General features: G+C 41.1%; 1 protein-coding gene across 2 annotated transcripts; it reads left to right on the top strand.

Moving 5' to 3' along the window:
• The first annotated feature begins 36,803 nt into the window (after positions 1 to 36,803).
• On the top strand, positions 36,804 to 67,778 carry IVNS1ABP (influenza virus NS1A binding protein). 2 transcript variants are annotated; one of them, XM_075182661.1, is made up of 15 exons: positions 36,804 to 36,970; positions 45,081 to 45,216; positions 46,041 to 46,165; positions 49,610 to 49,779; positions 50,250 to 50,325; positions 51,347 to 51,520; positions 52,935 to 53,060; positions 55,017 to 55,124; positions 55,637 to 55,766; positions 59,580 to 59,804; positions 59,902 to 60,023; positions 62,780 to 62,906; positions 63,092 to 63,223; positions 63,303 to 63,476; positions 66,647 to 67,778. In XM_075182661.1, the coding sequence occupies exons 3-15, from the start codon at positions 46,055 to 46,057 to the stop codon at positions 66,898 to 66,900; spliced, it is 1,929 nt and encodes a 642-aa protein (XP_075038762.1). In that variant the 5' UTR covers positions 36,804 to 36,970; positions 45,081 to 45,216; positions 46,041 to 46,054; the 3' UTR covers positions 66,901 to 67,778. The 2 variants fall into 2 exon arrangements, with proteins under 2 accessions (XP_075038762.1, XP_075038763.1); XM_075182662.1 differs by lacking the exon at positions 36,804 to 36,970 and adding an exon at positions 39,055 to 39,070.
• The last annotated feature ends 4,311 nt before the right edge of the window (positions 67,779 to 72,089 follow it).

Here is a 72,089-nt window from a genome sequence, read left to right as displayed (position 1 = left end):
CTTTGGAGTCAGGTGAAAGTTTTGTTTTATTCTGGGACCTTTTTTCTGCAATCAAGTTTTCATTTGTTTTTTGCAACATGTCTGTTTCACCAATCATGGAATTGCCACTGCTTCAAACTTTACAGATGGACATTATATTGCTACGTTCTCAGCTTGCTAGATTTTCCTCTTTACTTGTGGACCCACTCAGGAGACTGTCAGATTCTGTCTCTCTTAATTCAGAAGCTGCTGAGCTGTCTCAATCCACCTTCTCTGCTGATGAACCTGTGCAAACAGCACCTCTTAAAAGCACTTCTACAAATTTGCTGTTTTCTATGAACTATGGGGTAACAAATTCCCAGTACACAGGTGGTCCACACCCCCATCTGACCGAAGAGCAACGGCGGCGCAGGATAACATACAAGTTGTGTCTCTAACGTGCCAGCAATGCACATTTCTTGCAGGACTGTCCTGTCCGTAGACCACGTCAGCTTACTGAACCATCTCCTGTTATTTCCTCTCCGCATTCCAAAATTGTTTATGCTCCACCATTTCTGTTCTCTGGGAAGAGACCCAATCTGCCAGCTCCAGCCGCCTGTCCTGAGGCGCTATTTCCAGCCGCCTGTCCTGAGGCGCCAGCTCCAGCCGCCTGTCCTGAGGCGCCAGCTCCAGCCGCCTGTCCTGAGGCGCCAGCTCCAGCCGCCTGTGCCGAGGCGCCAGCACCAGTCGCCTGTGCCGAGGTCCCAGTCTCTGTCTCCTGTGCCGAGGTGCCAGCCTCTGTCTCTTCTGTGCCGAGGTGCCAGCCTCTGTCTCTTCTGTGCCGAGGTGCCAGCCTCTGTCTCTTCTGTGCCGAGGTGCCAGCCTCTGTCTCTTCTGTGCCGAGGTGCCAGCCTCTGTCTCTTCTGTGCCGAGGTGCCAGCCTCTGTCTCTTCTGTGCCGAGGTGCCAGCCTCTGTCTCTTCTGTGCCGAGGTGCCAGCCTCTGTCTCTTCTGTGCCGAGGTGCCAGCCTCTGTCTCTTCTGTGCCGAGGTGCCAGCCTCTGCCTCCTGTGCCGAGGTGCCAGCATCTGTCTCTTCTGTGCCGAGGTGCCAGCATCTGTCTCCTGTGCCAAGGTGCCAGCCTCTGTCTCCTGTGCCAAGGTGCCAGCCTCTGTCTCCTGTGCCAAGGTGCCAGCCTCTGCCTCCTGTGCCGAGGTGCCAGCATCTGCCTCCAGCTCTGAGGTCACAGCATCTGCCTCCAGCTCTGAGGTCACAGCATCTGCCTCCAGCTCTGAGGTCACATCATCTGCCTCCAGCTTGGAGCCTGCTGCCACTGTGTCCGGTCCCGAGTCTCCTGCCACTGTGTCCGGTCCCGAGTCTCCTGCCACTGTGTCCGGTCCCGAGTCTCCTGCCACTGTGTCCGGTCCCGAGTCTCCTGCCACTGTGTCCGGTCCCGAGTCTCCTGCCACTGTGTCCGGTGCCGAGTCTCCTGCCACTGTGTCCGGTGCCGAGTCTCCTGCCACTGTGTCCGGTGCCGAGTCTCCTGCCACTGTGTCCGGTGCCGAGTCTCCTGCCACTGTGTCCGGTGCCGAGTCTCCTGCCACTGTGTCCGGTCCCGAGTCTCCTGCCACTGTGTCCGGTCCCGAGTCTCCTGCCACTGTGTCCGGTCCCGAGTCTCCTGCCACTCTGTCCGGTCCCGAGTCTCCTGCCACTCTGTCCGGTCCCGAGTCTCCTGCCACTCTGTCCGGTCCCGAGTCTCCTGCCACTGTGTTCGGTCCCGAGTCTCCTGCCACTGTGTTCGGTCCCGAGTCTCCTGCCACTGTCTCCGGTCCCGAGTCTCCTGCCTCTGTCTCCGGTTCCGAGTCTTCAGCCTCTGTCTTCGGTTCCGAGTCTTCAGCCTCTGTCTCCGGTTCCGAGTCTTCAGCCTCTGTCTCCGGTTCCGAGTCTTCAGCCTCTGTCTCCGGTTCCGAGTCTTCAGCCTCTGTCTCCGGTTCCGAGTCTTCAGCCTCTGTCTCCGGTTCCGAGTCTTCAGCCTCTGTCTCCGGTTCCGAGTCTTCAGCCTCTGTCTCCGGTTCCGAGTCTTCAGCCTCTGTCTCCGGTTCCGAGTCTTCAACCTCTGTCTCCGGTTCCGAGTCTTCAGCCTCTGTCTCCGGTTCCGAGTCTTCAGCCTCTGTCTCTGGTTCCGAGTCTTCAGCCGCTGTCTCCGGTTCCGAGTCTTTAGCCGCTGTCTCTGTTCCTGAGCTTCAGCCTGCTCCAGAGGGGGCGCTGCCATTAAAGTCTGCTCCAGAGGGGGCGCTGCCCTTACAGTCCGCTCCAGAGGGGGCGCTGCCCTTACAGTCCGCTCCAGAGGGGGTCCTGTCCCTCCAGGCCACTCCAGAGTTGCCAGTCCATGCGGTCCAGCCCGAGTTGCCAGTCCATGCGGTCCAGCCCGAGTTGCCAGTCCATGCGGTCCAGCCCGAGTTGCCAGTCCATGCGGTCCAGCCCGAATTGCCAGTCCATGCAGTTCAGCCCGAGTTACCACTTGGTGCTGTCTGCCCTCAGGCTTCTCAAAGTGCTGTCTGCCCTCAGGCTTCTCAAAGTGCTGTCTGCCCTCAGGCTTCTCAAAGTGCTGTCCCTGCCAGGCCTGCCGCCCAGTCCGGGCCTGCTCCCAAGTCTGCCGCCCAGTCCGGGCCTGCTCCCAAGTCTGCCGCCCAGTCCGGGCCTGCTCCCAAGTCTGCCGCCCAGTCCGGGCCTGCTCCCAAGTCTGCCGCCCAGTCCGGGCCTGCTCCCAAGTCTGCCGCCCAGTCCGGGCCTGCTCCCAAGTCTGCCGCCCAGTCCGGGCCTGCTCCCAAGTCTGCCGCCCAGTCCGGGCCTGCTCCCAAGTCTGCCGCCCAGTCCGGGCCTGCTCCCAAGTCTGCCGCCCAGTCCGGGCCTGCTCCCAAGCCTTCCGCCCAGTCCGGGCCTGCTCCCAAGCCTTCCGCCCAGTCCGGGCCTGCTGCCAAGTCTTCCGCCCAGTCCGGGCCTGCTGCCAAGCCAGCCGCCCAGTCCGGGCCTGCTGCCAAGCCTGCTGCCAAGCCTGCCGCCAAGTCCGGGTCTCCTGTCAAGCCTGCTGCCAAGTCCGAACCATCTGTTGCCGAGGGTGCAAAGTCTGAGCTGCCACCTACCTTTGAGGGGCACCTTTCTCAATTTAGTGCTCTACTGAGGTTTTGTGCTTCTTATTTCCCCTCAGTACCTAGCCTTGTCAGTGACCCAAAGAGGCAAGTTTTGTTTTTGTTAACAAACTTTAGAGGAGAGGCTATGGAATGGGCGAACCCTTTGATTGAGACTAATCACCCCACCCTATCTGACTTACCACTATTTGTCGAGGCAGTGATCAACAAGTTTTCACCAACACCTCCCGCTATGCCATCTTACGGGGCCTACGTATTGTCAGCAGTTCCACCCATCTCACCTGGCCTAGAGATTCCTTTGTGCTCCACCCAATTGGTTCAAACTGCTGTTCCAGGGAATTCTCGCAAGAAGAAAAAGCGAAAGAAGAGAGAGGGGTCTACGGAGCTTGAACTGGCAGCTGGCATAGTCTCCTTTGCCCGTCCACCCATGGACGAGGACTTTTCTGCCGGGTCCCCAATTCTGGACTATGATTCTGATGAATTCAGACATTTTTGGTAATTGGGCGTCTGGAATCCGCCCTTAAGGGAGGGGGTACTGTCACGATCTGCCTACAGCTTATGCATTACATGCTGCCTTGCATGGCAGCTCCTGCCTTTTTGTCCTTATTATTGTATTTGTATTGGCAGTACCTCCATTCACCAGAGGTGCTGCTATTGTGCCTTATTGTGTGCATTAGGGGTTAACCTTCATGTTCACCAATTATCCCATGCACCTGGGTGTGGTTTTCCCTTTATATACCTGTCACTCCCAGCACACATTGCTGGTTATTGTTGTCCCATCCTGTGATGTCATATCCTTGTTGCAACCTGTGGATTCTTCCTCCTGCCTTGCTCCTCTGGTTCATGCCTGCTTGGCATCTGTTCATACCTCCTGCTTCCCTGCATTAGCTGTTTACCTGCTGGTTTCTGAACATTCGTATTATTTCCTGCATCAGCTTGCACCTGGTATTTACTACTGCTCTCGATTACCTGCTATTTATACTTTTCTGCAAATAAACAGAGTGTTTTCACCATATTCGTGACTCCTAGCTGTACTCCTGTTTGGAACCGTGACAGAGTCAAAGCAAGCAGACTGGAAAGAGTCCTAATTGTCCCTGTGAGTTCTGTTACAACATACAAGTCTTTATGGCCGAGGTTGGTCGGTCTGTGCAAGTGACAACTATCTCACAAGCTTTACAAAAAGCTGCCCTGTATGGCATTGTGGCAAGAAAGAAGCCTCATCTGAAAAAGTGCCACACTTGTCTCATTTGCACTTTGCAAAAAAAACTTTGAAGATGCTAATGCCATGTGGAAAAAGGTTGTCTAGCCAGATGAGACCAAGATAGAACTTTTTGGACTGAACTCCAAGCGTTATATTTAGTGCAAACCAAACACAACACAAATCTAGATACCGCCAAGAAAATGCAGTGGCTTAAGCAAAGGAAGGTGAATGTCCTTGAATGGACAAGTCAGAGCCCAGACCTAAATTCGATAGAAAATCTGTGGATGAACTTGAAGATAGCAGTCCATCACCATTCACCACAAAATTTGACTGAACTTGAACAATTCTGTAATGCAAATGTAACCCGCTGTCACTGTGTGTGGTGTGGGGTGCAAAGGTTACAGTGCACGTCCTTCTCAAGCTCTGGATAGCTGATGGGCATTGGTGTAAATGACCAGGGGGTCCCTGCACATGCAAGTGTTTCTTTGTAAGTTGTGGGACACAGGTGATGGCACTTTGTGGTGCAGTGCAATAACCATCAGAATAATTTGGGCGCCAGACCATCTCTAATAAAAACTGAACTCTTTACTTACACTCCTCTTCCTCCAGCACGATAATCATAATGGTTGCAGCAATAAAGAAATATATATACACAGCTTCTTACTGCTCCTTCACAGTTCTTAATGTTATCTAGATTTTATATAACATAGTTCACATGTCTCTCACAGTCCAGTACTCCATACTTCACTGCAGTTCCCCCTTCTCTAAAGGGGCATTCACATGGATGCTAACAGGCAGGTAGCTTCTCAATGCAGTTCTGACACACGCTGTGTAACTCTCAACTGCAGCTCACCCCTCCTCTGCAGGAATGATTTCTCCTTTGGGCTCAGACACTTCTCTTTGTGTACGCATAGCCCCTGGCTCTGACACTTCAGCTACCATGCCTCTTGTAGCAAATCTCTCTACCAGTGTCTTTTCCAGGGCCGGATTTACCGCTAGGCAACTTAGGCAACTGCCTAGAGCCAAGCGATCCCCAAAGGGCTCTCCCAGAGCAGACGGTGAGTGGGGTAGGTGGAGGGGAGAGCTCCTCCGCCTGCCATCCCCCCTCTATCGGCATAGTAAAGAAGAATTGGGGCTGAAAATGGATTTAATAAGAAAAAAAAAAAAAAACAACTAAGTCACCTGACCAAGCAGCGGCTCTCGGCTGTCTCCTCTCCTCTCCCACTGAATGTCGGGCGTGACGTCATCATGCCCAGCGTTATTTTCAGTGAGGATTCGTCAAGGAGCACTGCCGGAGCAGAGAGGAGCAGCGGCAACGTGACATACAAGAAAGCAAGACAAGAAGAACAGAACAGAAAAGAGAAAAAGGCAATAGAAGGGTAAGTTAAATAACGAAGGCACATATGGTGAGGGGCATGAGAGAAATGTTGAACAAGCAAGGAGGGCACAGAGAGGCATGAGAGGAATGTGGAACAAGCATGGAGGGCACAGAGGGGCATGAGTGAAATGCACAACAAGCAAGGAGAGCACAGAGAGGCATGAGAGGAATGCGGAACAAGCATGGAGAGCACAGAGGGACAAGAGTGAATTGTGCAACAAACAAGGAGGGCACAGAGGGGCATGAGTGAAATGTGCAACAAGCAAGGAGGGCACAGAGTGGCATGAGAGAAATGTGAAACAAGCAAGGAGAGCACAGAGGGGCATGAGAGAAATGTGGAACAAGCAAGAAGAGCACAGGAGCATGAGAGAATTGTGGAACAAGAAGGGAGGGCACATAGGGTAAGGGAAATAAGAGACATGTGGAACAAAAACATGGTGGGCATTGTAAGGGGAAAAAAAGAAGGGGAGCAAAAATATGGAGGGCACAGTGTGATGCTGAAGGGTGCACAGTGTGATGATAAAAGGGCAAAAGCTTGATGGAGGGAACAGTGTGATGATGAAGGGGGTACAGTGTACTAAAGGGGAAACAGTGTGAAGTTTTCTCTTCTATACTTCTCCAACTAACTTGCCAAAATAAATTTTTTTAGGAGAGAGCTGTGAAAGCTTGCGCAGGCTCAGTGTGCTTGGACTGGGCGTGCAGGGAATGAAGTGACATATATTACGGATGATCGAGGTAGACTGCGCAGAGTTGGACCAATAATAGCATCCAGCAGGGAGTGAAATAACATTTCTTTTCATCAGCAAACGTGAGTAATGAAAAGTAATCATAAAAGATTATTGAAAAAACTCCCATTATTTAAATATAATTATCTATTTTGTAATAATGTAAATGTAAATAGTGCTATGGATTGTTTTACAGAGGGGTGCCCCAAACCAGGATCTTGCCTAGGGCTCTATGAGGTTTAAATCCGGCTCTGTTCTCTTCCATGCAAAATGTTCCCCTCTGTCTCTTGGGGTTCTCTTTAGTGACATGGGGTTCTCCCCCTCTTTGAAATTAGAGATTCCTCAGCTCTGTATATGCAGCAATACTACTGTATGCAGCAATCCCCATCTCTCATTTGGGGTCCTTCCCCTTATGGGCTCCCCCACTCTTGCTTAGGGGACAATATTGTTTGTTTCTAGATGGCAGTCGTCACTCACCTGCACATGGGCAATGCCAGAGGACCCTGGAACATCCACTTCCTCTGTCTAAGGACCCCAGCTGTCACATCAGCCCTGCTGGTCCTGTTCCTATCTCTCTCTCTCTCCCTGGGTCTCTCTCCCCCCTTGCTGACAGCCCCTCCTTCTTCTCACTCAGTCTCTCGCAGGCTGGGCTGGGTTATCACCATAGCAACCAGTTTGCAGAGCCGTAACTAGGGTGGTGCAGGCGGTGCCGTCGCCCCGAGCGCAAGCCCGAGGGGGCGCAGCAGCCGCCCCACTACCTTCCCCTCTGTGGCACAAAGTAAAAAAAATAAAATATAAAAAAAATAAAATAAAAAAATATTGGTTACGGCACTGCCAGTTTGTATCACTTTACACAAACACCTAACTCGAGGTGACCAGTCCTGTATTCACTGGGGTGCAGGGTTAATAAAACGCCACTAGAGGGCATTACACAAATAATTATCAGTCTAGCAGCCCAGTGGCGTAGTGTTTAGCACTTCTGCCTCACAGCACTGGGGTCATGAATTCGATTCCAGACCATGGCCTTATCTGTGTGGAGTTTGTATGTTCTCACTTTGTTTGCGTGGGTTTCCTCCGGGTGCTCCGGTTTCCTCCCACACTCCAAAAACATACTGGTAGGTTAATTGGCTGCTATCAAATTGACGCTAGTCTCTCCCTCTGTCTGTGTGTGTATGTCAGGGAATTTAGACTGTAAGCTCCAATGGGGCACGGACTGATGTGAATGAGTTCTCTGTACAGCGCTGCAGAATTAGTGGCGCTATATAAATAGCTGCTGCTGCTGCCGATGAGTCTAGGTGCACAAAGCTGGTAGAGACACATCCAAACAGACAAATGGCTGTAATTACAGCAACAGGTGGCTCTACAAAGTATTAATTCAGGGAACTGATTCAATGTCCAACTCTATTATTCTAGGTTTTCGTTTTTTATTAATTTTCAGAACTGTTACCTTTTTTTCGGTAAGGCTAAATGTGTAAACAAAGATGTAAAAAGTTTGATCTAATTTATTTCACTTTCCATGGTGTAGTGTAATAATTATATAATTTGTTAAATATACAGGCACAAAGGGAAAACCATTGTGCTTTTTGTAGCACTGTAAATGGCAGCTATTGACACTGCAAACACTGAAAATTAGAAGGAGATAATTTCTTAAAGCTGGTAGGCATAGAAAGCTGCACAACTATATACATATTATCATGCCTCAAATAAACATTGACAATATCTACATAGTCCAAGCACTTTGAACCTATATCTGTACATACAACACACTTGTACTGAACGACACATTTCACTCCTCAAATGTATTATATAAGGTTTGTCTAATATATAGACCAAAATTAGCTTAGGTTGTGAATAATATATTGAGTATCTCTAAAAAAAAAAAAAAAAAGCTAAAACCCTCAAGTGGCTGTACCAAAAGTTTTACTACTCCCCACTTACTTTCTATAATAACCTTTATAAATTATCCCAAGTTCCCCCGTGCAAAGCAAAATTGCTGATAACTTATCCACTTGTTAGCTTCCTAAATTGTCAGCTGCAGCAACTGTTTTTCTTAATGTTCTAATGACAAGGTAAGAACCTTTATCGATCAATGAAATCTGCCTCTGTTCCAGGTCCTGATGGTTTTCCAGCCATCTACTATAAAATAAAAATAACATAAAATAAAGTTAACGGTATCCTTACACACCTATTTTAGTCTATCAAATACCAGGCATCTTTTGGCTCAGCCACTACCATTGTTGCAACTTCAGTGATTCATAAAGAGGACAAAGATCCAGCAACCTGCAGACACTACAGGGCAATTTATGTTTATCAAAACAGTTTTGCCAAAATTTTTAGCAAATAGTCTTAATGTATGGCTTCCCAACTTGATTCACCCTGACCAAGTTGGGTTTAATCCTGGGTGTGAAGCCCTAGATAGCACCAAGAAAGCAGTCAACCTAGTTCTTCAGATTAATACTACCAAGAATCCCACTCTGTTAATAACCTTAGATGCCAAAAAAGCCTTTGATTGCATTGGGTGGTCCTTTATGATGAGATTCCTGGCCTGGAAAGAATTTCTGGTTAGCATTTCGGCATTATACCGCAACCTTTCCGTTTCATTTAATGATGTTCTCTCAACTCCACTCAATATAATAAATGGCACCCACCAAAGGTGTCCCCTTTCCCAACTCATCTTCTCTCTTATAATGCTTTCAGAATCCGAAAAATCCCTGACATATGCAGCATTAAATGTGGCCGCTGCAAACAAGACTTGTGTGCAGACAACATATTACTCTCCATCTCTTAGCATTTAACCACTCTTCCTAACGTCTTCAGCAAATTGCATCAATTCGGATCTCTCTCTAAATTTAAAGTAAATGCAAACAAACCACTAGACTCCATTTTGCCTCCCACAGTTAAAAAGCTTTTGGAAATTAACTTTCAATTTCAGTGGCAAGCAAATAAAATTTACATACTTAGGCAAATTTGTTACAAAAATCTAGGCTCCCTCTTCAAGGAAAACCATTTACCCATCATCACTATTATGAAAAATGACTTGGCTACTTGGAACAAATGATTAATTTCTTGGAATGGATGCATCATTTCTATTAAAATGAATTACTTCCAAGATTATATATTTTAGATAATGCCTATAAATATTTGCCTCCGTTGAGCAGATGTTTACAGCGTTTATTTGGTCTGATAAAAAAAACCAATAAGATTACATGTTTTCCAGCGCCCTGGGCTGGACAGTGGCTTGTGTGTTCCCAGCCTCATAAAATATTTCTACGCAGTGCAATTAGAAGCAATGCAATCAATAGAATTTCCCCCCCAGTTCTAAAGTTTGGGTCGACAATGAGTATGAAGCACTATCTGCTCACTATCAACATTGGCTATCCAGTTATAATTTTGTTCATTACAATATGGGCTTGATGTAAACAAATCTATGCATTGCCCCCCCTGACTTCACTCCCAATGCATTAATTTTATGGTCATTGACCGGTCTTAGATTTCTCAATGAGTTGGCCATAGAAGGAATATTTCCCACCGATCTTCAATAATCCTATGAACTCCCAAATGTGCCTTCAACAAATTTCTTTGAACAGAATCTCTATGAAACCTCTTTCCTCCTTTAAGGTATATTGTCTTAACAGCTTCTCATTCTATGCCTACTTTGAGAGATTCTCAAATATCTCCACATGAAAAAAAAAACAGAGATTTTGGTGAGGATCTGTATGCTGAAGACTGGACAGAAACACAAAAGTGTCACAATTGAGGGTCTGGGAGGACTCGTCTGGTCTTTTTGGGTTGACCCTACCCTCCTAGAGGCGTAGAGTCTAACAGAGAGGGAGGTATTCGCCAAAGACCCCCGCAACGGAGTTTGGACTTTGCGGCCGCCCTAACTGCAGGTCACTGTTCTCAGGAGGGCTACAAGTGAGACCGAAAGGAGGCCCAGGTAATTGGAGCAGGACAGACGCTGATAGGATAAATGGGGAAGTGATGCGAGAGCATCTGGAGGAGCGATGATCTGCAGGAAGATATGGTACAGAGGTCTTGTGGGGCTGAAATCCCCTGGAGTCAGGATCACAAGGTGTGATCATCTGCAGCTGGATAAGTCACAGAGGTCCTGGGGAGTTGAGAAGCCCCTGAAGTCAGGATCATGACGAGGTGCGATAATCTGCTGGTTGGTGTGACACAGGTAATAACACTTTGCAGCAGGATAATGAACTGTAGCTCCAGAGAGCAGGAAGCAGAGACTGGTAGTAACACTCTGCAGCAGCAAGAGAACTGGAGCCAGACTACAACATGACTAGACAGGTGAGGAGACCTGAAGATCTGGCACCCAGGTAAGGAGGCCGGTGCTCTAAATAGACAGCACTGACAGGCAATTAGCCTATCAAGTGAATGCAGGAAGTTTTGAAAAGACCACGGAGTAAATGTATCAAGGTGCAATTTTGCAAATCCAGCGATTTTCTCGGGAGAGTTGAAACTCGCAGATGTATAAACCTGAGATTTCATGTAAAATCGCCAGTTGTGTTTCTGTCAAAATCGCTATTTACAAAATCAATAGAGATCAAACTCCCAACTGTTTGCCACTTTAGCTATACAAGTCTCAAATGTATGAAGCTGCGATTTAGCAAACTCTCCTGAGTTTGCTTGAAAACACGCCAGATACAACACGCTGCATCCTAGCAGCGTCTTCTGTAAACACATCACTGTTACACTGTTTTGCTATACAGCCGGAGGTCTGGCAGCTATCAAAACTGTAAAAAATAGATCGAATAAAAAAAAAAAAAATGTGGGGTCCCCCCTCTATTCACTATTAACCCTAGTGCTGCCAGACTACTGCTGGTTCAGTGAAAATCGGGAAAAAATTTGCGTGGGGTCCTCCTGATTGTCATTGAACCAGCACTAGGCAAACCAGCCGGGGTTGGTGGCACTATAGCAGGGGTCCCCCTGCTATAATGACTAACCAACCCCAGGCTGTTCAGCGCTGGTCTGAATTCCCTAGGGAGTGTGGTCCCCTGAAAAAAATGAGTGCCCTTCCCCTCTATGGACAACCAGCCCAGTGTTGAAAGCACTAGGGCTCTTCCTATACCCTTGGTCGGTGGGTGTAGGGCAATAAACTGCGATAAAAGTGTAAATTATAAGCAGGGACTTTTGGATACAAATAATTCTTGGACTTGTTTAAGCCGGACTATTGGATACAAATTTCTTTGGGACTTGGTTTACAGCCATTTTAGGATTAAAAGCTGCTGACAACAGTGGAAAACATCAGTGGTGAGTATATGGGCATTTATTATTTTTAATAAAAATATGTGGTATGCCAAAAATATGTGGGTGTCAGGACTTGTGGTTCTCCAAGTGCCAACATGCCCTGGCTGCCATGGGTATGCTGGTGCTTGTAGTTATACAAGTAACAGCATGCCCACACTGTTTATGGCACCCTGGCTGACTGAGACTTGTAGTTCCACAAAACAAAATGGCGTCTGTTTATTCATTTTTATCGCCGTTTATTACCCTACACCCACCGCACCGCCCAGGGGTGTAGGAAGAGCCCTAGTGCTTTCAGCACTGGGCTGGGTGTCCCTAGAGGGGGATAGGGGGCGCTCGTTTTTTTTCGACAGACCCCACTTCCTAGAGAATCCAGCACAGCGCTGAACAGCCTGGGGTTGGTTTGTCATTATGGCTGGGGGACCCCTGCCGGGTGTCCCCCTGCTATAGTGCCACCAACCCCCGGCTGGTTTGCCTAGTGCTGGTCCAGTGAAAATCGGGGGGACCCCACGCAAATTCTTTTCTCCAATTTTCACAGAACCAGAAATAGTCTGGCAGAACTAGGTTTAATAATGAATAGGATGTGGGAAACCATGAACTGCTGACCACCATCCTGGTTCTTATTGAGTGGAGGCAGCTTCTACAGGGGGCCAGAGTCCCTCTCTCTATTCTCACTGACTACAAAAAAAAGCAGTAAATTCAGGGGGCCAAAATGTTGAACTCTCGACAGGCATTATGGGTGCCATTTCTAACCTGATTCAACTTCATTATAAAATACCAACCAGGGTCCAGGAAAATTAAGGCGAAATGCACTCTCCCAGCAGTTCTCTCTTGATCAATCTATCATGGAGGGAGAAAACAGTATTTTATTTTAGGAGTGGCCATTTCTTTGGAGCTGCTGGACATGATCCAGGTCTTAATGGCAGCACTCACCAAGGTACCTGAGGCACCGTAAGGAAAAATGTTTGCTCCACCCAACTGCAGGCTCTGCATTAGGGACATAACTCAACATTTGCAGGGCTTCCCGTTATCAGAAAGACTATTGATTTGGTCCTCCGAGAGCTCTGGTGGCTCAATACTTGTGCACACACCTAGGTACCATGGAGAAAATCCTCAAGGCTCTTAATACCCCTATCCATTCCACATAGGCCTTGGATTTTATCACTGACCTACCCTGCTCTCAAGGCAACATCATCCTCCTGTTGGTAGTGGATCACTGCTTCAACAAGTCCACTTTACAGTTCTGATGAATCTACCGCCAGCACTCCAATTATCTCAGATCTTCACCAAGGAGGTCTTCTTGCTACACAGACTTCCCTTGGAGATAGTATCTGACAGAGGGAGTTCACTTTATGGTGAGGTTTTGGAGGGCTTTCTGCAAGGGGCTGGGAATTTCACTCCGCATCTCATCTGGTTACCACCCACAGTCAAATGGACAGACTGCCAACCTATCCCTCATCCAGTTCTCACGGAAACAACAGGTGCAGGACTCCATGGGGGTGTCTCCCTCCTATGTCACCCATAAGAGCCATCTGATGGTCATTCCATATTTATATCTGGGCCTAATCAGGCAGACAAACATATGCAGGATCTCCATGATCTGTGGAGACGGCTGCAGAAGCAACTGAAGACGGTGGTAGCTAATAAAAAAACGATTTGCAGACCAGAGGAGACGGGATGTGAAGATTTTCTCAGTGGGCAATAAAGTGTGACTATGCACATGAACTTTGCCCTGAAGATGCCCTAGTTCAAACTGCAGCCTAGGTACATTGGTCTGTACTTAATCAACGGAAACATAAGTCCAGTAGTGGACAGGCTAAGGATATCACCTTTCTTTCCACATTTCTCTTCCAGAAGGATGCACCATCGGGTTTTGTCTTCAATAAAATTGCCATTTGAGGAAATGGACTTTAAAGTGCCAGAAATCGGCGATTCCATAGGAAATATACCCCTTTATGTAACTTGATGCCATTCAGAGATCCGATGTCTTTTAATGTGTGAAGTACTTTATTTGTGTCTTGGAAGTGTGATTTTTGTATTTTGACATTGTCTGGTAGCAAAGACTCCACTTATTCAGATAGGATTGAGGTCAAGGAAACTATTCCTGACACTGGCTGTTAAGTGCGTATTGTCGCTAACCAATAACGATTGTCGAATCTCGATTTGTGTTTCCAACGCACAAGGATTCATTCTCTTAAGGTAGCAGAATATATTCAAGCAAAGTAGTAATAAGTACAGCCGTTACTTATCGCAGGCGCTCTGGATCCAGTGTACAGTCATTCAATCCTGAAGTCTGGGAACAAGATGTCTGAACACTAGATGAGGAGCTGCTGCTTATATGCACACAGAAATACAGTAGAACAATGCAGATGGTATAGCTTGCTTCTATTGGTCCAGGTTTCAGGAAGGTCCAAGGGGTTGTCATTTATTGGCTAGTTTAAGCTCAGGAATCCAAAGGAGGGGGTCATCTCTCCAGGGGATGAGCTCTGATCTTCCCGCCAAGATTTCTTAGTCATAATAGTCCATAATTCCTTAACATTAATAACTTGCGTATGCACTCTGCGATTCCTTCGCAGAGTGAACCGGACAGTCGCAAATGCCAAGAGGATTAGTATGATACCACACATGACTAGATTCCTTCAACGTGTACCATATGTTTTGCTGATATGCATATAACTTATAATATTAAATATAAATACTACTATATTAACACATAAATGACTATGTGTTGCAACTACCTTTAATGTGTACTATTTTACAAATGTGTGAGTGTTTGTGCGAATGTAAAAGACTAAATACTGTTGTTGCCACGTGTTGCAGCTGTGTACGCCCTTCCACGCCGTAGCGTGCCCTTTCACGCCATAGCGTACCGTATGCATCTTTTCAGACAAAGACAACCAAGTTTGCTCGATTTTAATTGAAAGGACTTTATCCAATATGCTGACTTCGACAGCTCCAACCTTTGATAGTATAATAAACTATCACCTAATCACCGTTTCAAGTTCAGGGTTATACAACACTTCTTCACATACCATGATCTCGGTGTCTTGCACTACCCTTTCTGTCTCGTTCTCATTGTTTCTCCTAGAAGACTGTTTCCCACACTTCAACACAGTAGGAACACATTTGACAAATAAACCAATTGCTACGATGACACCCAGTATAAGGAGAAGGAGCTTACCTACACTAGCAACCTGTACCCACTCCCCCAGACCAGAGAACCATTTCACAGGGTTCAATCATGAGAACTAACCTGCCACCTTTTCCCCAACCTCATATAACGAAGAATTATGGTTATTTCGAAATTCCCATTTCAGTTGCAAAATTTCATCCATCTTCGGGTCTATAACCTCTTTATGGTCATCCGTATTATTGGTGATGTACGTGCAACATTTGACACCGAACTGGGTGGCCAGTGTCACACAGTACCCACCAGTAATAGAGGTGAGATAATTTAGAACCAGTCTATGTTGCACTAACTCCTTCTTGTACGCTTGTAGCTCCCTTCCAGTATACCTGAAAGTGTCATCATACATCTCGGTGATATTATCTATTAATTTGGCTAGGTCTTGGATATATTTAAAGTTTAATGTTCCCCGAGCGGTCCTGGTGTGATCTAGAGCAACCATAACTTGAAACCCAGCGGTTTCACTAATTAATTTTGTAGCTATGGGCTCCTCACCAGGAATCATATTTCTCTTGCCACGGTGTTCATACTGTGTGTGTGTGTGTATGTATGGTGGTGATGTAGTCTTGTGAATATCAACCATTTCTTCATGAGTAATAGTCATGATTTCAGGAACCAGTTTAGCTAGGAAACACAAGCTCTTGGAACTCGGAGTCACCCAGGAATAAGCTTTTCTTCCACAAACAAAGTACACATCAGGGAGTACATAAGGAACAGTATGCCCATTAATTATATCGCACAGAGTTTTGACGAAACTACCCATGGCTAGAGTCTTCATTTGCTCAAGACACATGTCAGCATGGATGACATTCTCACAATTATCTATAGGGACTTTTCCAATGTATACCTTCTTATGTTTGGTTATACGCCCTAATTTGAGACTTTCATCAACATTCCTGCCTATTGGTGACCTTGTGAGTCTCCCTCTAAAATGAGTGTGGTGAGCCATTGTCTGATCTGATGGGTCAGCTTCCCAATTCTTCAGACGTTTTGCATGAGAGATATTCAGGCACAGCAAAGATCTGTCTACAGAGTATTGTCGAAGCGTTAGACTAGGGGACCTAGTGTTATTGTACCTCCCCTCTATGGGACTCCCACCCCTCAATTCGAGTATTTCGGAGATGTTTAATGGGAATGGCACTAGTCCTATGTTATGCTGCCCCTGCGGCACATGAGAGCATACCCAGCACTCGGTTTGGTTTAGCACCTTACCCACCAGGGAGTGATAATCCTCCATAGGATGCCCGCCCACATTCAGATTACCGGTGGACTGACATCGTTGGATGCATCTCTCTTCAACGAGGGAGTCGCAGAACTTGCAGATACAATACTCATCAGACAATAGCCCCTCACACTGCTTCAGAGTTCCCGAGCTAGCAGACCTTTTCATAACCCCTGGACCAAGCTTGATAATGGGCTGTTCTGAGTATTCTAGTAACTTTTCCTCGACCTCCGTTTCATCCGTATCACTGCCAGAACCTTCCTCTGTCCTCCATCCTCCTTCACAAAAATAGAATGTCCTGAAAAAAGTAAAAACAAGGAAGATCCTGGAACAAAAGAAAAACAAAAACCGCCACTCCATCACTAAAAGATAGTTCTGATGCAACGTCTCTGGTTCAAGTGTCTCGACTGCAGGCTTTAGGTCTCCCGGAACAGATTTACGAGTGACAGGTCTGTGTTGTCGGTCTCAGTTTTATCTCGCACCTTCTCCGGGTTACTGACTCTCCTGCAGTAAGTGGAATGAACCCAAGTGTCTCTCTCCGCAACCTTCAGTGATGTAGTACTGGTCAGCAGCACTTGGTACGGGCCTTCCCAACGGTCTGTTAAACAACCTGAACGTAAGAAATTGCGGATCATAACATAGTCTCCAGGTTCAACATCATGACAGTTCGTTTCTGGTATACCAGGTGACAGCATTTTTAGTTTTTGTTGTTGTTGCTTTAGCTGTCTACTCATTCTTATAAGATATTGTACAGTCACTTCATTATTACACTTCAAGTCGTCTTGTGGACTCACGATCAAATGAGGTTGTCTGCCGAACAGTATCTCAAAGGGGGACAGATTAAGAGGTCTAGGAGTGGTTCGAATGCTGTGGAGGACTAGTGGCAAAGCTTCAGGCCATGCTAACCCAGTTTCAGCCATTACCTTACCAAGCTTGTTCTTAATGGTACCATTTACTCTTTCCACTTTACCACTGGCTTGTGGTCGGTAAGGGGTGTGAAGTCTGCTACAGATTCCCATGAGTTTACATATATTCTGGAAGATATCACCAGTAAAGTGGGTACCCCTATCACTTTCAATGATTCTAGGGATACCGAACCTACACACAAAGTCTTGTACAATTTTCTTTGCAGTGAACACAGCAGTATTAGTGGCTGCTGGATATGCTTCTACCCAACCGGAAAACACATCAATACACACTAACACATACTTTAGATTCCTGCACGGTGGTAATTGGATATAGTCAATTTGTATTACCTGAAAAGGTCCGTCTGTAGGAGGGATGTGGGATGGCTCAGTTGGAATAGTTTTCCCGACATTTTTCCTCAAACAAGTAAGACATGACATTGCTTTCTTACCAGCCTGAGAGGAAAATCCAGAAACACACCAGTATGCTCTCACCAGTTTGCACATACCTTCTTTACCCAGGTGAGTCAGACCGTGTGCTGCTTCAGCCAGGCTTGGATAGTATGTTCGGGGATCTACAGGCTTACCTTGTCCATCCCTTCAGAGTCCTGAGGACTCTTGACCACATCCCTTCGCCTTCCAGACCGCCTTTTCCTGCAGGGAACACAAATCTTGCATTTCAATTAATTTCTGCATGTCTAATGTCTGAAAAACCATCATAGGCTTGGTCGATACAGTCATAGGTTGCCCTGCTGCCCATTTAGCAGCTTCGTCTGCCCTGTTGTTGCCCAATGACACTGGGTCTTCTTCAAAGGTATGGGCTTTGCACTTTATGACGGCTACTGTTCTGGGTAACTGTATCGCTGTCAGAAGTCCTTTTATGTGTTGTGAGTGTGCCACTGGCGTACCTGCTGCTGTCGTGAAGTTTCTAAGACGCCAAAGGGCCCCAAAATCATGCACTACCCCGAAGGCGTACCTGGAGTCAGTATATATATATTAGCTGATTTACCTTTTGCCAACTCACAAGCTCTCCTTAATGCTACTAGTTCCGCCACTCAGCCAAGGGGTTCAGCTTCTACCACATTCTGGTCGTCTACAACAGCGTAACCAGTACATAGCTCTCCCGTCTCTGTCTGTCTAGGACAACTTCCGTCTGTATAAAACGTAAAATCTACATTTTTCTAAGGGGGTGTCACGTATGTCGGGCCTTGCAGTAAAGGTCTGGTTCAGGTGTTCCATACAATCATGCGTGTCAGTACTCTTGCCTAACTCATCATCGACCAGGGTCTCCTCACCTCCCACCCTTTGTGTCTTCTAGAGACACATATGGAAGGTATGTAGCTGGATTTAAGGTGCTACATCGTTTGATGGTGATGTTTGAGGGTGCCATCAGGGCTAGTTCCCACTTTGTGAATCTAGCTGAAGAAACATGTCTGGTTTGGGCTGAATTTAACAGAGCTGATACAGCATGGGGTGTATAGACAGTTGAATTATGTCCTAATACTACATCCTCGCTCTTACTTACCAGAAGAGCAGTTGCTGCTATGCTTCTGAGACATGTTGGGAGTGATCTTGCCACAGTGTCCAATTGTGCACTGTAGTATGCTACCGGTCTGCTAGCATCACCATGTTTCTGTGTAAGGACACCTGCTGCACAACCATCAGCTTCCATACAGTATAGCTCAAAAGGCTTTTCATAATCAGGTATTCCCAATGCAGGTGCTCTAGTCAGACTATCTTTAAGATTGAAGAACGCTTGCTCTGACTCTTCTGTGTGTACAACACGTTCTGGTTTTGAGGAAGAGACTAGCTCCTGCAATGGTAATGCCAGAATAGAAAAACCTGGGATCCAGGATCTACAGTATCCACACATCCCCAGGAAAGTACGAATCTGCTTCTGGCTCTGCGGCAGGGTCATGTGTTGTATGGCCTCAATCCTGTCGGTTGTCAGGTGTCTTAGCCCCTTAGTGAGGCAGTGTCCTAAGTATTTGACCTTAGTCTGACATGGCTGTAATTTATCCTTTGCCACCTTGTGCCCTGTTTGTGAGAGATGAAGCAACAACAATTTAGTATCATGTAAACATGACATAAAAGAATCAGAGCACAGCAACAAATCGTCCACATATTGAATTAAAACAGACCCATTGCGGGGTTGAAAGGACTGCAAACAGTCATGTAAGGCTTGGGAGAAAATACTGGGACTGTCAATGAACCCCTGGGGAAGTCTGGTCCATGTGTATTGCAAATCCCTGTAGGAGAATGCAAATAGGTATTGACAGTCAGAGTGAAGGGGGACTGAGAAGAAAGCAGAACATAGGTCAATGACAGTAAAATGACTAGCAGACGGTGGAATCTGCATGAGGATGACAGCTGGATTCGGCACTACAGGGAATTGGCTCTCAACAACTTTATTAATTCCCCTTAAGTCCTGGACTAATCTATAGCCCCTCCCCCCCGCTCTTCTTCACAGGGAAAATGGAACTATTTGCTGTGCTCGATGTACGAATTAAAATCCCTTGTTGTAACAGCGTTTCAATAATAGGATATATCCCTAGTTCCACCTCTGGTTTTAATGGATACTGTGGGATTTTTTGGAGCTATTCTACCACTTTTTAGATTTACCATGACAGGGGCTACGTTTGCCATCAGTCCAGTGTCCTGTCCATCTCTGGTCCATAGTGAACCTGGTATTTCCAGCAACTTCCCCTTTACTTGAGATGGACTTGGTTCTATAACAGTAGAGTGTAACATTAACCTTTGAGGGGTGTCCAATATGTCCTGTACCTCATGAGCGACCTTCTCGGGTATATCTAGGAACACACCATCTGAAGTACAGTATATGACACATCCCATTTTACATAACAAGTCTCTCCCTAGAAAGTTAGTAGGAGCCGCTGCAGCTAAGAGAAATGAATGCTTAGTATGCAGAGGCCCGATAGTAACTTCCGCGGGTTTAGTTATAGGATAATGTAACACTCTTCCCGTTACCCCCATAGCTGGAATAGTTTTACTTGTCACCTGTAGATTAAAAGGAGAGGTTATCACAGATCTGGCCGCCCCTGTATCTACAAGAAAAGTTTGTTTCCTACCAGCTATGTCAACTATCATTCTCAGTTAACCTCACTGGCTGTAGACTACAGGTATGACCTGACCCCTAGCGCTGACTATTGCTTTCCCGCGCAGCATTTGCTGCTGTAACATGGGCGGGCAGGTGTGAGTCTTCTAGTCTATGTGAATCCCTCCTTGGAGGATATCTATGTGACCCTTCATTAGAATTATACCTTTCCTTTGTACAATCTTTTCTCATATGTCCTTCTTCTTTGCAATTATAACATCTCCACATTATGCGTTTCCTGTTATGTGGGTTATATGCTGGTGGTCGTGTATGCATTCCCTCTAATGCTTGTATACTCACCGTCATCAACTTGTCACTCTTTTCTTCCCTTTTCCTAAAAATATTTTTGTCATGTTCCACAGCAATTTCTCTAAGAGAATCTACCGTGCTGCCTCTCCAACCAGGGTTTGAGGTTTGTACTCTTGTTTTTAGATTTTCCTTTAAACCATCCATCAGTACTGTTACCGCTACTTCTCTATGATGTGGGTTCTCCCTTATATCTGATACCCCAGTAAACTGTGTCATTGATGCAAGAGCTCTGCCAAAATAGTCCGCTGCAGTTTCACTATCTTTTTGTTTTATGGTGAAAATCTTACTCCAATTTACCACTACTGGAAAATAGATGGCTAAATGTTTGACAATTTGTTCTATATTCTCTTGGTTAATCTCATCAGTCAAGGTGTCATCTTCGTCCAACAAACAATCTTTAATACATTTTTGTATGTCAGTATTGGGAGGAAGACACGCCCTCAACACTACACACCAATCCTTATTGGTTGGTTCGTGTGCATTTCCTAAGTCTTTAACAAATTTCTGACACTTAGCCAACTCCTTTCTAGGGTCTGGGAATTCAGTCATAATGGAACGTAATTCTGATCTAGCCCAGGGACAATGCATTGTAACATTCTTTAAAGGGACTACACCATCCTTATCCGCTTTCCGATTGGGAACTGATATTGTGCGGACTGGGTACACACCCACTGGTTCACTGGCTCCAGAAGTCACTACCGGATCTGCTGTTTCAAGACTTAGAACGCTATCACTCCTAGTGATCACACTACTCTCACCTATCGCAGCCATTGCTCCTTTCCCATACTTACGTTGAACCTCTAGCATATTAACAGCATGAGCAATGGCCAAAATCACAGTGGGTTCATCTTCATCTTCTGATACACTTGTTTTAAACTGACTATACACAGGATATAACTTAGCAATTTCTCTTTTTTCAGTTTTAATAATGGCTGTACTTACCCCTCCCGCCACATAAGGTGGCGGGGGCGCGCTTGCGCTGAGTTCGCCACGCTTCTCAACGGCTACTTCCGTCGTGCGCTTTTCACCACGCCTACTTCCGCTGTGCATTCGCTGCTCTGCCACGTGTTACTTTCCATTTGCCACAATTTTAAACAATGATTATGTCTATTTCTCTTTTTCGTTGACTTAATCAACCATACTTTATCTTGTACAGTATTTGGTACCTCTGCATTAAAACTTCCTATTGTTGGGAAAGGCCTATCACAATCTTTGGTCATCTTGACCCACGTGTCGCAATACGCAGTTGCGTATGGACCATATTTCTTACACGAGAAATCTCGCTGAACCAATAGGCCCTTCCTTAGGCAGTACACTGGCCTTCTCTAGCGTTTGCTCAGCACCCATGTTGAACAATAGGGTCCCAGAAATATTGTCAGGCGCCGCTCGGCGGCCGCCCGCCCGTCCACACAGAACGTCTGGTTGCCTAGCAACCAGACGCATCACTTCCCCTTCCGCCCGGTCGGCCAGCTCAGACCCAGAAGCGTCCCCGTTGCTAGGCAACGGGACGCTGCTTGAAGAGAGCGCTACGGCGCTACAGTATGACTAGCGCTACGGCGCTACAGCTATGACAGCACTACTAGTGCTGAGGGCATTGGCTAGCAGCACTATTTAAGGCCCTCTGACCTCACCTCCTGTGCCAGAGTTTCAGGTCCTTTCCTGTCCTCCAGCGTTCCAGTGTTTATCCGTTTCCTGACCCTTGCTTTCCTCCAGTTTATTGCCGTTTGCCTGTGACCATTGTGACCCGGATTGCCTTGACTACCCCTTTTGAATCACCCTTTTGTACCTCGCTGTCAGAACGTTATCGACCCGGCTTTATTCACACCCCGCTCGGATTCTCCTTGTGTACCTGCACTGCCCGCACCGTTGCCGAACCTGCCTGTCTGACATTCCTCTCGTGCTTCGCTATCTGACTCGTGGAAGGACCGCGACCTGCGTGTTTCCTGCAGCTAAGCCCATACCTCCTTGCGGGGGTCCCTGGTGAACACCAGGGGCACGTTAGACTCCGCGCCTTCCTCCGAGTAGTGCCAACGATAGCAGGTACGCTATACTAGTCGTGACAGTAAACTCTGGCGATGACTACCGAAGGAACGGGGGAACCCTCAGCCCGGGACCTTCTCATTCATTTGGCTCAGCGAGTAGAACAGCAAGAAGCAGCCCAAGCACACCTCCTACAATGTGTTCAAGGTATCGCTACACGCTTCGTTGCCTTACAAGGCTCCCTGCCTGCTGCTCCTGCCATTACCACCGCCCCAGGGGCATCCTCTAGTGTGGTTACTGTATCCACTGCAACTTCTGGCATGCGTATCCCCACGCCTGAAAAATACGATGGAGATCCCAAGAAATGCAGGGGTTTCTTGAACCAGTGCTCCATCCAGTTTGAGTGCAATGCAGGAGCATTTCCTTCAGAGCGAACGAAGGTGGCGTTTATGATCTCCCTCCTGAGTGGTCAAGCACTAGCCTGGGCTTCGCCTTTGTGGGAAAATGGAGACCCTCTTCTTAATAACACCGGCTCCTTTATTGAAGCTTTCAGGAGAGTCTTCGATGACCCTGGGAGAGTAGCCTCTGCTGCCACCAGCTTGCTGAACCTGCGTCAAGGCAACTTATCGGTTGGGCAATATGCCATCCAGTTCCGGACCTTAGCGTCAGAGCTGAAATGGAACAACGAGGCGCTGGTCGCAACTTTTTGGCAAGGTCTAATCGACCGTATTAAGGACGAACTAATTTCTCGGGATCTTCCCTCTGATCTTGATACTCTAATTGCGCTATGTATCAAAGTAGATCTACGTTATCAGGAACGCACCCAGGAACGTCCTGTCTCTAAGCGGGTGGTTCCTCGTCTGGCTCCTCAATTTCAAAACCCAGTTTTGCCTATGGATGAACCCATGCAAGTAGGACGTTCCCGTTTATCCCCAGAAGAAAGAGAGAGGCGCTTCAGGCAGCGTCTCTGCCTTTACTGCGGCGATTCCGGACATGTTCTCAAGGTCTGTCCTAAGAGACCGGGAAACCCGTCCTCCTAAACGGTAGCAGGGAGGCCGGTTTAGGAGTATCCACAGTTGCTCCCTACTCAAAAAAACACCCCTGAGCTTCTTATGGCAGTCACCCTGAGCACCCCTAGAGGTCCCTTCTCCACCACGGCCTTTGTGGATTCCGGCTCCTCCGGGAACTTCATTTCTGCCACTCTCATTGCTGGGCTTCAAATTCCAACTCTCGCCTTGCCTCAATCATTATCATTAACAGCAGTGGATGGGAACCGTGTCAGCAGTGGCTCCATCTCCTTCATCACTTCACCTATTCGGTTAATGGTTGGAGCCCTCCATAGCGAGATGATTCAGTTGTTGGTGTTGCCAAAATCCATCAATCCCATTATCTTGGGGCTTCCATGGCTACGAAGACACTCTCCGCAGATGGATTGGGATCGAGCTCAGGTTACTCGTTGGGGTACAGAATGTCATCATAGATGTCTACCTAGTGTTCTGCCTCCTGGTTCCCAAGTTGTTGCTCAGTCCACGGTTACGGAAGTTAGCCTTCCAGCTGCATACACTGACTTCCAAGATGTTTTCAGTAAAACTGAGGCCGAGTTATTACCTCCCCATCGGCCCTGGGATTGTTCCATCACTTTGCTTCCCGATCAACCTATACCCAAGGGGCGAACGTATCCCCTTTCTCGCCCAGAGACCCTGGCAATGTCCCAATATATCAAGGAGAATCTGGAACGTGGTTTTATTCGCAAGTCTACCTCTCCTGCTGGGGCTGGATTCTTCTTTGTCAAGAAAAAAGATGGGTCTCTGCGCCCATGCATTGACTATAGACCCCTGAATCGTATTACCATCAAGAATCGGTACCCGTTACCTCTTATCTCTGACCTATTTGACAGAATCAGCGGGGCTCAAGTGTTTACTAAATTAGACCTACGAGGGGCCTACAACCTCATTCGTATAAAGAAGGGTGACGAGTGGAAGACCGCCTTCAATACGAGGGATGGTCATTTTGAATACCTGGTAATGCCCTTCGGTCTTTGCAATGCCCCTGCCATCTTCCAGAATTTCGTTAATGACATCTTTCAAGATCTGTTGTACACCTCCGTAGTCGTTTATCTAGACGACATCCTAGTGTTTTCTAAAGACTTGAGTTCTCATCAAGAACAAGTGAGGGAGGTCTTACGAAGACTGCGCAAATATCATCTTTATTGCAAATTGGAAAAATGTGTTTTTGAAGTTCTCCAAGTGTCCTTCCTTGGGTTCATTGTGTCCGGCTCCGGGTTACAGATGGATCCCACCAAGGTGTCATCCATCTTGAATTGGCCTCAACCGCAGGGTCTTAAAAGTACCCAAAGATTCATTGGATTCGCCAATTATTATCGACAGTTCATCCAAGATTTCTCTTCCATCATTGCTCCAATTACAGCATTAACTAGGAGATCTGCCAATCCAAATATATGGTCTCCAGAAGCTGTTTCTGCCTTTACTACTCTGAAGAAAGCCTTTTCCTCAGCCTCTGTTCTCTCTCAGCCGGATCAACAGCGACCTTTCTTTGTGGAGGTAGACGCCTCTTCAATAGGCATTGGAACCGTGTTATTCCAAAAGACACCTTCAGGTACCCATTCTCCATGTGGGTTCTTCTCCAGACGATTTCTTCCCAACGAGATTAATTACGGAATCGGAGACAAGGAGCTTCTCGCTATTAAAGCAGCTTTGGAGGAATGGCGGCACCTATTAGAGGGAGCCCTATATCCGGTTACCATCTTTACAGACCACCGAAATTTGACATTCATTCGGGAAGCTCGCTGTCTGAATCCTCGGCAGGCCCGCTGGGCATCATTCTTTGCTCGCTTCAACATGATTCTTACCTTCTGTCCAGGTGCTAAGAATGGGCGGGCAGACGCTCTATCTCGTTCTTTTGATGATACAGACCGCCTGAATCCATCGATTCCTCATTGCATTATTGACCCTTCGAACATCATTGCTATTACCAATACTGTGAAGGATGCTCCGCCCACAGGACGATCATTTGTGGAACCACAATTACGACTCAAGGTATTGCGTTGGGCCCATTCGTCCTGTATTGCGGGTCACGCCGGCAAAAAGAAGACCACATTCCTTCTCTGCCGTCGTTTCTGGTGGCCTACCATACGCGCTGATATACGGGACTTTATTGCAGCATGTACCATTTGTGCCCAACACAAAACTTCCAGGAAGGTTCCTGCTGGGTTGCTCCAGCCCCTACCCACGCCTGATGCTCCCTGGGAGAGTATAGCCATGGATTTTATTACTGACCTTCCCTGCAGTTCTGGATTCAATACCATCTGGGTTGTCATTGACCGATTTTCTAAAATGGTGCATTTTATTCCTCTTTCAGGTCTACCTTCAGCCAGTCACTTAGCCGACACATTTATCAAGGAGATCTTCAGACTTCATGGTTGCCCCAAGGAAATTATCTCTGACAGGGGAGTGCAATTCATCTCCCGGTTCTGGAGGGCTTTCTGTAAAAAACTGGGTACGGAGTTAAAATTCTCATCGGGATATCACCCCCAGACCAATGGTCAAACCGAGCGGATCAACCAGGATTTAGAGACTTTTCTCCGTTGCTTTACCGCTGATAATCAAAGCAGATGGTCACAATTCCTTCCCTGGGCAGAATTCTCACACAATCACCATGTCCATGAATCTACCGGGTTTTCTCCATTCTTTATTGTGACCGGGATGCATCCTATTATCCCAGAGCCATTTCCCAATTCTTCCTCCTCTGTTCCAGCGGTGGACTCACTTTATCGAGAATTCTCTATCACTTGGGCCACCACCAAAGCAGCTCTGCAAAAGGCATCACAGCACCATAAGATCTTTGCAGATCGCCACCGAAGAGCTACTCCCCTATTAAAGGTAGGGGATCAAGTATGGCTTTCCACTAAAGATTTAAAACTCAAAGTACCATCTATGAAAATGGCTCCACGTTTTATTGGTCCTTACATCATCTCACAAGTTATTAATCCAGTGAGTGTTAAACTAAAACTACCGGCTTCTTTACGATGTCATAATACTTTTCATGTGTCCCTACCCCGGCCATTGGTGCTTAACAGGTTCTTTGTACCTCCATCTCGACCTCCTCCTGTTCAAACCTCCTCTGGAACAGAGTTTGAGATCAGCCGGATTCTGGATGTCCGCATTCGCTACGGGCAACAACAGTTCCTTGTGCACTGGAAGGGATTTGGCCCGGAAGAAAGATCTTGGGTGGATAAACCGGACCTTCACGCTCCTCAGTTACTCAAGAGATTCCTCCAAACAAGGGGAGAAGGAGGAGGGCATACTGTCAGGCGCCGCTCGGCGGCCGCCCGCCCGTCCACACAGAACGTCTGGTTGCCTAGCAACCAGACGCATCACTTCCCCTTCCGCCCGGTCGGCCAGCTCAGACCCAGAAGCGTCCCCGTTGCTAGGCAACGGGACGCTGCTTGAAGAGAGCGCTACGGCGCTACAGCTATGACAGCACTACTAGTGCTGAGGGCATTGGCTAGCAGCACTATTTAAGGCCCTCTGACCTCACCTCCTGTGCCAGAGTTTCAGGTCCTTTCCTGTCCTCCAGCGTTCCAGTGTTCCTGTGTTTATCTGTTTCCTGACCCTTGCTTTCCTCCAGTTTATTGCCGTTTGCCTGTGACCATTGTGACCCGGATTGCCTTGACTACCCCTTTTGGATCTCCCTTTTGTACCTCGCTGTCAGAACGTTATCGACCCGGCTTTATTCACACCCCGCTCGGATTCTCCTTGTGTACCTGCATTGCCCGCACCGTTGCCGAACCTGCCTGTCTGACATTCCTCTCGTGCTTCGCTATCTGACTCGTGGAAGGACCGCGACCTGCGTGTTTCCTGCAGCTAAGCCCATACCTCCTTGCGGGGGTCCCTGGTGAACACCAGGGGCACGTTAGACTCCGCGCCTTCCTCCGAGTAGTGCCAACGATAGCAGGTACGCTATACTAGTCGTGACAAATATCACATTATCCTGCCACTAATTTCAACACTACCGCTAGAGATATTTTACCAGCCCGTGGACATATTTACTACAAGCCGCGTCCACTCGCTTCCTCTCGTATTAAACGAGGACCCCTAATACAGAAATATCAATGCGGACTAAAGGGTTATCAGCTCCCTGATCACCCCTGACTCTCCAACAAAATCTGTTGAGTTTATTACAACTGGTAGCATCCGGTAAAGTCAATTACCAGCCTTACGTTACTCCCAAGTCACAATCACGGCTTTCCTTGCCGTGCGGTGCAATCGCAACGCTTAAAGGTTATCAGTAAATGATGCGATTACCCTTGGGTGTACGTCGCGAAAACTAGCTTAGTTTCCGCCCTCGGTATACCTGCCTTGTATACCGTACACCAGTTGGGCACCTGCCTCGTCAAACAGCAACTGACACTCTATTTTACAATAGATAAAACCTTAGTGTATTTAAAGTCAACAAATCACACGACATACACCTTTTCTGCGCAGAAAATCAAAGTTCCCAACAATAGTAATAATGTCCCAGAGGTTTTCACAAGTAATTATACTATGCACATATAATAACTATCAAAACGATTGTTTAACCACGTGGCAAATCTACCGGAAGTTCGCGTATGCACAGCAGGAAATACACATACGCTAAGCAATGCAATACAGTTAAAACGCACAATGACAGTAAAAAGAAACAGTTTTCTATTTTGTCCCTAGGTTCTAGTTGGCGTGCCCTAGACAATGCAAAACGGACATTCGGTTTCACAACACAGAGTAAAATTCAGGTTTTGAACACATTGCGTTCTTACCCGTATATGACGTGTCTCCACCCTTTGTTGCGGAACCAAAATCCGTTGGTCTTGCGTATCGTCCAGCAACGAAACCTCAAAAGCTCACAAGCCCCCAAATTGTTAAGTGCGTATTGTCGCTAACCAATAACGATTGTCGAATCTCGATTTGTGTTTCCAACGCACAAAGATTTATTCTCTTAAGGTAGCAGAATATATTCAAGCAAAGTAATAATAAGTACAGCCGTTACTTATCGCAGGCGCTCTGGTTCCAGTGTACAGTCATTCAATCCTGAAGTCTGTGGACAAGATGTCTGAACACTAGATGAGGAGCTGCTGTTTATATGCACACAGAAATACAGTAAAACAATGCAGATGGTATAGCTTGCTTCTATTGGTCCAGGTTTCAGGAAGGTCCAAGGGGTTGTCAATCATTGGCTAGTTTAAGCTCAGGAATCCAAAAGAGGGGGTCATCTCTCCAGGGGAGGATCTCTGATCTTCCCGCCAAGATTACTCAGTCATAATAGTCCATAATATTAATTACTTGCGTATGCACTCTGCGATTCCTTCGCAGAGTGAACCGGACAGTCGCAAATGTAAAGAGGATTAGTATGATACCCCACATGACTAGATTCCTTCAACGTGTACCATATGTTTTGCTGATATGCATATAACTTATATTAAATATAAATACTGCTATATTAACACATAAATGACTATGTGTTGCAACTACCTTTAATGTGTACTATTTTACAAGTGTGAGTGTTTGTGCGAATGTATGTAAAAGACTAAATACTGTTGTTGCCACGTGTTGCAGCTGCGTACGCCCTTCCCCGCCGTAGCATGCCCTTTCACGCCGTAGTGTACCGTACGCATCTTTTCAGACAAAGACAACCAAGTTTGCTCGATTTTAATTGAAAGGACTTTATCCAATATGCTGACTTCGACAAGGCCTTCCTTTCTAGGTATTTTTTTGGACCTTTGGCAGGTAGTAAAAGACAGGGATAATTGAATGTGGTGTTTTCAAGTAATCAAACTCTTCTATTCAAAATTCCTGTTCTTAAATCATTATCCAATGGTTCTAGTAAATTGACTTTGCTTGAAAGCTAATTGCCCTTGACTTTTGCCTGTTTACTGGATTACCAATTTGCAACCTTGCCTGACCTCTGGTCTGTTCCCTGGTTACCCTGCTTGCTACTGACCCACGAACATTGGACTGTATCTGGTACCTGCACTCTGTATTCATGCTTTCCTCCTTCCTGTACTACAGTAACTCTTGATAAACTTTTACTACTCTAGAGTGAAGTCCTGGGGGCATCTGGGCACCTCTGAACATAATTTGTTCTATGAGAAAGGCAGCTGCTATAGGTGAAGACCTCTAACCAGACTTGTTTGTAAAAGTTTATCTAAATAGCCAGTAACATAACAACTAGGCTATACAATACTGGGTACCTGGGATGCCCATTCTAGCTGCTCATAAGTGAGCATCATGGGGAGGTCCTTATGAAATCTTGGGGGCTCCCTTCATCCTCCCCTGCAGCTCTTCTTCTGAATCACAAATCTCAATGGCAAATCCTTTGATCATAACTAATTGAGGATTATAACACCATCTATTTGCTCATTTGTGTTTGCCAAGGATCCTAAATAACAAAGCAGGACTATTTCTCCTTGGTGTAGATCATGGTCCCTAACCTGCTCATCATCTTACTTTGTTGCATTGCCCCCCTCTTCATAGGCATCTTCAGCAAGCCTGAAAATAAACAGGTAAAATACCACGCTTGCCTAAAAATATGTAAAATTTAAATGCAGCCTAACAGGGAATGTGTATAGAGGCGGGACCCCGACCTCCAAGAGATAAAGAACAAAATACTAAAATTCCCAGGCGCAAATGAGATGAATATGTAATAAAAATAGGGGTAAGTAATAAAGTATATATTTTATAAACCTACCCGAAGTACATGGTACCTTAAAAACAAATATATTAGGTCCGGACCTAGATGACCAATCATATAATAGCATCCACATGAATTTATCAAGACCCCATGTGAATGTAATACAACATCAGGAAAATAGCCTTACATCTCTAAAATGCAAATAAACTGATAAAATAGGCAACTAGATGGGATACACAATCGATAATGAGTCAAGGTCTCGTAAAACTGAGGCACTAATTGTATGTCACACAGAGGACACAGTCTATCACCGTAAGCACAGAAAGGTGTACTAAACATAGTCCGGGTAACTCGTGATTGACATAAAACCCATGCAAAGTCTATTGGATTCTGAGAGTTTGTAAATGCTTTGGATCTACCCACATTTAAAAGCATTTACAAACTCTCAGCATCCATTAGACTTGATTGTTTATCTAGGTCCGGAACTAATATATTTGTTTTTAAGGTACCATGTACATCGGGTAGGTTTATAAAATATATACTTTATTACTTACCCCTATTTTATTACATATTCATCTCATTTGTGCCTGGGAATTTTAGTATTTTGTTCTATATCTTCAGCAAGCCTGTATACCTCCTTCAGTTCTCTCCTTAGCTGGGTCCCATATTTCAAATCTGTCAAAAGTTTGTTGAAATCCTGAATCATAGGTCAAACGGTAGATGTGCATCCCTTCAAACATCAAAGCATATGAAGAGTGTCAGAATTCCCAGTATGAAGACCACAGAGAGTAGTATGAATGAAACAGTGTGTCTTTATTTTGAACACAGGTGACACGATATAAACTAAATGCAGTAAATGACAAAACAGCTAGAACAGGATCACAGTATTACCAGACTTAGCTGAGGAGGAGGAGACACTGGACACCATGCACAATGGGAGAAGTGCTCTTATAGGATAGCAGTATTACCAGGTTTAGCTGTGGAAGCAGGAGACAATGGGTGATCCACGGAAGAGTCAGGCAAGCCAGGATCAGAAGCCATAATATCCACAACAGTACCAGGGAGTAAACACGAGCAAAGTCAAATGAAGCTGGAGTCAGGGTCAGTGGAAAGGGTGGTATACGAGGTGACAAACAGGAGAACATGAGTCAAATGCCAAGAGACACATCAGAACCAGATCACAGGAATTTCTAAGAGAGTCCAGCAGCAGTAACAGTTGATGAACTGGCCCAGTTTGCTGGAAAAGGTCAGACACAGGTGATCATGACCCAGATGCAATGATGAGAACATAACCCCTTGCAGGCAGGATCTGGAATAGGCAACAGCATCCACAGGAGAGATGCTGTATTGCAGACAGAGCCAGATTGTGACAGAGTAACTGGTAACTTGATTTTTTTGTACATGTGTATGCATGTACGAAATGACTGATGTGCCTGCTAAACTATGGCTTTTTCTTAGTTGTCCTGGGTGTCCAACATGTTGGAAAGGGTATAACTGAAACGTCACGGCTGTGGTTACCTTTGGGGGGCTGTCCTAGACTTCCTGATCCTGAAGACATCACATAATTGTCTGTTGAGCCTGATCTCAAAGCCTCTACCCTAGTTGGAGTGTAGTCTGACAGGAAAACCATAATGGTCAAAGAATTTGACACAAAGTCTTGGCCACTGTAGATGCCTGCTGATCTGGGGTGGTGTACGCTTGGGCATATCTTGTGTAGTGGACACCACCAACACCTTGCTCAAGTTGCTATCATCAGGTTCAATGGCGTGGAAATCAATACACACTAGCTCCAGAGCTCTGTTGCTAAAGCAGACTCTCTCTCAGTATATAGGTCCCAAACAATCTGCAATAATTCTCCATATTACTATGCATTTTGAGCCAATTGAAGTAGTCCACTACCTAGGTCAGTCTTCTCAACCCCTTATGATTATCCTGCAAAGCCTTCAGGACCATTCCACGATGCGTTTCAGGCAGCTCAAGCTGCAACTGGACCTTGCCATCTCTACTAATGGTTCTCCAGTACAACAGGTCCCCTCAATACCAGCGGCTAATGCTGCCTCACCAGTAGCCCAGCACCTTCCATCTTCAGTTCATTTTTTACTCTCAATCACAGTAATTATGCAAATTATCAATAACCTTGCTAACTATGAGATACCTCTCACTAGTTAGATTATATGTTACTACAGTCCTACTGTCATGAATATGCTCCCACCTGCTGTGATTTTGGATGTTTGCTGTATGAGGTTACACACGTTTCCAGCACTCAAGTCTCTCTCTACCTATCACACAGGTTATAGACCTGCTGAATCGACCACAACAGCGCTCTCACACCCGCACACACACTTCAGGATTTGCCACCACCTATTGAATACAGGCAATAGGACCCCAATATACTGTCCCACACGGCTTCTGGCTACCCACCGGCTAGCAAGTCTCACACCAGTGTTAAGGTACTTCTTTTTCAATTATCAACGTCCTTCAGCTTGCCTGTGATTTATTATAAACCAGTTTACTGGGAGTCCAGTAATCAAGACACATATGTATCTAAGATTCTGAGTTGAGGTCATTTATTTGGCATAACCTTTTTATAGAGCTTATTGCGCCACTACATGAATTATTCGTCCCAAGTCTTTTAAGAATATAACATACGTTGCTGCTAGGTACAACATAACATAATCAACAACACCCCCAGTCCTTATTTGGATATCAGTAGTTTTCTTTCCCACATGACAATCATGAGTTGAATTTCTTTATCTCTATTCTTCAGCTTCCAGCCTGCAATGCTGTTGGGAAGGGGGGGGGGGGGGGAAGACAACCACACTGATACTAGCAAGGCCACAGCTGTAAATTGGTTCTTAGAACATCAACTGATTTGTCTGTTAAGGTTTTACAACTCAAAGTGTTTTTTCTATATTATTACCACCATTCTGCCTTGTAAGCCTCCTAAACCTCCACACCAGCAAACAAAGTGTTAACTCGTCACACCTCCAGACTTACACAAATGTAAATGCAAGCACACACAAGCTTGTTAATAAAATGCATCAACAAATCACACATCAGCATTCAAAGGGTTAACTTGGTTGAGCTATATTCTTCTTAACAGGCTAATGGATTCGTTGGAGTATCAAGGACGCAACTTACTTAATTTATAGATTTAATATACAAAAGGTACAGGGCATTCAGATACAAAAAAAAACAATTAATAAACAATTGATATAACATACACAAGCAAAACAGTTTAAAATAAAAAGCGTTACATTCAGAGTATAACTTACATGAGTTGTATAATCTGTGCCATGGGAAATTGGCTAGGAAGATGGACAGCTTATTAATGTGGATTGATTTTCCCAAAAGACTAACAATTTGTTGTAACTGGTCCCAGCTTTTTAAAGACACCTTTACACCTTCCCACCTCCTGGGGGGTTGTGGTCTGTGATACTTATTCAATCACCATTTGCATGTTGTCTGATTTACCACCTAATTCTACAATGTGACCTAACTTTTCTGTGGAGCATCACAGAGACCCAATTTTATTATTAATAAATCCCCTATGAATTTGTCCATCTTTTGATACCAAACATGCCTAAATACAGTGTATTTGTAGAGCTTACACTCATTTCCTTAACTTCTCTGTGGGGTAGAATTCTTAATTTGACATATGAGCTGTCAATCATGCTAGTGAGGAATATGTGGCTGCTCACTACTTTTATTGATTTTAAGTGGCATATTTTAAAACTGAATTATTTTTGTCTATATCACATATAGCCAAGTCAGCACATGGGCTCTTTCAGCCAGACACCATGCTGAGCGGTTCCTAAAAGTCTATTCATATGTCAAAACTCCATCCCAGGCCAGGATATATCTCACAGCAAGGGCTCTTTGAAGCTGTCACAGGTGACACTCCTATCTTCTCACACTGGAATGTGCAGAGCCTTCAAATACACATACAACAGACTTTCTCCTTCACATTTTACACTTTAGTAGTTCAACTTATCAATGGATTAAATTAATATACCATATTTAAACTACAGTTATGATTTAGGTCTTATTCCCCACAATTATGTGATGGGTTAACCCTTATAAATAACTAAGTTTTCTATGTTCACGACACCTACCATTCCCAAACTAAACCTGGTTGGCCATCCGGAATCACTGTTCACTTTGGTAGAACAGGGTTAGATAAAAAAGCAATTTATTAAATATGCAGAATGGACTTGACTGTGTTTGAAAAGAATTGGATAAACTTAATTCAGGACACCCCTTAAAAGTGACTATAACAATTTGTGTGAATAATAAAAAAAAGGGCTGAGTGGTCATCAGTAAACTATTAAACATAAATCTCCAAAATGCATGCAATGAACGAGAATTAGGGATTTTAGTATGAACAGACGATGTAATAATGAACTTTGCAGTAATTACCAGGTATACGGCAGTTGCAGGTAAACAGGAAGTATGGAAAGATTCCAGGCAGCAAGTGCAGGGAAATGCAGAGGTAAATACCAGGTTCACAGATGATACAGGTCAGCAGAATGTATGGTGAGATCCCAAGCAGCATAAACCCAGGAGCACAGCAGGAGGCAGTAACAACAATGAATAGCAGGATGTGACCACAGAGTGTAACATCAATAACCAGCAATGAATGTTGGGAGAGACAGGTATACATAGGGAACACCCAGGTGCCCGGGATAATTAGTGCAGCAGGTTAACTCCTAAGGGACTAGAAGCATGCACAATAGCAGCACCTCTGGTGAATAGAGGTACTGCTGCAACACATAAAAAGAAACACAAATAATAAAGTCTAATAGTCCTGGAGGCAGGAGCTGACAATACAAAGCAGCAAGCTGAGCATACTCGTTAACCGAAGCTCTGCCATGCAGAGCAGTAGTGGACAGATCTCTCCCAACTTTCCGGGACAGCAGGCAAAACCCTTAAATCGGGACTGTACTGCCTAAATCAGGACGATTGGGAGGTATGAGCTAGTAAGAGTGCCCTGATTTATCAACAATAATTATTATGATAACATACAGCAATTTGCCCTGCAACAGGCAATGACTCCTGCGTTATACAGTAGAGTTTCTATAGTGCAGGATGGTCTCTGGGAAATAAGGGGTTACATTCTGGTGGGAGAAAACAAACCCCATTGGAGCATACAGTCTAACTTCCAAGAGAGAGAGAGACAGACAATGGTCATTTTGATAGCACCCAATTAATCTACTAGTATGTTTGTGGAGTGTGGGAGGAAACCAGAGCACCCAGAGGAAACCTTAGTGAGGAATACGCAGGTAGTCTTTTTTGGCCCTGGGAAGCAGGACAGAAACAAGGAGACCATGGCCAGACGTACAAGTTCTCCTGTACCATGCCAGTACACCTTTCAGTGACGGGGGTTGAAATGGGAGGGAGGGTAAATGTGGGCCCAGTACAGCAGACACCTTAACAACATTCTAAAATGAAAAAGTATTCCAAAGCTGGTTACAGGTGCTGGGAAATTAATCATTAATAGAGGCTACCCATGTACAATCAGTTATTTGGCTATCTCGAGCAGCTCAATCACCTCAAGGTAACCAAATTGTCCCCGAGATGACAGGAGGTTGGAGAACAAGTAACCTACACAAACAATGTGGTTAAGGTTATACAATAATCCCAAAATCATAATTAAAATCACCTGACTCACTATATTAGATTAGTATACAAAACTCATACTATGAACATTTGTAACATAAGCACAATGATCTAAAAGCCAATACATTATGGGCATTTTCTGTTTCCACTTAGGTACTGCGACATATGTGTAAAATATATCGGGATGACATAGCAGTGCTCATTGTAGATGGTGTATAGAGGAAAGGGCATACTTGCCAACTCTCCCGCATTGTCCGGGAGACTCCCGCATTTTGCGAGAGTCTCCCGGACGAGTGTGGCAATCTCCCTGATAGGAAGGGGGAAAAATTTAGTTTAAACGCCGCGATTCACCCGGAATCGCGGCGTTTAGCCCCGCCCCCACTGTAAAATGACGCGATTTGCGTCATTCCGTCACGGGGGCGGGGCCAAAATGACGCGATTTCGCAGCCCCGCCCCCTGCACGCCCACGTCCCAGCCGGCATCTCCTGGAAGAAAAAAAAAAATGTTGGCAAGTATGGGAAAGGGTAGTGCTCTGAATGTGTCGCACAAGAATAAACTTCTCCAGGACTAAACATCTGGAAACATACACCAAATACTTGCGTTACTTGTATTAAATAAGTGCTCTAGTTAGAAAACAAATGTCGTAATACTTCAAATGTCTATGATTACTTGACGATTTTACTTGTAATTTTCCACTAGCCATCTTTATCGCAGTCATGGTTCTCATTACCCAATGGAATTAGTGATCCGAGTAGGTTGGCTTTCATTCATTGGCAGTATCGGAGTAGACATATGCGTCATTCCTGCCACCAACCACACCGCTAGTTATGTGAGACGACACAAAACCGACACACCATATAACCAAACCCTACATAGATTTATGTACACTAGAGCGAGCTAGTGTATGACGATTTCTCCAGAATAAGACTCCAGTACACGTCTGTGTTTCAGTCATTTTTTCGGAGCATCTGATTGAAAAGTGAGCGTAACGGCTCAAAGAAAGCTATACCATTAGTGGAGACACTAAAGTGAATCAACATTTCGGTCTCTTTTTCAGTTTTATCTCCGCCCACATCTACCAATCATTACACCTGACATGGGGCGCGCCAGGGACGTCATTCGTTGCTGGGCAGCAATCGTGCTGGTGATAGTTGGTGAGTGAGGTTGTTGGCGCCATATCTATCTCGTTTATTAGTCCAGATTATCATGAAGTGGAATTTGATCGCTATAATTCCTGTCGCCTAGTATCTTCTGACGCACAGCCAAGGCCAATGCATTTGAGGTAAGCACGCAGTTTGGTAAGAATTGATCATTGTGCCAGTGCTTTGTGCTTTATGGCGCACTCTCACTTTATAACGAGGTTCGCTTGGGGTGGGGGTTGGAGTGGTTTCTGTACTTTACATTTGTAGCTGTAATGTCACAATTGCACACCACCCTACTATCCCAGTACTGATGATCTTTGTTCCGAGTGTTTGGGATTGCGGGCCAGTGTTATAGCTTAATTTTAGTGTCTGTTGCTAAACTGTTATTCCTATCACTATCTAGTTCTCTGATGCAATGGCACCAAGTTTGTTTGCTAGGTTCCCTTTGTGGGAGGAAAATGTGCTAGGCTGTCTGATCATACAGTTAGCATTCAAAGTAATCCTTTTTTGGGGACGCTGTTGTGTTTCTATGCAGCCATGTGTAGCTAATCAGAAAGATATCCTCTTTCTCACCAGTTACTTCTTATAGGCTTTCATGTTATATCTTGTGTTCTGTTAGTAACGTGTCTTTCTTGACCAAACTGCATATTGCAAAATACAGCAGTTTATGCCCAGAATTCAGTTTTCCTGGGAAATATAACTAGCTGTTCAGATAGAATAGGAAACTAGAACCTGCAAATAGTGAGAATAACTTCTGTCATCTCCCATGTGAATAATAGTGTTTCATAAAAACACATTTTGGTTGGTACATTTTAGAAGATTTAAATGTAAAGTTTGATTCTATAAAAACTGTGTTAATGGCAAGGAATGTTTTAAATGTGCATCCCCCTTCCCGAAAAAAGACAAATTATAACAGAAAACATTTACAACAACATGGATCCTTATCAGTGTAATGTATAGACCTGTAAATGTGACCTCTGCATTGTTGTTAATAATCTTAAAATATGTTGGGGCATATTTGTTTACTGCATTTTAAATATGATTAATTTCAATCCTTATTGCAAAAGATTAAAATGCATTAGGAACTGGAGTTTCAAAATCGTTTGTTCCTGCGAAGACCTGTCACCTATGTCCTCTATGGTCCTGCAATGGTGGCAAAGTGGCCACCATTGCGATATTGAGTGGAGGGAGAGCAGCTAAGTTGCAGTGAGGGATCTTCAGATCCCTCTACCACAATGCTCTCCCAATAGGCTTCAATGGCTAGCCATTGGGCACAATTTCCTAAAAACTTTGATTTTTGAATCTCGTTAAATGGTGCAAAATAGCAGTCTCCATAGAAACCTATGGGGTCTGCTTTGACATTCAAAGGGACAGCACTCTACTGCAATGCCATAGTCATAAATTAACATGATACTTTATCATGCGGCTATCCCTGAAAACTGCTGTTTTCGGGGGAGTTTAGTAAAGAATGTGATTGATAAATAGGCCCATTTATATCAGTGTCTGTTTATGCCAAGACTGCTACTGTGGTGCACTTGGCTTGGGCTGCCATATTTACCCAGATATTTTATATAGAAAATATCTGTTATTTGTGTAATGCAGTGGTTCGTAATTATAACTTCTATTTTTTCATGTGAGACAATTAAAGTTGGTTTTCAATAGAGTTAAGACCCCTACATGGACTCCAGACATGGTTTTTGCACCTCTGGTTTTATGGACAGACTGCACCTTTTCAGCTCTACTACACTATAGTGCTCTACGTGCCTTAGTACATCATAATGGGTTCTTGCTAATTAATTCACTGTCGTATACAGCATGTTGGTGTATAAGGAATGTAAGAAATCTTTGTGGGCCTTGAGTCCTGGTAAGTCCGTACCATGCAGCCTGGAAGTTGAGCAGTATGCACTTGCTCAATACTGGAATTGCTGGTAAATTGCTAGAAATGTTGTCCAGGCAGATGGTTTTCATTGCTCTTAGATGCAATAAATTTGTTGTGTAGATACTAGAGCACAAATGCACAAATCTGAGGTTATGTATTGTCTTCTAAGCAGTGCCCAGCACTTATTTTCCGGGTGCTCACCAGGCTGTTTTTACTTTTTGCACCCAGCTCTTGGAGCCCAACAGAGTCCTATTATAATAGAATTCTTAATGGCACCCGACTGGCAAGATTTTTTTGTGGAAAACAAAGTCCTATGGGTAACAAAATAAACAAGTTTGCCTGGGATATAAGCTTACTGAAAGTGAGTTTCCCTTTTATACTACATTATTTGTTTGCTCTATTTTGTAGATCTCGAAGCACAATTTTACCACTTTCCTGATGGTTTCACCATTAGGAACACTGTTATAATGCTATTTGCCTTCATTCAGATCAATATGGTCCCTCTAGCTGTATAAAAACGTTAATAAATTAGTCTTTCTGTACAGCACATCTCTGCATATTTTGTGAGTCTTATGGCACTGTTTTAGATGAGCAAAAAATTCAGGGAAAATAGACTGTTTACACAAGTCTTAAATACATGCCCTGGCTCACATTACCATACATATAAATGTATACATAATTATACTGGTACATACTATGTACAAATGAATCCCTCTGCTGTTTTTTACCCTATGTTTCTTAGTTTTGTTACTCTGTTGTTTTTGTCCTGTGTTTCAAACTTGCATATTAGAGTCGTTTTGCCACCTTTTTCTACTACAGCCCTTCTAAATAAACTATGCAGGGCTGTTTGTAATAGTACCCTGCTGCCACCAAAATTGTGTGATTCAGTGACATCACTTCTCCTTGTCTAAAGAGCATCTGCTCCTTGCACCATGGTGATATTACAAGCTAGTATCAGCCGTGGTTCTGCATCTTGTAACATCCACCATGCTGCTGAGTTTGTAAGATACACAGGAGGGGTGAGATTTCCCTGTCTACTATGTTCCCAATCTCAGAAATGGATTGAAGGTATGAGCAGTGCTGCATAATTATAATACCACAGCTGCTTTCTTCCCCAGCTATAGTCTGTCGCCGTCTTTGTCTGGAGGTAAGGCAAAAAAGAAGTGTTAGGAGTAGTGATGTAACATTTCCAAAATTATTATAACCTAAAGAATGTTGTTTGTTTGTTTTTTTCCTGGTTATTTTTACCGAAAAAAAAAAAGAGGTTTTAGGAAAACATTAAATGTATTCAATACTCATTTTCTCAGCGTCCTTTACAGCCCTAGTTTCACATTGCTACTTTAAGAACCTGTAATATTATATACAACTTGGTTGCTCATAAAAATTGTAGTTCATTAAGTGTAGTTTATTTGAACAGTGTTTTACATATTTACTAACTTACGCTAAACAGTTTTTCATCTTACGTTACATATTGAGCTACAAATTGCTCAATAAGCCACTGTCAATGTTGTTAAATAGAGTTCCTTAAGTAAATAGGATTTAGAAATTACATTTCGAATAAAATTATTTCTTCATCTAGAAACCATCATTAGTCTAGCTTTCTGAGCTATCTCTATCGGCAGTTTCTGCTTCTGTTTCACCTTCTTGATAATCTGAAAGTTGGCTTGGATTTTAGATGAGCTGGTCTACTCTTTCACACGTTGGACTTTTTTTGATTTGGTGTGGGTATTTCCAAACACAGATACGTTCATTTTACATTATGCAGCAGATGGATGAATATGAAGTTAGTAAGAAAATGCATTGCCACCATTTTGCAGGATGGATATGCCAGGCAGAATTCCCAACTGCATTCCTGCACCAAACTCCTGAAGATGTTTTGTATTTGAATGTACCTTTGCAAAATAAAGTTCTAAGTTTTTGTTTTTTAATTGAAGTCAAATCATTAAAATTTCTTCCTATGAATCCAGGAGACTTTTTTTTTTTTTTTTTTTTTTATTCCAGAGTGTACAACGTCATTATTTATTAAGTAGCAGGTTTTGCCCTTGAATGCAGATTATTTTTGCAATAATGTGTGGATATTTATTCAGAATCTCCCATGCGCTTTCTTTGTCAATTAACAGTACTTTGACTTCTCTAGGACTTTAGATATTTTACTGCACATTTTTGTGGAAGTAATTGAGGAAAGTGGCATCACCTGTACTTAGTAATTTTTCGACTTAAAAATGTCTAATAAAATTTATTGATGAGAAATAAAAAAATATATATATTTTTTAAGGATGGATCTTTCACACGAATTGCATTTAACAAAGATGTATTGCCTTTGTGACATGAGGTCTTCATCAACTTAAAATTTAGTATAGTTTTTACATGACCCTTCATACATACATACATACATACATACATACATACATACATGTGCCTAGGAGTGGTTTTGTTAAGTAGCGTTGCTAATATAATGCACTGTGCTTATATGGTTCCCCATGTTAGTACTGCCAATGCTTTAGACCAGGCCTGTCCAACCTGCGGACCCCCAGATGTTGTGAAACTACAAGTCCCAGCATGCCCTTCCAGCTATCAACTGGTTGTCTACTGGCAAAGCATGCTGGGGCTTGTAGTTTCACAACATCTGGGGGTCCGCAGGTTAGACAGGCCTGCTTTAGACCCATGTTTGTATAAAACTGAATGATGCCATGGAAATTTCACACGTTCCTGGTAAATTACTAGTCACACTTCTAGCTGCAATGCATCATTTCTTCCTTCATTTGCCTGAAGCATAGAAACCATAGTAATGATGGGAAGTGTAAGAATATTTATGACAGTATGCTTTATATTACAGCAGCAATAATTTTCTAGTTATAGCAACTTCAGGAGAGCAGGAGGGTGTTTTGTAATTTAGTTTTTGGTCACCTAATCGCTAAACACAGCGCCAATGGGAGCCCAAAGCACAGCTTTTACATTCATCACAGGAAATTGTGATATCACAGTAAGGAATCGGTGATTTCCCCAGGTGAAGCGAGTTCAGGTCTCGGGTGTAGTGAAATTGATTTAACGGTAAAGTTATACTGAATCCATGCTGTCAAATGAAGGAGACCTGAGACGGACTCCCTTGGCATTATAAAGAGGATGCTAGAGATTGGTTGACCAGTTTTTATTGGTTTTTTTGGGGGTTTTTTAAAACTCATGCTTCCTCCCACTCCAAAGGCCTACTGGTAGATTAATTGGCTTATAACAATATGAACCCTAGTGTATGTGTGGTAAGGAATAGTAAGTAATTCAGTCGCTGCCACTGGGGCAGCGACTGATGTGAATGATGGCACATTTTTGTAAAGCGCTGCAGATTATTTAGACACTATACAAGTAATAAATACTGTTCTGGAATGAAACTGGGACTCCCTAGCACAGTTGAAATCCGAATGGAGCAAAGCTCTATTGTTTATATAGTTCTAACAGCTTGGACAAGCAATCCACATTTTGGTTTTCTGCAAGTCTTGCCAGCTGCCAAGGACATATTTAGTTAAGTCATTATAACATGTATATTATTCAGCTCTTGGATACACAGCCTTTGCTATATATCAGTGACAAACAGTGGCTTATTTGCTTTTTAAGAAGTGTTTTCTGTAGGTTTTACTGTGCAATTAATTGCATTAATACATGAGCACTAAACCTAAAAAAAAAAGCTAAAAAACTATGTATGTGAAAAATACTTGAAGCTTCTCTCGAGATGAGTTTTCCTTGGCTCTGGAGCTAAACTAATGGGCTGAGACCGGGGCAGCTGAGCTGGCAAACCTACCACTGCCAACATTAGTATAAAAGGAGCACTGTACCCACTGATGGTGTGGAGAAATCCGTGACATGTATATGGGATCAACTATAATAAATCTGGAGTTGTTGCTGGGTAAAAAAAAACCCAATGATTTGAAGCACCAAGTATTTAAATAGAGTGAAACAAAATTGCAATTACCAGATTTATTTGTATTATATAATTTGTTACTTTGTGAGAATCCTGCTATTAGTATAGGTACAGTAATTTTATATTTCTAAAACTAAATAGGATGGCCTCTATCCAAATGTAAATTGTGCAATGTAAACATAAATACACTGACAGAATGGAAAAGAACATTTAAAATTTGCACTGATTTGGAAATGTAGCATAGCACTAAATACACTTCTTAAGACTGCACTAACAGCTCTGTAGATAAGTATAATTTATGTCCATTCCATCCTGATTTTAACTACTGCTCTAAACTAGTGTTGGTACTAAAAAGGTATGTGTGTTTTATTTTTGTTTTTGTGGTTGTTTTTAGTCTCTAAAAACACTTTGCTTTCTCTTTGCATTTCTTCAATGTAAAAAATTAGAAATAAATGTTACATTTATGTGGTCTGTTCTTATTTTTAATATATTACATAATTATTTATCGCCTCCCAGACCCTCCTGTCAGTTTTTTTTTTCTCAATACTATTGAATGTGTCTGTCCTAGTGGTGGTATAATTCCACTGCACTTACTTAAAAAAGTAGACATGTCCTTTAAATTGAGAGCCTGAATAGGGTCTGTTTTCCTATTCCAATCCTCTACCCATCATGGTTTGTTTTAGATTTTCTAAAAGGGTGTATCTAACATGTATCCAAAAGTAAAGGAGACTAGCAGCCTGCATTCTACATACAGACATGCCTGTCTACACCATTACAGTGTTGCAACATAAGCAGCTTTAAAATTATTTGATCAGCCAATGTGAAATTTTGTACGGTACAATTCAAAGTATATTACAATTTATTTGTTGTAATACTGTGGAATTAGAAGCTACATAGGATATCCCTCGGCATATAAAAGCACATAGTTTTTTACACAGATCAGAGCTCCAAGGTGACTTCCAATATTTTTGTTTTACAGCAGGGTTACATTAATGATATAACATAAGTAATCATAGGGAATTTGTTTTTCAAGACTCAGCCTAAAAAAGACCCTCAAGTGGACTACAACAGATGATTAAGAATGTAGTGTTAAATAACATGAGCGCTTCATATTTACGTTCTAGTGACATGCTACAGTGCATGGAAAACTGTTTATGTGGGAGGTGGTTGCTAGGGTTTTTGTGAAGCTGAGAAACAAATTTTCCATTTGCTTTTATTGTTCCAGTTTTAGAATGTCTGGCTGAAAAGGCATCAGGTGCTAAAATTGAAATATGACTAAAGGGTTTATTTTGTAAATTTTTATTAATCTGGTCATAACAAATACAAACAGTCTCAAGGTCACACTGGGGACCCATTCCTTCTCTAAGTACCGGCTCTGAACAGCCTCAGACCTGATTATCAGTGCAAACAAAACATTTAGTTCCTGGCATTAGCTAGTTACAATTGTCACTTCTAATCCACTAACTTGAGTTGTGCTTTAGGCAAGGTACAGTTGCATGAACCTGTATTTTCTGCCTTACACTGGAAATTTATATTAACTTAGATTTAACCTTTATCTGTCATCTGTGGTGCACTGATTGACGCATCCTATGTTGATATCTAAAACAGGCCCATTTGCTGTTATATAATAATAGATTTGAGCCCTCTGTTGCCTGAGGTGTGTGCTGGTGCTCATTAGGTGGCCATTTAAATTTGTTTTGCAATGCCTAATGTTTTTAGGATATTGTGTACTTTAGTAGAGGTTTTTCATGACCAAGCCAATTTTGGTTTTGTTTTAATAGTAAATGTTTTCTTTGGTTTATCAGCCTTAATTTTGCATTTTTCTCACTCTTTCTTTCTGTGGATTGTATGTTGGAATGAGAATCTTTATTTCAAATCTGTTGAAAACCGGGAAACTTAAAGCAAAATTAGGGAAATATTCGCATTTTAAGGATCTTGTGTTTTTTTGGTTTTTTTTTTTTTGTCCTAGAACTTTAATCTACCTAGATATCATCTGGCTCTCCACTGCATAGAGATTCCAAATAAGTGGTGGTTTAAATTTTGAAGGAATGATATTGTTGCAAATGCTACACTTTTTTTTATTAATCTATTCTTAATTTGTGGAGACCCTAGTATATATGTACGTTTCAAATGTAGATGCTTCATATGCTTCTATATGATCCACTGTATATTCATCTGATAGTGCTAGCAAACGGTACATGTCTTTACTGATGGGAAGTTGTTAATCACAATTCTGTTTGTTTTTCTAAAATCAGACACAAGCAATTGTTTAGAGAGAATTACAGAATATTTTTTTATTTTACTTTTATTTTGAGTTGAGGTGCTTTCCTAATGTCTTAAATGACCACTAAACATAAAATACAAGTCTTGCGTATTGTTATCTATTGAGTATTTGTGGTGCAACAATCTTCGACTTGCCTAAGCTAAACGTGTTCTTATTATTGGTTTCTCTTATTTGTAGACTTAAATAAGTCCGTGGTACATTAAGATATTTGAGTTCCTCTGGATTGGATAACTTGAAATAAACAAATCCATTGTGTTTTAATGTGTCCCAATCGCATTTGATCTACAAGTAATCTTTCGTCATTAAATAATCGGTAAGTACATTCTGTGTATAGCCTGATTTTTATAGGTAATTGATTAGTTTGTGGCTTTTTGTATTTAATATATATATATATATATATATATATATATATATATATATATATATATATATATATATATATATATATATATATATATATATATATATACACACACACAATATAAGTTAGTCATTTCCTATTAGAATATCTAACCACACCAGGAAAGTGAAAATTCCCTCACAACTTTCCAGATGCTGTAAACCATACTCTATTGAAAGGAAATTAAGCCGCAACACTTTTCACAAAGTCCAAGCAAGATCTTTTCAGAATATTGACACTGAGATACATGCAATTCCCCGCGATGTTCTTTTGAACACTACAGGGGCACGCACTATTACTACGGAAATAGTGCGCGACCCTTGTTGTTCTAAAGAACAATGTGGGGAATTGCATATGTCTGTGCCAATATTCTGGAAAGATTTTGGTGTTCTTTTTGAGTATGGGCTTTGGGGTTTTTTGGGGGGGGGGGGGGGGGGGGTTGTGATTAATATTTTTCATGTTTAATGAAAATATCATTTTAAACTTTCTTGTATTATAGATCCCTGTCACTTTGTTGAAAGTGCCAAAAATATATTTCTTGTAAGGAAAAGCAATGCTACTTAAACTATATCAACATGTTTGCCAAGCTGGTTTGTGCCAAGTTTTATTTAAGGGTTTCTGAAATGCCTACATATTCAGTCGCTTCATGTTCAGAAATTGTTTGCAAGTATTATTAATTCACTTTTTTATTTTTATTTTTCGTTGAAAGATAATCATAATTTGTTCTTGTTTTACAGCTACATACTGAAAAATGGTTCCAAACGGTTATCTCAGTTTTGAGGATGAACAGTTTATAGAATCATCTGTGGCCAAATTAAACGCCTTGCGGAAAAGTGGCCAATTTTGTGATGTCAAGCTTCAGGTATTTTGTTTACACATGTACTATTTGTACATGCCACATAGAGCAACCAATATGTGCTTAATCAACCAAATTCAAAAAAACAGTTTTGGTTTTACTTAAATATTTTTTTTTACTTAACTTTTAAGCTTAGTTTGGCCAGTACACTTCAGCAGTACACTTTCCTCTTCTCGATGAGTTTCCAGTTCACCCCTGATTGGGATGTTTACTGGAATGGGGAAGAGAAGAGTTCAGGCTTGAACGGTACTATTGGGCGCAGCGGAACCCATCCCAGTGGATGTAACAAATTTAGAGTAGAATGGTTAGTAAATGCCCCCTTCCTCATCGAACTAGAGAATATCCCATTGGGTGAGGCCCGAAATCATTCAATGTCAACACAATTCAATAAAAGTCTTACAAATAAGCACTGTGTAGCTGACTGGTAGATGATTTTTAAGCCAACAGATCTGGATGCATAGTTAGCAAAATGAGGCAGGTGATTTGCATGTCTTCTCATAATTTGGCTTGACTAACTTTATGGTGATGAATACAGTTTTTATAGCATGGTATTAAAAAAATGTGTTGAGGTTTGTATATGGGTTGTTTCTTTTGCCTGGCAAACCACACCATTTGAAAAAAGGAAAGTTCTAAGATAGGAGATACTTTGTGAAAAGCTAGGAATAGGTAGTTTATTAAGATTATTGTAACGTTTAACCAGCATAGACGAAGGGCACATATGTTTAAAAAAAAATTTAACAATCATTTTGGAAATGCAAAACACTGTAGGTTTGAATGCTCCCTTTTCTCTGTCATGTCATTGGGGACACCGAAAATGGGGTGTAATAGGTGGGCTTGGGGCAAGGGCGCGTTAATCTGAAAGTGTTGAGAGGACAGCTCCTCCCCTCCTAGATGGAACTATTCGTGTGTTTTTGTTTTTTTGTTGTTTTTTTTACACTTTTGCATTCATTTTATTTCTTTGTTGGACCCAAGAATGCCTCCAAGGGAGTGGGATTGCCCACTGGCTTTTTCCACTCTGTCATTGAGCCTAGGTAAGTAGCCCTTGGGCTTCCCTCACCTCCAGTGTGCTCCAATCATCTACTACTCCCAGCATGCAGGAGATTACCGGCGGCTGCACAGATATGCTGTGCAAGCGGTTTGAGCCGACAGCTGTGGCACTGTGAAGTAGTAACAGAAAGCAAAGTTTTTCTAGACTAGTACTCTGTCAGCCAGTAGTTTTGAGTCTGTTAAGTACAGTTAATCTCCTAAATCTAAAAGGTAAAACTTTATTGTTCATTAAAATTCTTTAAAGATAAGGAGATAGCAAAACATTAAAGTAGCTTCGTGCTCTGCGTTGTGATATTGTTGAAATAAAAATTCTCTGGGTGCCACTTTAAATTTTATAGTTCTTTATAATGATGGTCCTAATAAAGATATGTTTGAGGTACAGGGAGCGTGTCTGCCTTAATTTTTTTGGGGGGTTAGTCGGTTTTCTGTGTTCCTGGGAAAATTAGAATTTATATAATTCATACTAAAAAATATTTTATTTGTTTATGTAAGGCAAGTGAGTATATTCTTTTATTCATGTTAATGGAAGTCTAAAATGTATAACTTTGTATTCAGAAGGATAAAATAACTTGTTTGCATAGATATATTTACAATCACAAAATTGTTGTCCATTCTCTTGTGATAAATAGTGAGGTAGTAATCCTGTGTGCTATCATTCATAATGTAGAGAATCTAGTTACAAAAAGCACCGCCTACAACTGTTCTCTTGTGGATTATCTCATGGTACTAGACCACATTTTGAGGCTGCATATTGTAAATTAAACTCCTTTTTAATCCTTCTATTAATGTTAAATTATAAAGGACCTCTCCTCTGAGACAGGAGAGCAGTGGTTTTGCAGTCGGGTCCCCCTTGGGAACGAACAGTTCTACTAGTGCAGAAAACTCCTCGGCCAGGAGATCACAGCCACAGGAGATCTCCGTTGAATCGGAGAGTACAGTTGTTGTGGTCCCTCTTTTTCTGCACAAAGTCCAGGGATCCTGCCGTGAGGTACATGGATGCCGTGACAAATCTGTGCTGATTTCGTCTGGTGTACTTATTTCCTTTGATCCACATGCTCCTGCGGGTGTTTAAGAAACTAAAGAGGAGTGGCTGCCATTCTAGTGGCTCCTGATTGGCAGCGTAGGGCTTGGCATTCCAACATTCTCTGCAAGGCCGTGGGCACACCCTTCAAGGAACTGATGTGGTTTCTGCTCTCTATCTCCAGCGGAAGTTGGCAGTTATGACGGATGTTAGGGAGTTGTACATATTCAACCCCCCTTTGTGCACCTTGTTGTGCCATGGGATCTTAATTTAGTGCTCTGGGCTCTGACTAGAGAACCTTTCGAGCTGTTGGGATCTGTGGATCTACGTTATGTCACCTTGAATATGGGGTTCTTGCTCACTATCTCCTGCTCGTATGGTGTCCAAGTTGGGGGTGCTGTAACTTACCCCCTCTTCTAGTGTTTTATTCGGACTGGGCAGTTCTGCAAACTAAGCCCTCTTTTGTAACAAAAGTGGTCTTGTGTTTTTCGCTTAAACCAGGAGATTGAGACCTAGGAGAAAATGTTGGAATGAGTCTTCTGATGTGTCTTTGCAGCTTCTGGATGTGGTGAGGGCCCTTTGGTGCTATGTGGACTGTTCGGTTCGTAAGACTAACAACTTCTTTGTTCTGTATGATGCACACAAGCATTGTTGGCAGGCCTCTAAGCAGTTTCTTACTTGTTGGATCACTTCAACTTTTCGGTTGGCTTGCATTCTAGGCCAGTGCTGATGGGCTTGAAAGCTCATTTAACCAGGACTGTCGGTGCTTTGGCTGAACAGTTGTGCCGGGCTGCTACATCGTCATCTGTCCACAACTTTGCAAAATTCTACAAGTTACAGGGCTTTGCATCTCGGGATGCTAGGATTGGGTACATGGTTTTACATGCAGCTAGTTCAAAGCAATCTCTGCCTTGGGCTTGTCGCAGTGTCCCCCAATGACATGACAGAGAAAAGAGGTGGTTTTTTTTATGGTTTTTTTTTTACTCATCGTAAAATCCATTTCTTGGAGGACATTGTGGTTATTATCTTGCTCTGATTGCTTGTCGCCTGTTTATTATTTTGGTGTTTCTTGATTTGCCTTGTTATGCCCTCTTCGTTTTTTAATAATAAAGCCCAGAAGAAACAAACAGAATCTAGGAGGGGGCATAGAAGGGGAGGAGCTGTTTTCTCAACACTTTCAGATTAAAGTTCCCTTGCTGTCCACCTACTATACCCTATTGTTACAAGTGTCCCCCAATGGACTCTGAGAAATGGATTTTACAGTGATAAAAAATTATGAAATAAAATTATTTTTAATGTCCCTGTAAACTGTACTTAAGGAAGCCATCTGTAAACTACTTTATTTGCAATGACTTCATCATAGGTGTTTTTCTACTTTTAAGGTTTGCGGCCATGAGATGCTAGCACATAGAGCAGTTCTTGCGTGCTGCAGTCCTTTCTTGTTTGAAATTTTCAATAATGACAATGAGTCACATGGAATTTCCCATGTTAAATTTGATGATTTGAACCCAGAGGCAATGGAAGTCTTGTTAAATTATGCATATACATCACAGTGAGTATGAAATATTATTAAATGTGGCTGGAAAATGTAATAAAGAGTGCTATGTTTAGTGCTATGTTTGTTTTTTTGCACTTTTAAAAACAAATTGTGTACGTTATGCATGGTAACATTGAATATGCACTCTTATTTGCTCTTATCCCATGTGTGCGTGTTCTTACACAGACGGCTATGTCTGAAAACAAGTCTGGTTTGAGTGTTAAAATAGATAACAAAATACATCAGGGATGACTGTGTGAACAATGTCGCAATGTTTGGTTTAATGTCTGCTTAAAGCTTTTAAATAGCTGAAAATAGAATCTTGAATTCTTGAGTCTATAAACGGGTAGCTCTAATATCCATATACATAGGCAGCTTTTAACAACCTGGCTAAAATGAAGACTTCTAGTGTACCTATGTAAAGTCTGCAAGTAATTTTATTTATCTTTTTTTTTTTTTTTTTTTTTTTTTTTTTTTTTTTGTAGACTTAAAGCTGAGACGGAGCTAGTAAAAGACGTTTACTCTGCAGCAAAAAAACTTAAAATTGATCGTGTAAGACAGGTAATGTTTTCTTATAATTGAATATATTGAGGGAAGGTTGCTAAAAACTGGGTATGATCCCATGTTCAGAACACTTGCAATTTGAAGCTTAATGAAAATTGATCATGTAGCTTAACCTGGAAGATGGTATTATAGTGTGGCTGCATTTCTGTCTTTGTTTTCTTAGCCTGTTTACTAATGTGTTTCACAGTTGCTTATGAATGTAAATGATTCATCACAAACATTTGCAGACTGTCCAACAATTGCCTGATTTTTCTAGAAGTTGATTGGGACAACTGGCTGCTATGTAGATATATAACTTTCAGAATCCACTTCTAGAGGGAGGCTTTCCATTTTACTTTAAAAAAAATTAAAGTAGGGACAAAGTATACATTATAACCATTGGACAATACTGACCTGCTGTAATTAGGAGAGTACCCATTCACCAGTCTCAAATGCTATGTTATCTGGTTTGCCTATGCACCTGCCATTGGCTTGAAGAGAGTTTAATGTGAAATAATCAATTTACTAATGTTACTAACCTAGCCCTCAATTGAGTAGTGTGCAGAGACTACCCAACTCTAATCTCCCTACTCTGTGTGACAAATAACTCATCTGGTAGCTTTGTAGACTCTAGATTCCCATTTCCATGCACTCTCATACCTGCCTAATACACTGTAATGTGTTATCTACAGAGCTTATTATAATATGCAATCAAATGTAGCACCACATAGTGTATAGGGCCAGAAAGATGAAAATGTGCGTCTACAGATCATCATATTTGTTACCATGCGCACACAGAGCACAACGGTTAACCTTTTGCAGTCTCTGCACATTGGTAAATTTGCTCTGGTTTACCAGCTCAACCTAATAATATATAAAAAATGTATGTGTGAATTGCTTGCCAAAGAGGTGTAGGGAACAGCTGCTCTACTCGATTTTTTTTAAGGACTGGACTGCTTGTTTCTAAACAACTCTTATCAATAAAACATAAACATTTGCTAGTTTCTTATGCATGAAAGTAATCATTTTCTCACTATAGGTGTGTGGAGATTATTTATTATCCAAAATGGATGCACATAGCTGTATCTCTTATCGTAATTTTGTGAACGACATGGGAGATTGGCGCCTGCTAAGTAAAATAGACAGTTACATCCAGGAGAATCTTATTGAAATTTCTGAACAAGATGATTTTCTTAAACTTCCACGGCTTAAGGTGAGTATCATTGAAATGTATCTCCTTAAACCTGGACAGGCTGAATGAGGGACAGGCAAGCATAGGCACAGTAATGCCAAGCTTACATAATTGTGCGACAATTTGTTGTAGCAGAAGCATAAATAGGCCTTTTAGGAGGCATGTATCTTGGAAATGTTGGAAGGCTGGTGCAAAGATGGTAATTATCTGCAATGCTGTTGTGTACACATAGCAGAAGGTGGCCTTGGCATTTACTGTTAATATTTTTAAGTCCAATCTAAGCTATTATGTGAAGTAAATATACAGCTTGTACGTCTAGCTTTGTCTTGATGGCTCCAACTGAACATATGTGCTTTTTACAGAAGTCTTTTTCCCGACTAAAGTTTTGTTCTAATTTCTGTAGAAGTTACAAACAAGGGAGTATTTGTGCACAAGAGCTTCTTTCATTGAACCACACTAATGCTTAGTTTTTTACTGATGAAGTAGAGCAGCTTAATGTTTAAAGACTGAAAAACCTACCTGTGCTTCTTAAAAAAAAAACAAAAAAAACCACAGATTAGGAAATATAGCATGTTCTAACTGATTTTGCGAAGGAGTGGACTTTTTACATAGAGATGGGTATCCCTTCATTTTGTTCAGGTTTCAAAATTAGATATTTTTATTAATGGATGTAAAGTGTCTTCCTCTCCTTTGCTTATCATTTGTCCAATAATGCCCCCAAATAAGGTCATGGTTTTAAATTAACACCAGTCGGTGTACCCATCTCTATCGATCATGTGCAAGCTGTTGAATTGTGAGTTATCACACATCAGTATGATTTTGTATCATTGCTTTGAAAGAAAGTCATGCGACAAGGGCAATTGCTGTCTTTTAAATGTATGGTAATGTGCCATGGTTGGCTGTCTGTTTTTGTAACTTTCTTCAGGATCACTGCCCTAGGATCAAGATCACCATGTTGGCACGGTCTACTGTAGACTAAACATACTGCTGTCTGGGTGGACCTTTTAGTCATGCATTTAGCTTAAAAGTAACCATAGATTTTAATTTCTGCCCGCCCGCTTGCTTAGTGGCAGATTTATCCATGCATATTATAGTTTTAATATGGGCATATTTGGTTCATTATTGGCCAATAATTAAGATCCAACATGGCTGTGAGAAGCTCCCTTGTTTTGCTCAGTCGGCAACACTACATTTCCATTGGTGGTGTTGGTCTACTTTCAGTTCTTGTAGGTTAGATAGGACATTACCCCAATAAAGTGACTATACTTGCTGTTATCTCAAGTTGATGTGATAATTCTGTATGTTGTTCAAATTCTTAACCTGCGTTTCTAAGAGATCTTAATTGAATCTTGCATGAACATTATTATGCTGCCTAATAAGACTGAAAACATGTTGCATAGTTGATAAACTGATAAATTGATTTCTTTTTACATAGCTTGAAATAATGCTTGAGGAAAACTGCTTGCTCCCAAGCAATGGGAAATTGTATACAAAGGTAATCAACTGGGTTCAACGCAGCATATGGGAACATGGAGAAAGTTTGGAATCCCTAATGGATGAGGTTAGTCTTACAAAGGAGTAATTGTGGTCATGTAGGATGCTAGCAGAACCTTTTAAAACTAATTCAAATTGTCCTTTTATGATAATCAGAGCCCAAAATAAAGAGACTCTGTTTTCAGTTGAAAACTGGTAGGTTTAAAGGTGAGATTAATTCTTATTTTCCCAAAATATTTAATTTTTGTCTTTTTTTTTTCCCAGTTTGTGTATAAGTGCTAAGGATTTTGTTTTGTCTTAAATCACTGTAGTCTTTCAATGTTTTCTAATGTTTTCTTACAGGTTTACTTGAAATGACCCCATTATGATGAAACCTTCTAACAGATTTTCCTCCCCATTGATTATCTTTCCATAGGTTATTTAACAAAAGTAGGATACCCAAGACTGAAGAACAATGAAGATACTTCAAGGTTAATTGAATCGTAATGAAGCACCAGTCTGCCCTAGCCCTTCTAAGAAAATCCGCTGTGGGCAGAGAACCATGATGATGATTTAACAGTGTTTACTCCTTTTACAGGATCTGAATGCATTGTACCATCTAAACTTTCTAATTGAAAATGCCTGAATCTTTTATTTTATTTTTGTAATCAACGTCTTCTAACATCACTAAAGTTTTGGTGGTAATCCGTTGTCCTTGAGATAGGTCTAATTAGAATTTTTCAAGGGTATTTTTTGTATGTGTAGTAGCACTACAGTCATATTTTTAGAAAGGACAGTACACAAGCATTTCAGATGCAGAGTTGCCTTAAACATTTCATTACTTTAACAATCAATTTGTAAAATTAAAATTCTCATTTTCGGCCGGATTGGATTTGTGGAATGGTTGACTTTTGTTTTGTATCATTGCTGGGCAATGATGGAGCAACAATGCACCTACTACATCTTAAATTAATTATATATACTTTTTGAAAGTACAAGCTACTGTTAATTACTCAGCCTGCTAGAGGTCATCAATAAAGTTTAAAATACATTAAATATGTTAAATAGTTGAAGCACATTTGCACAACTGTCAAAGTAGCAAATTTTAAGTATGATAATCTCCCATTACTCCACTAAAAAGTATTTTGTGCAGTTTAGCATTACCAAAAATATCAGCTTTGATGAAGTTGTTGAAACCTGTTTCAGCCCAGCCATTTTCATCTTCTGTTTTTTCTTTTCTTTTATAGTCTACCTCTAGCAGTTTCTAGGCTTGTTAGTGGTTAAAGTCTTTTAACTGCATTTAATATTTGTGCAAGTTTTTTTTACAGCTATATTCCTGCAGGAAAAAGCTGTTTAAAGTACAAATTCCAGTGTGTTAACACTTAGGTTAGTGTATGGCCTCTCCTTCATTCAGAGATTGTCATAAGATTATCTTTAAAAGATGTTGTAAAGTTACCATTTTACAACAAATTGTAATAGACAACATTTTTGGTTATTTGTATGTATCCATACTTGCTAAGCCTGTGTACATTTTATATATTTCAGTGATCCATTTAATTGTTTGTTCTTTTCACCCCATTACACTGGTTGTATCTTTTGGTGGGGTGAGGGTTTTGATTTTGGATTTATTTTTAAGAAAAAATGTATTGTTCCTGACTTTTTCCTCAGTTTAATTGTAGATGTTCTAGTGCATAAATATGCATGGATATTTTTTTTCCCATTTTCTGAAGCTTAAGGCTTCATTAATTTGTATGTTTTTGAATGTTACCTTGCATTCATATGTGCATCTGTTATCTTGCATTAGGATATATATATGTATTTTTGTTTTTTCCCAATGTTCCTTCTGCACCCATTTGTTACATTTTGGAAAATGAAGATTTTAGAAGTGAAAGCTCCTCGTAGTCTATAGAAGAACAGATATACAGTATTTTCATCTAAATGGAGACTAAACAATGAAAATTGACCCGAGGTGGAATATCTACAGTATAAAATACATTTCCCATGGGACTAGTATCCATATGGCTATATTTTTATTGTTTTGCAGGTACAAACATTGTACTACTCTGCTGATCACAAATTGCTTGATGGGCATGTTCTTGGTGACCATAATGGCATATTTGCTGATGATGAAGATGGTATACAATTGATTCAGGTACAAGAAAGAAGTGGTGGCTTTTTTTTTTATTATTATTATTTTTTTTTTATTAGTATTTGGGTTGTTTTTGCTACATCTCAAACTGCCTTTAATAATTCTGTTTGTTCCATCATCACATGCACCATATATACATATACAGCGTAACTACATATAATTACATTGCAAGCATATGATATTGTATAGAATTTTATAGTAAACTTGTGATACAGTATAGTGGGTAAAACTGTGACAGTTTTACCTACTACGAACTTCTGTGAAATTTTTAAATGCAAGTGGGACTTTATCACATTTTATGCTTTTATTGTTGTATATGCTAAAATGATTGAATGTCATGTGCAAAAAGGCAAAACACTTTATTGTGCAGTATTTTGTTTTTTCTTCTTAGTATGGCAAAACTGCACTTCCCACTTCAAAAAAAAAAAAAAAACCCCTCTGCCCTACTGTAAGGATTCTTTTTTTTTCCAGCGGTTTCCCCATCTTCTTTTGCTTATATTTATTTAACTTTGCAGAAGAAATCTCCTCGTGAAAGTGACAATAGGCACTTGAGCAGCAGCTCTTCTGGGAACCTTTCACCTTCAGGTTTTTCGGCACAAGGCCCTAAACATGAATGGAAAATAGTTGCATCAGAAAAGAAATCTAGTGAGTATTGCCTTCACGGCTAATGGTCATAATCAACTAATGAGGAGTGTGCATTATAAATGTTTGTTATTTCAAACCCTGTCATTATTACCTAGATTGTAAGCTTGTGAGCAGGGGCCCTCTTACATCTGTCTGTATGTATTACTCAGTATTGTTTTATTAATGTTTGTTCCCAATTGTAAAGCACTACGGAATTTGCTGACGCTATATAAATGTTGATGATTGGCTTGCATATTCTAATTTTATTTATTTTTAAATTTTTTTAATGCATTTTTTGCATGGTCTAAAATTACTAACAAGCCCTAAAACAGGCTGAGTGGCAAAAGAGCAATAAAAAATGGGTTAGTGCATTATATAATAAGTCTAGGTATTGCTGTAATGTAACGCAACATATCTAAAGGTACAGTGCATGGCTTAGGTAGTTTAGTGTGAAGAATGTGTACACCAGTTAAATGCAATCCAGCTACCCCATATAAAATGTAGCTATAGTCCCCCTGAGGGCATGTGTATAGTTAATGTGTGGATACATGTTACCGTTTAACATTTTCCAAACCTATAATGCAGAGGGGATTTGGTGATGACCAGAACATTGTAATAGTTTTGCCTGACTCCCTGGATAAATTCTTAGTAAAAGGGGTTGTTGGGTCCTCAACTATGCCCAGGTTACATGACAAAGGGTAGTGGAGGTTGTAAATTCCCTGCATGGCATTGTGTGTCTAGAACCTACACCCCGAAGGGTTGAACGTAGTGGCACTTCCAGACTAAATGGAAAAAGAATGATGATACTTTGTGTAGCTTGCAATTGGGGCGACATAGGCCCAGTGAAAATGGTTACACTTGGATGATGTTATTCCCAGTGTTGATGCAGGACTGGGAGCCTCAAGCCAGTTTTCATCTTCAGTCTCTACTATATCATACTTACATTTTTGTTGGAGGGCTGATAATTTAGGGGTTCAGATGTTGGACAAGCATTACATGTCTCTTGAGTAGAGTAGTTTGGACCTATGGATCCCTTTTAGTGTCCCACTGTGTCAAAGCAGCATGGTGTAATTGTAGGCGTCGAAAGAAGTGTTATCTATGTGTTTGCTGAAAGTACAGCAGTGCTCCATTTTCAAATAAATCATTTACCTAAGTTATACCCCATCAGAACTAGCTAGTGCTAGAAGAGTTTTGTTGAACGGGAGGAGACCCTTTAAGCACATACATGTCTGCCCAGCTTTAAACTGTTTAGCAAATGTGTGTTGTTTGTAAATGAATAACTTACCATGTTTACCTTGAAGAGGCGATCATTAACACCTCTCCCTCATTTACTGCCAGCTGTACTTGCTCAGAGTGGAACTGTTCTTGCATCTGTTCTTGCCTGAACACCAACATGCCACTGACAAGCTCGCCTTGATCAAAGGGGAACGTATATATAATCCGTTCCTTGCAATGCAAATTACAAGTTTGGGGCTTCATAATGGTAGGCCACCTGCACGGCATCTGAAGCATCTGTTTATGTAAATTTTGTTGGTCAGAGCTCATTAAAGAAAATCCCCCTCCTACCTGTGTTGCCCTCAAAATAGTGCTCTGCCTCGAAAATTTAGGATCTGAGCAAATAGTGGCTTGGCTTGTACTCCAGGGGAAGAGTGTGAGTGAGTTTGTAATCTGTGTGCCTACTCAACCACCATGTGAGCTTGTATTGATGGGATGCCCAGAGCTTTAGGAAGCCAATGCCACATAAAGGCCTTGGAGGCATTGCCCTCGTTTTTGTTTTTTTCAGGTCAATTGATAACCCTAAAATTTCTGTTCCTGAACCAATTTTCATAATCCTTGGCGCATGCAAGACCAAAGTGTTTTCTGGATTCCAGAACCCCAGTTTTCATTCACTAATGGCAACTCTATCTCAAATGCGGTGCTCCATGTTTGCCACATGTTCTCAGAGTTTAGAATAGATATCCTGTTCTGACCACTTCTATTTTAGAGGTTTGTTAGTCAGTGTTGTCACATTTTGTCAGTCGCTGCTAGAACTTCTGTCATGCCTGGACAGCTTGTGGCTCTCCATGTTTTTAAAGCTACAAATCCCAGTATACTCTGCAAGATGTCGGCTGGGTATCTACTAGCAAAGCATGCTGGGGCTTGTAGTTTCACAACACCTGGAGAGCCATAGGTTGGCCTGGCTATCTGTAATGGTACTTCTCAAGCTTAGCTGTAGACTCTGATGTCCCGGATTGGAGAACTATTTTTGGTTTTTCATTTAGCATGCTTTGTTTTTAAGTGCATTAAGAGGGGAATGTTTTTTATTTTATTTTTTTTTGTTGTCATTTCATCCTTAAGTGCAGATTATTGCCTTCTGGTAGTAATACAACAATGTACAGTAAACTATAAGATTATATCTACTTTTAATTGTTTCACCCATAATATTTAAAATGTATACTTTATTCAGTAATTTAGATAAATATTTTAGTTAGTCCCTTTAATTCTACCATAGAGTTGGGATGGCTACACATAGTCTTAACACATATCAGGACAGCTCATTCTTCTTTCATATTCTACAAAAAAAAAATGTTGGCTTTTCAGTGCAGCAGTTATTCCTGGGGCTCCTTGGCTCTTTTTATATATAGTCCAGAATAAAAATTGGAATTTGTGCAGTTTGCGACTAGTCCTTGTGTCCATAATGCCCACACTTCCTTTCCCATGCAGATATGTGAATTTTTTTTCTTAATTGATTTGTGTAAAAAGTGTCCAGTACATTTTAATATTAAAGATATTACAATAAACTCACAATCTCTGTGATCTCTTTAGGATACATTGCTTAAATAATGCAAGGGAAAGTGTGGAGTAAGTCTAGTCCTTCATTAAACCAAATAAAATACTCAGATTTCTTGAGCTCATAGTTACTATAACAAAGCTGTGTATAACCCACACTCTCAGTGCAGGTATACATGTGTAAAATGTTTTTCTTAAATTTTGCTGCATCTTTATCTTAACAATCTTACACACAGTACTTTAACAGTACAAGATAGCTGATAGAATATCTCAGTGTAGGTAGAATATTTTACTCCTATTGCCATGTGTATAGTTTCCGTAATCTGCGCTTGCTCTTATATCGCTGCTTCTATAATCTAAGTGGGGAAGAAGAGTTGATTGGGGCTGTAAGGAAAGAGGGGAGTGATCATTACTGTTTCCTTGCACCATCTAAGAACCTGTAGATTGCTGAGTCTGGACTTCTAAAACAGAGACTTGCACTCAAAGTGCTTTGTGCCCACATATATGCAATGACCTCATTTCACACACATGACCACTCTGTACATCAACCAGGTGTGATGACCTAATCACACCTGGCCAGGTATCTCCATTGTGTTTGTGCTAGCTTAAACCAGCATACACAATGGAGCTACGCATGTACCATCAGAGCATGTGTAGATTCTGTAGCACTGCTTATACGCTGGTCTGGTGTATGCAGCCCTGCACATGTACTGAATTTGCACCTACCCTGTGCAGCCTGTACACCAAAATCTTGTAGGAGCTTTCTTAGTGCCAACTATGGTCCCCCTCCATATCATGAGGGTAGGGAGTCGGCATGTATAAGAACAAGGACTCGCTACAATTTGCTTGTTCTGTATTGCAGAATTAGCAGTGCCCTGGGACAAACAATGGTTCCAAATTATTGTAACTAACACATGCAGAAGTAGAAAGAATAGACTTATTTGGTGGTCAATCACCATTATTTTCCAAACTCCACTTAAGAAATTAGTTCAAATTGATACTGGTCTGATACAGTAAAAAAGAATATGAAAGTGATGTCTGTTTTTGTTTTTATTTTCTCTGCAGAAAAAACCTACTTGTGTCTTGCTGTTCTCAACAGTACACTCTGTGTTATTTTCCTACATGGACGGAACACTCCATTGAGCTCACCATTAAGTACTCCACGTTTATTAAAAAGCTTGAGCCTTGAGATAAAACCCGATGACTCAAACGACAAAGTAATGTCACCTATGCATTATGCACGTTCTGGACTGGGTACCGCTGAATTAAATGGCAAGCTCATAGCAGCAGGTAAGTGACTGTGAAAGTTGTGTGTTTTTGTTTCCAAAATTTTGCAAGTGATTTTTGTGTGTGTGTGTCCCAACAATTTTATTTTTCTTCTGTACAGGTGGCTACAATAGAGAAGAATGCCTGCGAACAGTTGAATGTTATGATCCAGAGACTGACACTTGGACATTTTTATCTCCTATGAAGACTCCTAGAGCTCGGTTTCAAATGTCTGTTTTGATGGTATGAACCAATTAAAATGATGTGCATTTATCTGTGTACTATCCTAGGAGGGGAATTCAGTCTACCCCAGAATAACGCCGTGATAAAAGTATTACCGTTACTACAGTAATTTTATCCCCACTTTCTGCTCGCTGCTCAGGGAGCTGGAGCAAAAATCCAGCGGGGTCATTCCACATCAGATCACCGAAAAAAAACATGAATTGTCCACCACCCATCTGAGATTTTTTATTTTTTAGTTAAGAGGATGTCAAAACAACTATTTCTGTCAAATATCTTGTTTCTGACAATTAGTTGATTAAATATTGATTTTTCAATTTATTAAATAATTACGGCTTCTTTATCCAGTTTAATTGAAGTATTACGGGTGTTTATTAAGGAATTGACACAAAATTTGGACTCCAAAGGTAACGCTTCCTCCCGAATCTAAAAATCCAAACCAAATTGCTTTATTTGCCTCATATATTGCATTACGGCAAAAGCACATTTTTTGAATATAATTGAAAACGCTAGATTCAATTGACATTAGGGATCCCAATTTATTTTTTTTGGGGAGGGGGGTGTTTAAAAAAAGGTGTAAATTATTACGACACAAAAAATCAGCCAGGTACTATTTCATAGTGAAGAAAAAAAAAATAATGAAGTTGATGCTCGATTACTGCTGTACAGCATACATAATTTACACATTGTTAAAAACCATACCAAAAAAGTGAACTAAACTGAGGCAATGGGATAAAACAGGAAATGAAACAAACAAACTGATGGGAAGGGGATTCTTTTTGGAAAGTTTCAGTTTTGGTCTCTCTAGAGACAGAGAGAGAGGGAGACACAGAAAGAGTCAATCATGGCAGCTGCTCATTTGGTAGTCTTTTAAATACGGACTGCCATATTACTATTTACTCAAAAACCATTGGATTACATAGCTGGGACCACTTTACAGATAAAGAAAAATAACTTTTGATTCTGAGAACTGAAGTTTCAAATGCAGTAACCAATGATCCTGAAACCTCAGTCTGCTAACATCATGAAAAGCTTCTGCTGCTAAGATATGAAGAATTTCAGAAAACATGCTGTAATCCTTTCTTGTCTCACAAAAAAGGAGGCAGAAAATGCTTAAAAGTTATGTCACTGAAGTGGGCCAAAGAACATGACACTGACAGCGTGTTGTATATTTTAGGCAAGATGATTGTGACACTTCAAACTGTGTAAGCCTGTGCGTTACTAGCGATACCCGTGACCACGTAGCCATAACTGTGCATGCCTTCATTACGGTAGTTATGAAACACTTCGCGATACTATTGTCAAAATTGAAGTATGTTTACTACTTTAGTGATGGTGCTAGTGCACAATACAGGAACTGCAAAAACTTTTTTAATTTATGCTTCAATGAAGATGACTTCAACATTCAAGCAGAATGACATTTTTTGCCACATCTTATGGTAAGAGTCCATGTGATGGCATTGGAGGGACAGTTAAACGTCTAGCCACACACACCAGTCTGCAAGCAGTGGAAATCGATCACATCTTGACGCCTTTGGACCTGGGCAAATGAAAATGTACATTGCATAAAGTTTTTTTTACGTGTCACAAATCGAAATACAAGACTGCAAAACCAAGCTGCATAGCAGTCTAGAAACAGCAAAGACTGTGGCAGGAACACGTTCTCATCACAGATTTCGGCTTATTAGTAATGATGAGCTACACATATATCGATTGTCATCAGACGACATAAAGACAGGAGGAACCAAAGTTAGTGTCACTATGTCCACAGTCACAAAAAATGTGGACAAAAGTGATCTGCAACCTGGAACATACATAGCGGCAGCGTATGATAACATCTGGTACATTGGGTATATCATTCAATGTAATGAGGAGGAACAAAATGTGCTGATACACTTAATGAAACCAAACTAATCAACAAATGTGCTGTCCTGGTCTTCAAGAGATAAGTGTTTTGTTCCTTTTATTCACGTCCTCTGTGTAACGGAAGTGCCTACTATCCAAGGAAGTACTGGAAGGCAGTATACACTTTCTGCTGACACTTTAAGGAAAATTACAGACAGTTACAACAAGTTCAAACAAGGGAAAAATGAGATTGTTGACTCAACTTCAGTTAAGGACTTAAGTAATGTTAAATGTCGATACAGTCGAGATATTTGGCAGAAATAGTTGTTTTGACATCTTCTTTTTAACTAAAATAGTTTCGTAGAAATCTGAGATGGGTGGTGGACAACCCTGGTTGAACTGACATGGAATGATCCAGCGTTGAAATTACTATAATAATTAAGCATACCATTACCGTAGTAACGGTATTAGTGTGCAGGCCGAACTTTACAGTAACGCGCCCAATTGAATCTACCCACCCCCCGTCTGAAAACTAACAATTTTGCTAATTAACCACAATGTATGCAATATAAAACAATTTATAGTATCTGTGGTTACTTTAGTTGTATGAGTAGATTTCAAATTATTAGTGGGGTATAGTCTCCTCCACATTAACTCTTTAGCACACAGGGCTATGTCAGCCTTACACTTCTGCTTGCCATGTGATGTTTTTTGTTAACTTCGCACTGCATTGGTTTATTCTGGAGCATCTTTAGGGACTTTCTCTTTTGTGCCATAGTGAAGTAAATGTCTAATTTAGGAAGGGGGATGGGGAGAGAGTGCACTTTTCACGGTTCATAGTTCTTTCTTAAAATCAAACACGGTATCTGGAGTTTGTTCTAAAAGCAGTTAATTGTCTTTCTCCGGCTCTTCAGGGTGAGTTGTATGTTGTCGGAGGATCAAATGGTCATTCTGATGACCTAAGCTGTGGAGAAAAATATGACCCTAAAGCTAACACATGGACACCTGTTCCTGAGCTAAGAACAAACCGTTGCAATGCCGGTATGAGGACACAGGTTTTATTTTATTTAGGAGGGATGCAGTGCATGATGTAATAAGGCATATTCACATATAATCTACTTGTATGTAAATAAAGCTCAAGCTTGGTAGGGTGCCATAAAACAAAAAAATAACTGGTGTACATAAAAAAAAAAAAAAAAAACTTCCTTTATACTTTTTTCACTTAGGTGTTTGCGCCCTCAATGGAAAGTTGTATATTGTCGGAGGCTCTGATCCTTATGGTCAGAAAGGTCTTAAAAATTGTGATGTGTTTGAGCCCTTAACAAGGACGTGGACGAGCTGTGCTCCTCTAAATATTCGTAAGTGTCTTGTTTACATCTTCTTACTTCTGCTATAGTTACAATTATGTTTTGACCCAATTTATTCAAAATCCTGCAGGAAGGCATCAGTCTGCTGTTTGTGAACTTGACAATCGAATGTACATCATCGGGGGAGCAGAATCATGGAATTGTCTAAATTCAGTAGAGCGTTACAATCCTGAAAATGACACATGGACTCTAGTGGCACCTATGAATGTAGCACGTCGTGGCGCTGGGGTTGCAGTTTATGATGGTAAAACTTCAGTTTTCATTACGTGAAGATAACTAAAGACAAATCTATAAATATCCTAGACTAAAGTGACATGGTCAGTACATATTTGTGCAGTTGATGGTTAATTTTTATAGCAGCCTCTGGAGTAAGTAGCCTGTGGTTTTTGATTTTTTTTTTTGGGGCGGGGGGGGGGATTTCTTTTGTAACACTACACTTTAAAAAAAGAACATCCATTAGATTGATTAGAGATGGGTAGGGACGCAAAGCTATGGAGTGGTAGAGATAGAAAGTGATGAATGAGTATGAATTGGAAGGGATTGGAGTGGTTGTATGATTGGTATATAATATAGATAATATATTGCCACAGCTCTGTTTCATAAAGATGTGAAAACCAGTATGCACTTCCTAAACCTTAATTTACTAGCTAAAAAGCATGGGTAAATCTACAGGAATTAAATGCCATATTATACATCCATAGGTGCTATTATGAAGTGCCAGACAATAATTGTCCTGAGTATCAAATGACACAAAGCTTATTGCCCTCGGACCCGGAGTATAATATGTGGGTGTCACTGTCAGTCACTTTGCTAAGGTGCTTCTAATCACTTCCTCTTTATATGCATATGTCAAGAACGCCCAGCCTGTCTCAGATACAGCAATCTGAACAGCTGGCCGTGACTGGTGTCACCTTAGTCACTTAGAAATGAATACGCCTTTTCTGCCACCACAAAAGATTTACTATGGTATCCTTATGTTCACCAAAACCACTTATTAATGTTTCACACTTAAATCACATACACTTGTAGCATGAGCCTCCCTGGGCTTCGTAAATTCACAAAGAATCACAGAATATGCTAGATTAAATTATTTTTAATCTGAAAAATGTTTCCAAGGCTTAGTTACAAAAAAGTTAATAGACAATAAGTTGCACAAATAAGTTTCATGAAATAAAACCAGATTCACTACTTACTAGTTAAGACTTGGAGTGTGTGAGGGAACACAATGAGAAATATGGGACATTTCAGTTTTGATAGATTTCCCCCCCCCCCCCCCCCCCTCATCAAAATGCACACTGTAATGTCTAAAGCAGAAGATTTTAAACCCTTCTTATAGGCCCTTCACCTCCACCTTAGGAATTACAGTTTCAGTTAAGTCAAATTGATTCCCAAAATGACACCGAGCTTTCAAAGTAAATTATCTATAACTAAGATATATGTTGGCACCTCAGATATTCTCTCACCTCTACTCTGCTTGAGTGGCTAGATGGCTTGCAACTTTGGGGCTTCAAACTCCTCCAAGATGCTTATCTTTTCTGGGCCTGGCTAGTTTCAAAATACACTTGGTCAATCACACAAGTCACTTAGGTCAGCCAGCAAAGCATACTTTGAGAGGTTACATAAAATATTCACATTATCATACATGAATTCAACAGAAAATAACTATCAGTCATTAGATATACTGCTGCATAATCGTCACAGCATATATAACAGTTCCCTGAAAATCTTGGATTATGACAAAAATTGGTCCGTCTGTGCGAGTGTGTGTGGCAGGTAAATTACAATGTTCGTTCCAATAAGGAAGGGAATGATGTGAACGACAATTATTCTCTGTACAGTGCTGCACAATGACTAGTAAAGGTGATAAAATAAAGTAAACCTTTTTATCAATGTCTGCTTTCTGTAAAGGATAGAGCAGCATGCTGGACAGATTTACTTTAGCAGAAACACCATTTATCTTCAATTCTATTGATTGGCTAAGTTAATATACAAGCTTTGACATTGTTAAATATCCAAATATGGCTTTACTTTTTAAGATAATTATTTGTTTCTATGTATTTCAAGATACAGGCAAGTGATCAGAACTACTTAATCATTTGTAGCTTAATACTTGCAAATTACATTTGCAGTAGTCTACTCATAGTAAAATGTGCTTTCTTTCTATTTACCTTGAGATGGCTTAGTTGAGCTTGGAAAACTATTTGCATCATGGATTGTTAGTGCACATGCAGTAAAAGTTTAATATTTAAAAGCACAACACAAACTATTTGTCACCAGCTATAAATTTAAACTGAAGCCCACCTAATGGACCTACTTTGCCCTTTATCAGGACTCTGTGTTCATTCCATTTTAACAAATTTAAATACATAATTTTACTACTTTTAATGCTATTGTTTTATTAATTTTTTTTCAATATTTACATCCGTTTGACAAAATTATATGTAAACACTTAATTATTTTGTTAGTTTTTGAAAACTTTGTAGCTGCTTTTCGTTAAAAATTCCCAACTTTTTTTTATATTCTGACATGCCTACCATTTTATGTACCTCGCCAAACATTGCAAGAAACTAAATCAAAATCAAAAATTTGTAATAAAAACAAATCTTAGCTGAATATTTTTATGTTCAGTGAAAAGTTAAATCAGAATGTCCCCAATTGCACAATTTCAACTTTTTTAATTTGAGAGCCTTTTCCTGCGCGTCCTGATATGGTGACCTAACAATGTGACTCTACACTGGTGGTGAATCACATCTGTCTTTTTCAGAGTATCAGGAACAGTGTTTCAACAAAGTATAAAAAGAATGTTCTATGTACAGAAACATGACATTATACTGTGCTGATGTAGGGACCTGTTCCTTCCATCGTGACCATGTGGTTTACAGCTAACCTCTCCTCACATGACATGGTCATATGTAGCTTTGACCTCACGAACATAAGCTTTAGTGAACACACACACACACACACACACTTTAGCTGTGTCCTTTCTGATAATCTTTTGGCTTGTATGTTATACTACCTGGGAATATATGAAAGCAGGTGTGATCTTGATTTATTTAAAGGAAAATGAAAAAAAAAAAAGCCCTTTCAAAAACTTAACAGCAGTTGTGGTCACCTGCTTGGAGCGATACTATGTTTTAAGAGTTGCTTAATACATTTAGATATAGCTTTTTTTTAACAGAATTCAACAGAAGCTTATGTGCACATCATTTTCTCAATTGGTTATGAATTTAAAAAAAACCTGTTCTGTAGCATTGCATTAGAAGTTCACTGATTTTTGTGAGGGGAAATGACATGCAAAATGAACATTCATTTTGGTATGCATTGGAGTATCTTCATTTAAAGCACAACAGGCAACTGTCAAAGTAAACTTTTCTATGTTACAATTGTGATGTAATGTATGATGTCTTTCAACAGGAAAGCTTTTTGTAGGAGGTGGTTTCGATGGCTCTCGTGCACTTAGCTGTGTGGAATCCTATGACCCTACAAAAAACGAGTGGAAAATGGTGGGAAGCATGACCTCTCCAAGAAGCAATGCTGGTGTAGTAGCTGCAGGAAATAAAATATTTGTTGCTGGTGGATTTGATGGAAATGAATTTTTGAATACCATTGAAGTTTATAACACCAGTTTAAATGAATGGAGCCCATATACCAAAATGTGCAGATCATAGACTATGTAGATTGGCTTTCTGCCGGACATCCCCTTTATATCAAATATCTTTGTGGTTTTTTTACACCATCAGTTGGCAGACTGTCTATTTATGTTGTAAATACTTTTGTTTGTCTTGGGATCTTATTAAATGTGTGTCCTTAGTATGTGATAAACTCAATGGAAAAATTGAGAACTCCTTTATTTTCCACATACTTCTGCAATTAGTTCATGTGTATTTATGTTACATTTATTCCTGCACTGGAGAGTAGAATTCCAGTAACTGATGGTAATTTCTAAGCATTACATATTTTTAAGTGATTTTTGTCTTTTTTTTTTTTTGGGGGGGGGGGGGTATTTTTTCACAATATAAACTGTAATTAAGAGCCTTATTAAAGTTCAAATAAGACTGATGTTTTCATTTAAAGTGCAGAAATGCCAAACGGTAAATTTTCAGATTGCCTTTTTATAACTGTTTTGTAAACTTAAAATGGGAGGCAGAATTGCATTGACACTGTTTTTGATGTTTTTTTTGCTCTAAAACATTTTCTTCAAATTGCTTTTACAATCAATACATTAGATACTGTGTATTTAATTCAATTTAAGTAAAATTGATTCTGGAACATTTGTAAGGTGATTCTATTTTCTGTTAAGAATATTTTCCCACTATTTTAGAACGTAGTAGCCTATTTATTCTTTGGCAACTTTTGTAAGGTTTATTTATCTACCTTGGAAATGTCTTGAATTGTGTGAAATCAAGTATTTGAAAAATGGTTTATATGCCAATATTCATTTTAAAGTGACTTGAGCAAAACCTTTACTATGTGTTCTGCAACATTAATAACTTTTCTATTGCTGCTAAAGTAAACAATTCTTAAATAAATTGGACAATTAACAAAACTTCGCGTTTTATTTTTTTGTTTGTTTTTTTTATAAAGCTGCTCTGTCTGATTTGTATGTTCATGGATAAATCATTTGTTTACTTTTGAATGTGTGTTGTGAACATTTTAGGAGATGTCAAAATGTTTTCATTATAGAGTTTTAGTATACAATATGTTTTTACAAATATCTCTAATGACCCTGTCTGTGACATGTATTGGGTTAACTTTGCAGCGGTGGCAGTTTAAAAATAAATAAACATGAGGTGTCTCCAAAAATAGACCATTGCACATTTTCAGGGTTATTTTATTTTTCTCTCTTGGGATGTTTGTGTAGCCGTAGGGAGCGAAAGTATATAGGTGTGTGTTTCTGTTTTTTGTTCCTTCTGCTTTTATTTTGCCATGAATGTTGCCATACAAGCAGTCAGCTTTACTAGTGAAGCTTGTCGTCTTGATTATGCCTACAGTTATTATTTTTCACTTTTACCTGAAAATTCTCTTGATGTAAAATTATAATTATATGGACTTTCAATAAAGTACAAAGTCACTCCCCCAAGAAAAACAAGAGTCATGGAAGCTCTTGGTGCCAGATACCACAGAACACCTTCAAAAGTCTCATGGCATCTGCACAAGTGGGATCTACACAATATTAGGGCTATTCAGTGGATGTGTGTGTGTATGTATATATGTGTAATAGATATATATATATATAGAGATATATATATATCTCTATCTCTATCTCTATCTCATGACATTTCCTGTCATAAAGATACAATGTATCAAAATTATACACTTTAGCAGTTTCTATTTTAACTAATTTGTCAACTTCATTATTTTAATACTGCTAGTAATAGTTGTATTCATTTTGTATCTCAAAATTCTAATCACTCTTTATCTGAGCGATTGTATGAAATTAGGTTAGTTCTAAACATTCATCTAGGCAAGTTATTAAAATATCTCAGATAAATTTCCTTATACATAATCTCCACCTAACTCATTTGAGCATAAAACTACTACTTGCATAAATCTTATTTTCTCTATAGATGGACTATCAACAGCCCTTAATGGATATGAATTCATATCAGATAAATACATTTTTATAATCTGAGTCAATACAGTACTCTATAATTACTTTATACAGACTTGACAAAGTATAACGTAGGATCTTTCTTATATGGGTGGACAGTACATCAATTCAGCATGCTTTCTAGACTTCTTAATATAGGTAGCCACTGTACAGAAAATGACACTCTAAATAATAACTCCCATCTCAATCAAAAAAGTACACTATAAAAGTTCTGCTATAAGTGTTAATACACAATTCCAACGCACATCACCACATTCTTCAGTTATTAGGGTGATTTCATCAAAACCTAAATTTTACTTGTTATTCCCTATTAATGTTACACAGGCAATTAAGTGTTCAATGCTCTGAGTACATAGGTTACCTTATTTCTCAGAATTGATAATGTTCTATATTTTACCATCTAAAATCAAGTCTTTTGCAGCCATGTATTCTATACATACCTACCTGTGGCCTGCTTTACTAAAAAAAAAAAAAAAACTTGATTTAGACATACTATATCTGTGACATCTTGATTTAATATAAATACTCATATTTTATCTGCAGTGATCTGGTCCACTTAATTACACCCAGCTTATCAATACATAACCACACACACACTCCATTCATCTCAATCAAAGTCCAATGGCCATTTTTAAAACATGGTATTTCAACCACATACTCAGGTTCAGATTCACAAACTACCTTTTCAACCAACAAAAAGTTATATTTATCATTTTCTATGCATTTACACGAAACTGCATAAACACCAATGCTTCCATGACAGCATTAAACCAACACTGAACCACAAAACTATGTATAATATAAATGCTTTCATTTAAACCAACAATCTATCCCAACAAGGCATGCATTTATGTAACACTGTCCATACCGAACCAAAATCTTTCCAATCACATTTACCATCTGTATTCAAACTTTCATATCACTTACGACACATGATCATTCATTCTCATGTACTTTACCACATATGAACATTTATGTATTTAGACTCCATTCTTCCTACTAGTCAGGGCCTTTGCAGCCCATGCGGTTACTTACTTCCCTGCATGTTCACCTAGGAGCAAAAACAGTATGCCTTCAGTCTGGGCACCAGACATGAGACCCTTCTTCCTCTGTGTAAAGTAAAAAAAACCTCTTGTGGGCTTAGACTACCTTCCACAGAAACTGCTCACAGCATTCATATGTTAATTACAGACCAAATGCTCCAAAAACCTGTTTATCAAGTATGTTTCCCAGTGGGGGAAGGATTTTTATGTGTACTGTCACTTATCTAATTCCATTGTGGCTGAATCTGTTCATATATTATTAAATTAAACATAAATAATAGATTATTTATGTACTCTTCATCAGGAATGTATATTTTAACTCAGGTTGATGATGTTATTGGTGAATATGCAGTGTTTAAATGTTGTCTGAGCTTAAAGACATGCGTTGGACAGATGAACCTGTTAGGCATAAAAAAAGAAGTGTTGTAGGATATTCTATATTGATAAATGTTCTATTGCACCCTTGAAGGACATACAAAAGGTTATCTCCAAGCTCGATAGGTATATGTTCTATAGTAAAAGAAAATCATTTCTAAGATTATGACTCTTTTATGGTAACCTGTCAGAGATCTACAGACAGTGTGGTCATACACCAAGGGGGACTTACATTACAGAGCAATGAAACGTACTGAGATCCTGCATATAAAATCTTTAAGGTGATAGTTTATTATACTATCAAAGGGTGGAGCTGTCAAAGTCGTATAATTGGATGAAAGAAAGTATATTGATTAATATTGTTTTACCGTGCGATTGCTATCAGTACGCCACGTGTTACGTGTCATGGCGCGATCGCACGATAAAATACGCATGCATACACTTGCACTCTCATTCATTTATTTATATATTTCATATTCATAATGGGCCCTTTCCACAGTTGTTTATGAGCAGATGGTATTTGGTTTATAGTTATATATATTATAAGGTTATATGTACACTTAAGTGATATTTAAGGTTCAGGTTACAGGAAATATGTCATGTTTAGTATCATTTTAATCCCTAGTTATCTGCAGTTGTCCAGTTCATTCGCCCAAGGGATCGCACATTGCATACTCTATTTAGCGATGTTGGGGAATAAATGTTTAAAATTATACTGTCTGTAATGTAAATAGACTAGTTTAAACTGGATTCTGGGCGGGAAAATCAGAGTCCTCATCTGGAGAGCAGACCCCCACCCTTGAAATGTTGACCCCCACCTTTGGAGGGGGTTGTTTCAACTAGTCTATGACCTGCATTACACTGGACTCTCCTGACGCCTGGACCTATAGAAGCAAGCCACATCATCTGTATTGTTTTCTCTGTATCACCGAGTGTATATATACAGCTACCTGGGACCAGCTAAAACAGTCATCTCTGACCACATTCTTCTGGACTGAAAGACTGTAACTGGTACCAGTGGAGCGCAGCGTATGTATTTGTTTATTTAACTGCTAAACCTTGCTTTTGCTAAATAATTTGCTTGTGCTTTGGAAACAAATAACAATGCTTATTGATAAAAGATGAAAATACTTTAAAAATATACATACAAAGATATATAAAATTCTTTTTTATTTTATTTAACGTTTATTTTACTTGTCAGGATCCATAAACAGTCTTGGCAGTGTCTTCAGCAAACAAATGAAACATTCACAGCACTAAACATAATCCAGTGGCTATAACAGTTAGGTCCCTCACTGGCCACCTGTTGACACCAGTCTCCCACACAACAGATCAACCCCAGATCTTTAAGCTTCCTTTCAGGCCTTGCTCTGGCTGACTCCTTAATTGATTAGACCAGGTGCTCCACCTGGTCTCATGCTCTGTGTGTTTGTGTACAGATTTAACCCTCTCTGCACCTTTAGGCTGTGGTTTTCCCATGGAAACCACCACTCTTTCCTCTAGTAGAAGGTAGCAAAGTGCCCCAATTGCCACTCTATCTATATATATCTATATATATATATATATATGGCATTTACTGGAATCTCACACAGGTTTGCTGAACCATTTCACTGTTTATTAGACGCCAGGATGGCTAAACAGTTTCAGCGATGGTGCAGCAGTCATATCCAGCAAAAGTATCACAAACTCTCCCACCACCTACATCGGGTTAAACAATAGTTCCATGACTACTAGCTGGCCACTTACTGGCATCGGTGGTCCCACCCACAAATGCAGTGTCTTTATCCTCCACCCAAGCACTATAAACAAATCACCAAAACAAACCAAT

The sequence above is a fragment of the Mixophyes fleayi genome, chromosome 8, assembly GCF_038048845.1.
Source record: "Mixophyes fleayi isolate aMixFle1 chromosome 8, aMixFle1.hap1, whole genome shotgun sequence".
Lineage (NCBI taxonomy): Eukaryota > Metazoa > Chordata > Amphibia > Anura > Limnodynastidae > Mixophyes > Mixophyes fleayi.
Note: the sequence above shows the minus strand (reverse complement) of the source record. Positions and strands in the feature narration are given on the sequence as shown.

What these genes read in the sequence shown, in the direction of transcription:
- IVNS1ABP (XM_075182661.1), top strand. Translation starts at nt 46,055, where the DNA reads ATGGTTCCAAACGGTTATCTCAGTTTTGAGGATGAACAGTTTATAGAA. An exon ending in TTTGTGATGTCAAGCTTCAG is followed by an intron (nt 46,166 to 49,609) that starts GTATTTTGTTTA and finishes TCTACTTTTAAG; the next exon opens with GTTTGCGGCCATGAGATGCT. An exon ending in TGGGGTTGCAGTTTATGATG is followed by an intron (nt 63,477 to 66,646) that starts GTAAAACTTCAG and finishes GTCTTTCAACAG; the next exon opens with GAAAGCTTTTTGTAGGAGGT.